Below are 72,089 nucleotides of genomic sequence, written 5' to 3' on the forward strand. Positions count from 1 at the left end.
ATGCATTTCAGGTGCAGCCACCACTCACCTGTCAGTGGAGTCTTGAGTGTTGTGATGTTAAACCAGTTTTAGCAGAATTTTCACCTTAGATAGGCTAGGAAGAAGGGCCTGGCAGTTTAATTCCAAAAATCAGCCAAAGAAAACACTATGGATCACAATGGTCCTATCCTTTTGTGCATAATGTCACCATGAGTCAGGGGCCGACTTCAGCCGCTAACATCAAAACCAACAACATATATAGGATCAACCAAAAGTGTAGTATATGCCAGGACAGTTTCCCAGCTATGATTAATAACACACAGCTTGAGATTTTAATGAAATAGCCACAGAAAGCAAGGTCAGATCCGTTGCACATCAGATCTCTATTCAGTAATTGAGATAACTAATGAAATTCGTGATAAAAAGAAAAATAAGTTTCTAAGGAGAGAGAGAGGAGCTCTGGTGGTGCAATGCTTAAGGATTCAGCTGCTAACCAAATGGTCGATGGTTGGAATCCACCAGTGGTTTTGTGGGAGAAAAGGACATGTGATCTGCTCCCACGAAGATTACATCCTAGGAAAACTTATGCAGCTGTCCTACCCTGCCCTTTAGGGTGGCTATGAGTTGGAATTGACTTGATGGCACACAACAACAACGAGTGATTGTGAGTTAAAAAAAAGAAAAAAAAAACAACTATCACAGAGCAATGTTATAGACTAATTGTACGGTTTCTCCAGACGATGGAATAAGGATGATTAGAAGGGGGGAAAAAAAAATCATGGATACAGTTTGGGACGCTATCATGCATTTTCTAACCAGTAAATAAAATAAATAAGGGACTATACAGCTGCAGATGGTAATGAGTTCTGTCACTGAAAAATTTCAAGTAGATTTTGTATAAATACAACTTAGGCATATTGAGATGGAAATCAGATACTCTCTGCAGGATTAAAGAAGTGCAGTGGTTTTCACACTGTTCTAAAGGGTGATACGATTGAGCCAGGGGATCTTTGTGGCTGTCACAAGGGAAGAGGTGGGAGGGAAGCTGGCTAGCAGGGCTCTGTGTCCTCCTACCCGCTCAAACTTCATCCCTGCTCTCTTCAGACTGTGCTTTGCCAGCTGCTTTCCATTTTATATATGAGCTGGTGCCTTCAAATCGAGCTTTCGGACCTGAAGTAGAATAGCTGATCTAATGCTAAAGGCTGAACTCATTCTCTTTGCTATTTTAGCCTCTGCAAATGTTACCCGTAGTGCTGGCCTAACCGTGTACCCTAAAGGAAATGTTTTTCTCTGCAATGCAAGATGCCTGCAGCTTGTTCCCAAAGGGTCTTTACTGTGTTGTCACGCAGATGCAGGATGTCATTTCTTGTTCCCAGAGGGTTTTAACACACACCATAACAAAAAATCTCCTTTACAATAGACTCTCAGGAAAAGATATGCTCGAAGAAGCAGTTTTAATAACATGTTCCCAGAAAAGCCCATCCTGAGACTGTCTTGTAACTATCCTGTGATCAGATAAACAGTACATCGCTTGCAATCATGTACCCTTAACGTATGTGTTACCATCAAACCCTGCTAAGCCCGCGCTTTAAAATAAGCTCACTTCTGACATCATCAATTGCCTTTCAGCCAATAGTAACATGGTAATTTTAGTTCCTGCTTTGACTGAATAAGTGTACCATTTCTTTGTTACTCCCTGGAGCATTTGTTTCACTCCTTGCTTTTTAACAGAATAAGCGTTCCTTACTCTTTGACATATATTAGATTACACTCTAGTGTTTTAGTTATAATGTAGATTTTCACTTAAGAATTGTAAATTTAAAACTAAAGAACAGGACAGCTTTTAGAACATCCTTACCTTTTTTTTTACCTTCTGGTAGTCTATCGGGTTATTACTGCGGCCAAGGTTGTAAACACCAAAAATCCTGGGCGCACTCAGGAGGAGTAGGTAAAGCCCAGGGATATCAGCTCACAGAATCTTAATGAGTAGGGCAAGAGCAAGCCAAGAGGAAGCCCTGAGGACAGGGCTTCCTCTGGCGAATCTCTCCCATCTAAACCACATTGACCTGTATAGCTAGCCTTCCTGCTTCTGCCCAGTTTTCTGAGGCGTATTAAAGTACGCAACAGACCTATCCTGGTAATTTGATTTCCAAGCCTGTGAGCTGCAGGTAGGAATCTCAGTTGACAAACAGATGGATGGTTACTTCAGTATTAACACACAAAATCCAAATTAGCCTCATGTTTGTCCCCCTTCTGCTTTAGAAATCTGTACTATGTTTTGTTAATCTGTACAGTGTACTATGCATATATGTAGAATCTCCTGTCAAACATGTAAGAAATACCAACTTACCTAAAGTACCTAGAATATTTCCAGAAAATCTGGTACTGTATTATATTCAATGGGTCCTGTGATAAGTTAGTCAAAAGTTCTGATCAAGGAATTCCTTCAAAACATTTCTTATCTCAAATATGTAAACCATGCCATAATCTACATAAAACAAGATGGTTATGAACTCAGGTCTGCAAAAGTTGTGTCTGTGACATTTTTCTCCTGGCTTTAGAGATCCTGGAAAATGGACAAACCACAAGAATAAGACCTAACCTGAATTCATTTTGGTGGATATATAGAGGCTGATGCCAAGGCAGGTGAATTGGAATCACTGTAAGAGAACAACATACGGAATAGGTTGAACACATTTAGCTGTAACCTCTGATGCATTTGTCGAATTATTAGTAAACTTATAAAAATTAATTACTTGAATGCTGCCAATTCACAGTTGGCTCTATTCACAAGTCTTAAGTTACTATAATTAATCGTGAACCAGCTGGTAGGAATTTTACCATAAATGCTTAGAACTGATTTAAGTTTTTCTTAAGTCTGAAAAGCAATTGAAATACATATATATATATGAGAATGAAATCTATTGAAATTGTGTATGTATATATTATTTAACTATCAATAGACATGCAATAGACATGCAATAGACATGCAAACCATAAATAGACATGTTAAAAAAAAAAAAAGTATTGCTCGAAGAAGGTATAAAAATCAGTGCCAGTGCTGTCACTAAGGGTGTGTGGAGGTGACAAATAAATGAATGTCTATAAAATTTTTGTTCAGTGTTTCAGTAGAAATCTACTATTTTTTTATATAAAAAAAAAATCCCTGTAGTTAGTTATAACAACAACAACAAAAAAAAAAATCATAAGCTCAGCTTACCTGTATCAATATACCTAGTAGACTGAAGCTCTGTGCTAATTTATTTCTTGAACCTTCTGACGTGGTTCAGTCAGAACTGTCATTATTACCCAATTACAATTATATTCTGAATCACGTGGTTTTGTCTACACATGCTATAAGCACCCACTGTTGTTTTCGTTGCTGCCGGTATTTTTATAGTCATTGATTTTGTCAAATTTTGTGGTGTTGTAGCTACAATATTTTGGTAATTAGTATTTGTGGACTTATAGCAATAACTTTTTTGAGAATGAAGTAGTCTTAAAGGAAAAGAAGGTGAAAAATCAAAAAAAGCTTCCTCTTGGTTACTAATGATGTTGTAGCTAATAACTTTATAATTCAATGTAGAAAGATTTTACAAAACGATTTTGTTGTTAGTATTCATGCAATCTCAGAAATACTACATCTAAGCAATTTACAACTATATTTGTCACATATTATTCTTTGATTAAAATTGATAATGAACATTACTGTATGTTCTGGTATGAGAGGAGGCCCATGGGGGTGACACCATGAGTTACCACATTGAGTGACACCAACCCTAGTGAAGCCACTGTTCAGTGTCTACTTACACTAATATTGTTCAATGATGTTATATTTAAAGAGAAATAAGACTATCTTGCGAGGTTAATAGTATCTTATGTTCCCTTTCTCCTTGTAATTTTCTTCATATTGTACGTGAAACATGTTTGTTTGTTTGAGTATATTAGAAATATATGTTTATGTCTATAAATATATACGCAATATGTACTCTGTCTTAGTTATCTAGTGCTGCTGTAACAGAAATACCACAAATGGATGGCTTTCACAAACGGAACTTTATTCTCTTACAGTCTTTTAGGGTAGAAGTTCAAATTCAGGGTGTCGGTTCCAGGGGAAAGCTTTCTCTGTCAGCCCTGGAGGGAGGTTCTTTTCATCAAACTTCCCCTGGACTAGGAGCTTCTCCTTGCAGGAACCCTGGGTCCAAAGGAAGCACTCTGCTCTCAGCACTGCTTTCTTGGTGGTATGGGGTCCCTGTTCTCTGCTTTCTTCCCTTTCCTTTTATCTCTTGTAAGATGAAAGCCAGTGCAGACCACACTCTAAAGAAACTCTCTTTACATAGGATCAGAGATGTGACCTTATTAAGGGTGTTACAATCCAACCCAACCCTTTTTAACACAAAATTACAATCGCAAAATGGAGGGCAACCACACAATATTGGGAATCATGACCTAACCAAGTTGATACATATTTTGGGGAGACACAATTCAATCCATGACAATGTCCATATGAATATAAAAACAATTTTATATTCCAAAATAATTCCAAAACCATTTCCAAAATAATGATTGAGAGGATGTGGACTTTGTTATTGTCTGAGTGACTCATTGCAAAAACTTTATTCCACAAAGCACATTGCAATTTTTTTTTTTTTTTTTTACAGTTGTTAGTCACGAAAGACTGCATAGTAAAACTTCAGATTTATACTTCAGTAAGCACCATTTCCTAGGGTATTGGATAATATCACAGTGAGGTATTTTTTTTTCTCTCATCCTACTTCTGTCAGCATTCTGATCACTCCTAGATATACCCAGTCATTGCTAGAGGAGTCAAAGTTGCAGAGAGAGAACTATCACAATCCCCAGGTATACAATCACCACTAACAGGTCTCTAGGCATCTGCACATCTCTAGAGCAATGACTGCCCTGGTATTCTTTCTGCTGGGGATTTCAGCTGATTATTGGCTGGCTCCTAGCAGATGGCAGGATGCACAGCAGACATTTTGCCAAATATATTTTTAGCTAGTGGCACTCTCGGGCCTCTCTGGAATCGTTGCAGGAGAGACTAAAATCCTCTGGAGTCTCTAAAACATATTTTGACGAAAGAACAGAGGCCATAGGGCATGTGAGTTGTCCTGATCATATGTTTTATTTCAAATGAAACTTTTGGTATATATTTCTGGGGAATTTCAAAAGTCCTAGAATTCTAAAGGTCTTTGGAGAGTCCCTTCACTGAATCATGTTTTTACAACCAGATGAAATAAAAAACACTAAATTTCTCCTTGAAACTCACTGCAGTATAACTCTCATATGAGCCTGCTATTTTATCTAGTGTCTAAACCAATTCTTCTCCGTATGAACCCTGCGTTGACTCTTACAAAAATTTCACCCCAATCCGCAATTGAAGACTTGCCTTAAGATCCTTGCTTACCTGGGGTGGGGTGGCGGGGTGGGGAAGTTATGGATTCAATTGTGTCTCAACCAAAAAATATGTTGAAATCCTAACTCCTGATACCTGTGAACATGATCTTCTGTGGAAAAAAAGAGTCTTTGATAATGTTACACTTAAGTTAACATGAGGTCATACTAGAGAAGGTAGGGTCTAATCCTCTATGAGTGCTTTTCTTATAAAAGATGAGTACAGACAAAGGACAGAGAGAAGAAAGATGCCATGTGACGCTGCAGCTGCAATCTAAGGAAAGCCTGAAGCTATCAGAATCCGGGAGAAAGACATGGAACAGATTCTCTCTCAAAGCCCCAAAAGTAATCAATATGGTTGAAACCCTGGTCTTGGACTCTCAGCCTCCAGAACTGTGTGACAATAAATTTCTTTTGTTTAAAGTTATCCACTTTGTGCATTTCGTTATAACAGTGCTAGGAAACTAAGGCAAACCCATAAGGTGATCTAAAAATTAAAGGGTTTCCCCTGTGCAGAATTTATCACCAGAGAAATCATTTGCAGCAATTCAGTGTGCAGTAACTTTGGGAATGGAAATTAGGTCAAATATCTTAATCATTAGGTCATTTTAGTCCTAGTATTCTAAATTTTCCCTGCAAGGCTATATTCTGAGGCATTTTCTTACCACTTACAATGTTTTCATATTAAAAAGAACAACTATGGCATCCTAAAAATATGAATTTACTGAGTAGTAGACCCTCAGTTGGAAACCCTGGTGGTGTAGTGGTTTGGTGTTACTGCTGCTAACCAAAAGGTCTGCAGTTTGAATCTACCAGGTGCTACTTTGTCTTATAGGGTCACTATGAATCAGAACTGACTCAATGGCAATGGGTGTGGTTTTCTTTTCTTTTTTAAAAAATACTCCTAATTGAATTTATATTGGGAAAAAAAAGTGAGAAAGAAAGGTAAACTTCAAAAGATGAAGGAAGACTCCAAAGACTATGATTAATTTGTTGGTGACAAGAGTGAGGTGGATTCTAAAGTTAAGAAAATAAAAAAAAAGAATAATAAAAAAGCGGATTTTTTTCCTAAGTTATGCTATATTGCAGCATAGTTGTACATATCACTCAATTGTATATACAGGGAATCCTAATCTTTTAATAAATTATATGTGAAGCATCAGGTAAAAAAATGAATGTAAGATGTACCCATAAAGGAAGCCAGGAAATAGCTCTATAGTTTTAAATACCATTCTATATCAACTTTGGAAACCCTGGTGGCATAGTGGTTAAGTGCTACGGCTGCTAACCAAAGGGTTGGCAGTTTGAATCCGCCAGCCGCTCTTTGGAAACTCTATGGGGCAGTTCTACACGTCCTATAGGGTCACTATGAGTTGGAATCAACTCGAGGGCACTGGGTGGTGTGGTATCAACTTTAAAACCGCAATATTATCCTCTTTAATCTATCTCTTTTTTACTCATTTCCTTAGTTTCTTAGGGCTGCAGTAACAAAGTACCATACTCCAGTGGCTTAAAACAATCAGCATTTATTCTCTCAAAAAAAAAAATTTTTTTTTTTGTAGTTCTGGTGGCTAGAAACTCAAATTCACCCTGTTGGCAGGATCATGCTGACTCTGAAGGCTCTATGGGAAGCCCTTTCTCAGTCTCTTCCTGATTCTGGTAACCTCAGGAATCCTTGGCTTTTGGCAGTGCTGTTCTAAATCTCTGTGCCTGCCTTCATGTGGGCCAACTTCCCTCTTTATCTGTCCTCTTCTTATGAGGACACCAGTCATATTGGGTTAGAGCCCAGACTACTCCAGTATGACCTCATATAAACTTAAATAATTACATCTGCAAAGATACTATGCTCAAATAAATTCTCATTCAAAGGTACTGCAGGTTAGGACTTGAACATATCTTTTGGGGAGATGAAAATCAATCCATTTTAAATGGTGTTAAATGGCTATGTTAGTAATATATGGTCACACAGATACCAAATTAACCAATAGATGTCCTAAGAAGGAATTTGGTATCAATTAGGAAGCAAAGATGACTTATGATAAAAATATATTTAAAACAAGGAGGTTTGGTAGTGACAACGATTCTGCCCACCCCCCCCCCGTTGCTTTGACATATTTTTTAAGTGTAACTAGGCAATATATTATTTCCTCCAGAAAAGTGTTCTCTGAAATGTGTGAACCCTAGAGCCATGATTTTTTTTTTAATTTAATATCTAGGGAAGGAGTAGGATTCCAGGAATCTATGGTTGTATGTAACATTATACTTCACATGAAACTGTTAGTTTCTGTAGTGTCTAAATATTCAAAATAAAATAAACCTACTATTCTCCATTCTGTGAAAAAAAAAGTATGTGTGTGTATATATATATATGTGTGTGTGTGTGTATGAAATGAGATCACACAATTCATGCTCAATCCAGGTTTCTACTCTACACCACCAAACTGACTCCACTTGAGGATATAAATCCTACCAGTAGATTTAAGAAGGATGGGTCAGAGGGTATAGAAAAAGAAAAAAATATTAAAGACATGGTTTAGGAACTTCTCAGGGTACCATTCTATAATACTTCTCTTAAGAGTCATTCAAATGATAATTGTAGAGATGGAATTATAGCTCAGTTCCTTTCACTTCAAATTAAATATTCTACTCATTTTGACTCCATATTGACCACCTTGCCAGCATAATGCATTGATAGCAAAACAACCCCTGACAGAAAATAAAAATGAATATCAACTCTGAAAAAAATCGAGAAACAGATTTGTTAGGATGAACACTTAACCAAAAATGACATAACCTCTGTTCCCTCAACTTGCCCTGTTAATGATATGGTGTGTCATTCCGAATTATTTGTAAAACCCATAGTTATATGCAGCTAGTTTAATGACAGGCATCAGTCTAAAGCCTCATGGAAGCTGTAATTGCACCCTAACTTTCTGCTTTTAAAACTGAAAGCAACGGTTGTACTGAGTCCAAAAATATACTCATTTTGTCATGGGTCCTCTGTTATCTGTCACAAAGAACTTGTGACCTGGGAATTACTCTGACCTCTGTATAAAATATAAAGAATTGATTATTCAATAAATACACATTTATGGATGTAATCTAAACTTCTATACATGTTTGTCTATATTATGGCTTAATTGCCTCATTATATACTCAATCAACACTGTACAAGGAAATCGAACGACAAGGAAATAAGTTTATGTTACAGAATTACACAAAAGAAGTACTAGCAAGATGTGTTCTGGTACAAGGACCACCACCGTGTCCAATTTTCTATACTTTCCAAAGTCTCCCGTCTTGTACAATGTTAAATGGTTCTCTGAATAATAGTTATAAAACACTGGAATCTCTCCAACTTCTTTGACTTTCAAAGGTTGATTATATCTGGATACAATGTAAAAGTATTTTCTACTAAGAAATTGAATTGTTGATTTTTTTTAATTAACTCGGAAAGTGCAATATTAAACAATATACTTATTGCATATCCCAGACTATACAGATTTAATCAGCCATATATCCACTTTGCTCCAGCCAGCCCAATAAATAGAAATCTATTGTTTGAAATGTATATTCCATGAAAATCATACGATGAAATTTATTGCCAGGATAATAGCTTCATGGACCAGAATACTTGACTTCAAGAATTAATTTGAAGAGAACCATTAATAATACAATACCCAGCAATAAGTGTTACCTGAAATCTAGCCACAACATGTTGGCTTCCACAATACTGGCATTCTGTATGCTCACATGATTTTGACCTTGGCATGCAATAATGCTGTTTCTGCTCTCCAAGGTGCTCTGAAGGGTGGAACAAATAGAGAGATCAAAAAACTGTGAATGGTCAAAGAGAAAAGAATATCAGCAAAAACACTCAGGAGACGGCATTAAAAAAATGCACATAATATAAATTTGTTCAACATAATAATAAAAACAAATTCTTGTGAGGGCGGTAGTCACTTTGCTTCTTTCTTATTTCCACCCAGACAGAGTGGCAGATGTCTTCATTCCTAAAAGAGAGTGTTACTCTCATCTGTTAAAATGGTTTCCGTAGGAAAAAAAAAAAAAAGCCATGCCTCATTACTTTCCACACCATTTGTTTCTCCATGTCGTACATTTGAGAAAATGAAAACACGTTAAAATGCACACATATCAACAACACCAGTTAGAGAATTTCTAGCTGGATTATGCCTAAGGTAGTACAATTTATTAAATCAACAGGGACAAGGAAATTTCTCTCGTAAATGCAGTGAAAAATGTTTAGTATAACTCCTGCATCTATTTTTATGTTATTCCATAATGCATGTAGATGTTTCTCAGAATCAGATGCTTTTTTAATCAATATAAATCATATAAAGAGAAAACAATGAAGGACATAATTAACAAAATCATCTCTCTAAATTGGTCATTACAAAATTTCAAACCATCAAACTGCTTTCTGGAGCTTGAAGTTATCATAACACCAAATCTTCTTTGTAAATTAATAATGGTGGTTCTTTTCCTTTCTTTTCCTACACATGTTTGAATTATATCAAATATTACATTTGTATTATAAATTTTAGGGTTCAAGGAAATTAATAAATTACATGTTTACTTTTACCCAAGCTCAGAACTTTTCTTCCAATGAAAAGGGTATGAATTTAGGTAGTTGGTGCTTAAGTACCAAAAAGGTAAAATTGAATAATGTGGTTTGAATTTTGGTCAAATCTGGACTCCCTAACATGTCCCTCTTTATTTAATGTTGCCCCACAAAATTTTCTTTCCCTTTTCTGGGATATAACATGCACCTATGAGTATTCTTTACAGACAGGCTGATTCAAAAGAGAGCCTAGTAAGGTTGAATAAAGAAGGTTTATTTCATCACTATTATAAGTAGTTGCTGAGGACCAAAAAGTTCTGCTAGTAAACTTCCGTGTATTTCACTCCCATAAACTTTAAACTTAAGAAATAAACACTTGATTAACAAAGTGTGACTGACCTTAGGACAGGATATCTGAAGTTTGTCACAATTGTCTGACACCTTCATAGATGGACTTTCAAATGACATGCACCAATAATATGTATTTTGGACATCCTTTTAGGAACACTGTCTATCTCTGAGAACATCTAATGAACTGATTGAAGAGAAATAAAGGATAATTTTTGTCTCCTACTTCATAGTGGCCTGGCCTCTGACCTCTTTCTAAGTTTGGAGTTCTTACTACAGAAGCCGAAATAATAAATAAACAAATAAATAAATAACTGACCTCTCTCTTGGATGAAATCTTTGAGATACTCGAACATGAGAAACACTAACTTGGAAACCACATAAAATGAAAGAGAGATGCTTTCTTTGTGGATGAATAGAATACAGTATAGTTTACTGCATTAAGAATTCCAAGAGCAGCACCACAATGACACTGTGAGGATTCAAATCCTGTGAGCATAGTGATATATCACCCTCAACCAGGGCATTGTTGCTGTCAACACAGGCTCTAGTCACAAACGAACTGGTGTGGTAAAAAACATAAAAACCAGCTTTCAGAAGGTGAATATGAACACAAGCGGCTGCAAGGAAACCTATGAAATGGAAATTATGAACTCACAGTAAATCTATAGGGAGGTAATACTTTGTGGGATTGGAAAAAGGCTATAGTGGTAGATAGGAGTAATAGGATAACAAATGATACATGTGCCCATTAGATCAGGACTTAGCAAATTATGGCCCATGGGCCAAAGCTGACCTTCCTCCTGTTTTTGTAAATAAAGTTTTATTGGAACAAAGCTGCATCCATTTGTTTATGTGCTTTCTACTGATGTTTTTATACTACAACTGCAGAGTTACATAGCGGCAAAAGACACTGTAGGGCCAGCAAAGCATGAAATGTTTACTATCTGGCACTTCACAGAGAAGTTTGCCATTCCCTGCTCTAGATGATAACACCTGCAAGGACTTGGGTGACACTATGTATTGACCTAACTCTGTGTGTGCTATAAATTTACACAAGATAAGTACAAGAAAGTGTTGTTGTTTTTTTTTAATTTTCAAAGAGTTTATAAGCATATTTGAAAAGCTGAAGAATTACAGAGGAATATATCAAATTTATGTACGTATCTACCAATGGCTTTAATTCAAAAGCCTCTCTGGAATAAACACAGTCTGGAAATGTGTATTAAGTACCTCTTCAGCCCCATGCCCTATCCCCTAAATACCAGTGTTATAGGAGTGGACAAGTCAAGTGTTATCCCTGTTATAATGTAGTTTTCATCAGGAGGAAAACAAACACATAAATGATACATAGAGTAGAAATATAGCAGAGAAATGTGGTAAAAATCTGGAGGAGGGAAATATATTGGGGTCATTGGGCCCAACCCTTAACTTGAGGCCAAGCCCAACAGAACCCTAGCCAACCTTTAAATGTAAAAATGAAACATAAATGCTCATTTGTGGGGATTTGTGACTCTTGATTATTGTGATAGTACTTGACCAATTGTTACCTGCCATCAAGTTGGGCCCCAATTAATGGTGATCCCATGTGACAGAGTAGAACTGCTCCATCAGCTTTTCTTGGCTGTGATCTTTACAGAAGCAATTAGCCACGCCTTTCTTCAACAGAGCCAATGGGTACAGCTGAACAGCCAATCTTTAGGTTAGCAGCTGATCCCAAAGTGCTTTTGACACCCAGGCTCCTACTGACCAACAAGCTATAATATTTAGGTCAAAATCTAAAATCCTCCCATGTCCTATGAAGCCTTATGTAATGTAAACATCAAGCCTATTTTTGTTTACTATTCTCCACCTATACTCTCGTACTCCTTGTCCATTGGAGGTGCCAGGCACTTTCTTGGTGTAGAGCCCTAATTATGCCTGAGTAACCTTTCCTCTATGTGTCTTTCTGACTTCCCTTCATGTCAATCATGTATGAGAATACATGTTGCTGCATCAGAGAGACTTTCCCTAACAACAGTTATCTAAAATAGGGCACTATTTCTACTTCTTAACATATGAATTTTTCTTCATAGATTGTTTACTACCTGATATTATCTTCTTCATTTTCTTCTTTAACTGTTTCTTCATTTGTCTCCTCCTCTAGAATTTTACTTCCATTAGGACAAGGGCTTCATTTGTCTTAATTCTCACTCTATCTCTAGTTCGTAAAAAAAAAAAAAAAAAAAAAAGAACACCTGTTGCCTTCTAGTTGATTCTGCCTCATAGCGACCCTATAGGACAGAGTAGAACTACTCCATAGGGTTTCCAAGGAGCACCTGGTGGATTTGAACTGCCGACCTTTTGGTTAGCAGCTGTAACACTTAACCACCATGTAACACTTTTCCAGTTCATAGAATAGTGTCTATAATTATTGTCACTGCTCAATAGAATTTGTTGAATAAATAAGTGAATAAATTGAATACAAGAGGATCTCTGGTGGTCTACATAAGCAGTTACTGCTTTAAGATTACATATATTTATTACATACATATATTTGTAAATTTTGTCTCATTTGCTCTGAAATTTTATAAAGCTTGGTAAATAATGAGCTTGCTCTCATTGTCCTAGATTTTAAGGGCACAATTTAAGACCATGCTTAATGTTGAAGCAGGAAAAAGAAAAAAAAAATCCACGTAAGCACTCCCCAGTTATACTCAGAAATGCTTGGGAGGAATGTGGACTCTATGCAGACTTGCAGGGTAAGAGTTGATTTGCAATTAAAGAGTGACCTGAAAGGCTAGTAAGTACAAATATATAAAAATAACCTGTCAAAGCAAGTGGCCCAAAATGTAAGTTTTTTTGGGGGGGGAACTATAGTACATGGTCCAAAAGAGAATGCTTTTCTCCAGCCCTTTCTTTCTTCCCTCTCATATCCCCGTAAAGAGATAACATGGTGCGAAGCTGCCAGAGATTTTAAGAGTAGAGGTATAGTTAAATACCTAAAACACCTAAGTGAACACGTAAGAAAGCAGGGGGCAAACATAATTTCAAAAGAAATACAGAGATTATAAGAATAGCCTGGAAATGAGTAGGAATTATTTATTTAATGAAAATCCTAAATCCTACAGGAATTTTGTTTTCTTTTTTAAGTAATAAAACGTAAGCAAACAAACAAAAAATACGACTTTAGAAGATCTCTAAATGTATGTTGTTTATTGATGGAGTTATAGCACAACATTTAAAAGCATTTAGGATGGACTATTGTTTTTTATTATTAAATAAGGAGCCCTGGTGACTCAGTGGAATCTACCAGCTGCTCCTTGGAAACCCCATGGGGCAGTTCTCTGTCCTCTGGGGTCACTGTGGGCCAGAATCAACTAAATGGTCATGGGCTTGGGTATCATTTTTGAATGTACCATATTTTCCAGTATTGCACCTGTCTTCTATCTTTAGGTTGAATAGAATTTTACTCAGAGATCATTAAAAATATTAATATGCAGTAAATTTTGGATAAACATTTACAAGTTTTAGTGAAAATAGAAAATAATGATTAGTTAACTGTGGGAAATACCAAAAAAAAAAAAAAAGAAAAGGTCTTTCTGGATCTGCTCAAAATTATACCCACAAAGTGGCACAGCATTGTAGCCTAATTACTGGGGTGTGTTGTGTGACTGGGAAAGTTAGTGATTGTCTGTCTCAATGACTGATCCACAGGGCCTAGATTTTGGGTGCTATAGAGATTCCAAATAGATCAAACTGACTGGCCCAGTGAAACTTATTGACCTCATTGCCGCTCCTTCATCCATTTACTACAGGCATATAAACATTTTCATGCCCATATGACCTAAACACTGGATTGTAACAAGGTCGATTCACTGTTTTCACCCACCACAATGACTGATTTGGACTGTCATGCAGTCAATCTGATTGATTGTATGTAAGTTGGCCAACAAAACTCAAAGTTGTCTTGCCATGGCTGCTTTCATCCTGTCATGCAAACACAGCTGTTTTATGTCTCTCCAGATCAGCATGCAAAGTGAGGTTTTGGAATCCAGCCTGCTCGTTCTACCAATGCAGATGTCCAAACCAGATATTTCTCCATTGATCAAAACCACCACCTCCTCTCTGAGTCACCACCTGGCACTGCCATGGTTTCAAGCACTGAAATGCCTGCAGCTGTTAGGACTTCTCTTACATTTGGTTCAAACCCAGTACTCCAAAACATGCTATATGTGCCTACACCACTTTTTGGTTGCCAACTCTTTATGATAACAGAATATACAATCTTATTTGCAGGTCAACATGAATTTAACACTTCCCATTATTCTGACTTTTTTGTTATTTTCAATAATCACAACATTCAAATTATTGTTCAAGGCTCAAGAACATTCATAAGAAACCAAATATATATATATATATCCTTAGATAAGAGAGAGATTAATCTCCAAAGTCACCATGGGCCATGACTGATACTATTTTAGGAAGCAGTTTTAAAGGAAAATTGCTCTCAACTTTTAAGAAAGATGTCTTTGAGTTCATACATGACCAGGCCATTTTTTTGTTGCTGGGAATTCATAAATCATATAACCGAAATTGTATTTTTTATCAAACTTGCTAGTTCATTTCAGTTAAAAAGTGAAACAGATTTAAGCAAGTTTTGTACACAAAGGAAGAACTTTTCAATTTTATTTTAATGATGCAACCTCAAGAAATAGTCATTATTTTCATAAGACAAAGAGGCATAATGTGGTCTCTGGGAGAAATCTACACATTATTATTTTAGTTTAGTGAACGACACAAGACGTGAAAATACTAGTGTTTCATGTGTTTTCTACTAGTCAATTACAATTTCCCTGAATCTTTGGTTAGATACAGGATTCCTCTATGAGTTAAACTGTGCATGTTTTATATACTGAAGGTATAGTAGTAAGTCAGATTTTAGTGTGCATTTAAAATGCCTACTTCTGTTAATTGTTGTTGTTTTTAATTGCCTTTGAGTTGATTCTTGACTCCTGGCCGCCCCACGTGTGCAGAGTAAAGCTGTTCCATAAGGTTTTCCAGGTGTGACCTTTCAGATGCAGATTGTCAGAGCTGTCTTCCTAGGCACCTCTAGATGAGTTTGAACTGTCAAACTTTCAGCTAGAAGCTGAGCGTTTAACAGTTCACACCATATAATTGCAGTTATAATTTTTTAAATATTGCTATTAGTTTTTTTAAAAAACTAATTTTTAAAGAATGACAGAAAATATTGTTTCAGCAAATCTATTTCCAGTTATATTCATCATCAGTCTACTTACATTTGCTGTTCCTCTGAGAAAGAAGGTTATCACAGCTTCTTTGGGGAAAAGACTGGTAATTAATGAATGATTCACTTTTTTCTGAGTCACACATTTACACGCACAAAAGAGTTATAAAATTATAAAATTAGCAATATGAGTTACAAAACAGGTTTGCCTTGTTAATAATTGAAATTACACATAACATTGTTCCATCCAGCACTTTGTATAGAAACATTTGAATAGAAAAAGAACAGCCACAGCCAAATCTTCAAATTAAAGTCCATATTGTAGCTAAATTTTCTGATTTCCCTACTTTAAAGTTAATGCATTGAATTTCTGATTTAAATTTGCCAATGACTTAAAAGGGTCTTGATTAAAGCCTGTTTTAAGGCTTCACCCTCCAAAGGGGTAAAAGTCAAATAAAATAAAATGGACATCATTGAGTAATGGCTGTTTACCCTGTGCTCTGACATAGAATAAGAATAAATGGCCTAGTTTCTACTGTTACATGTTGGAGTTATACATTAAGAAAACTGTTCCAAATAATGATGGCAATCACCCTCCAGTTTTTGAAATACAATATCTATTAAAAACATGAGTGCTATTTGAATAGAATGGAAAGTTGGAAGGAAATATGAGGCTTGTTATCCACTACATCATTTATTTTGACCTGAATGACTATGCTTTATTGTTTATTTTGACATCTATGCATCGTATCTCCACAAATATATTGCAGTCTTTGAAGCTGGTTATATATTTATTTTTCTACAAGTCTGCATGATGTCTTGAACATACTATGATCAAAATAAATAGTTGTTGACAAATAGTTAAACTATTTATTGAAAGAACATAATATATTTCAGGGTGTATTTGTTTTCCTCTAGCCACACATTTTTTTTTTTTTTATATGCAAGTGAGTGAAAAATGGAACACAAAAAGAGATGTTCATACATACAATTATCTTGAAAAATAACAAGGATGGTACTAAAATTAGTAAAGGCATTGTGATATGATAATATTTTTTATGTTTTACTGCATTAATTTGTACTTAACTTTTATTTAGCAAGCCATTATATGTGTAATTAGACATTAAAACTAATTTTCATTATTTACACTATATTTGTGGTTTTATGATTATAGATAAAGTATTGAGCTGCAATATTGTTATCTAAGGAAAATCATTAAGGTAGACTATTTTTTTATACATTACAGCTTTGTTACATTAAAAACTGAAATTTCTTTTTCTGAATGATACTTAAACTTTGTAAGCAATAATTTAGTTGTGTAGTAAAAAGGAAGAGGAGCCTTGATGGAGATTTTCTTAAAGGAAGGTAAATTACACTCATTAAAATTCTATATTTGAATCAGTGATTTTGTTTTGATGTAACCGTATCTTTTTCACTCCTTTTTTCCTCAAATGAGGTTGCAGATAATTTTAGCTCTACTGGTAATTTGTCTGTTTCTTTTATAGCTATGACTTTTAAAATTACACATTTCTAATAAGGGGGTGGGACAAGGAGGTTCTAATCTAAACAAGAACTGCATTTGTAGCTTTGGTACACAATTCTCTAAATATAGCTAATTGTTTATGAGCATAGTTATGTTTTTCTCTAATCAGGGGCAAATTTTCTGCATTGCTGCAAAGTACAAAAGGATATATTGATGCCAAAATAATTATGATTGATTGTATATATTTATCTTCTACATTGCAAAAAAACAAAAAAACCCTGAATGAATTTAGCAGTATCAAGAAAAAAGAAAAATTAAGTAGTAAACAGTTTGTAAATTATTTCCTTTCACCTACTCCTACATACAGAAATGATTTTAACTTTAAATAAAAGAACTTTAAAAAATTCAAATGCAGTAGAAGGACCTAATACTATATTTACAAATTAGAAAAATTGTGTTCTGAATTTGCACATTGATTCTTTAAACTCCATTTATTAAATTTTCCTCCAATTTTTCAAACAGGAGCTTGTATTGGTAAAGTACAAACAAAACATTTATCTGCTCCTACTTCCAGGCAAGATGGAGTAAAAAAATTACAGACTATTTTTTTAGGGGAGTTTTAAATTTAGAGAAATGGTGTGCAGAAAGTACAAAGTCTCATGTACCATCTCAATCCTGAACACTATTTCTCCTATTCTTGATATCTTCTATTCCTGTGGTATATTTGTTATAATTGATAAACCAATATTAATACACTATTGTTAACTAAAGCCCATAGTTTACATTAGAATTTTCTGATTTTTGTTGTATACTTCTATGGTTTTGACAAATGAATAATTTCATATGCCCACCAACACAGTGTCATGTGGTGGATACTACAGTATCATTCTTTCATGTGTCTGTCAGTTTGTCATACTGTGGGGGCTTGTGTGTTGCTGTGATGCTGGAAGCTATGCCACTGACATTCAGATATTAGCAGGGTCACCCATGGCAAACAGATTTCAGCTGAGCTTCCAGACTAAGACAGACTAGGAAGAAGGACCCAGTGGACTACTTCTGAAATGATTTAGCCAGTGAAAACCTTATAAATAGCAGTGGAACATTGTTTTATATAGTGAAGATGAGCCCCTCAGGTGGGAAGGCACTCAAAAGAAAACTGGGGAAGGGCTGCCTCCTCAAAGTAGAGTCTACCTTAATGACATGGATGGAGTCAAGCTTTTGGGACCTTCATTTGCTGATATGGCATAATTCAAAATGAGAAGAAATAGCTACAAACATCCATTAATAATTGGGATGTGGAATGTACAAATTATAAATCTAGGAAAATTGCAAGTCATCAAAAATGAAATGGAACACATAGGATAACACATATCCTAGTCATTAGTGAGCTTAAATTGACTGATATTAGCCATTTTAAGTTGGACAATCCTAGGGTGTACTATGACGGGAATAACGACTTGAAGAGGAATGTAGTTACATTCATATCCAAAAAGAACATTTCAAGACCTAGCCTGAAGTACACCACTGTCAGTGATAGAATAATATCCATATGCCTACAAGGAAGACCAGTTAATACAACTGGTATTCAAATTTACTCACCAACCACTAAGGCCAAAGATGAAGAAACTGAAGATTTTTACCAACTTCTGCAGTTTTTTTTTTTTTTTCTGCAGTATGAAATTGGTTGAACATGCAATCAGGATGCGTTGGTAATTACTGGCGATTGGAATGTGAAAGTTGAAAACAAAGAAGAATGATCAGTAGGTGGAAAACATGGCCTTGGTGATAGGAATGATACCAGAGAATGCATGACAGAATTTTGCAACACCAACAACTTGTTCTTTGCAAATACCTTTTTTTACCGACTTAAATGGCTACTATACACATGGGCCTTGCCAGATGGAATACACAGAAATCAAATCAACTACATCTGTGGACAGAGACTATTGAAAAGCTCAATTCCATCAGTCAGAACAAGGCCAGGGGCCGACTTTAGAACAGTTCATTAATTGCTCATATGCAAGTTCAAGTCGAAACTGAAGAAAATTAGAACAAGTTGATGAGATCCAAAGCACGACCTTGAGTACATCTCAGCTGAATTTAGAGACCATTTCAAGATTTGACTCATTGAACACTAACTACTGAAGATCAGAGTAGTTGTGGAATGACATCAAAGACATCAAACATGAAGAAAGCAAGAGTTCATTAAAAAGGCAGGAAAGAAAAGACCAAAATGAATGTCAGAAGAGGGTCTGAAACTTGCTCTTGAACGTCGAGTAGCTAAAGCCAAAGGAGAAATGATGAAGTAAAAGAGTTCAACAGAACATTTTAAAGGATGGCTCAAGAAGTCAAAGTAAAGTATTATAATGACATGTTCAAAGACTAGGAGATGGAAAACCAAAAGGGAGGAACACATTCAGCATTTCTCGAGCAGAAAGAACTAAAGAAAAATTTCAAACCTTGAGATGAAATTTGAAGGATTCTATCCAGAAAATATTAAACGACTCAGGAAGCATCAAAAGAAGTTGGAAGGAATACGCAGACTCACTATACCAAAAACAATTGGTTGACACTCAACCACTTCAGGAAATACCGTATGAGCAGGAACCAACAGTATTGAAGGAAGAAGTCCAAGCTGCACTGAAGACTTTGGCAAAAAAAACAAGGCTCCAGGACTTGACTGAATACCAACTGAGATATTTCAACAAATGGATGCAACATTGGAAGTACTCACTTTTGTATATTAAGAAATTTGGAAGACAGCTACCTGGCCAACTAACTGGAAGAGATCTTTATGCCTATTCCCAAGAAAGACGATCCCACTGAATGTGGAAATTATGGAGCAATATCATTAATGTCACACGCAAGTAAAATTTTGCTGAAGATCATTCAAAAGCAGCTACAGCATTATACCAATAGGGCACTGCCAGAAACTCAAGCCAGACTTGGAAGAAGATGTGGAAGCAGGAACATCATTGCTGATGCCAGGTGGATCCTGGATGAAAGCAGAGAATAGCAGAAAGACGTCTACCTATGTTTTATTGACTATGCAAAGTCATTCCACTCTATGGATAACATTGCAAAGGATAGGAATCCCAGAACACTTAATTTTGCTCAAGAGGAACCTGTAACTGGATCAAGAGGTACCTTGTGCAAGCCATATACTCTCTCAACATCAATTCAGTCACATTAAAAAAAAAAAATCAGGATTAAATGATTTAACACTTTTCAAGCACCAAGTACAGTACCTAGTCCACAGTATGTTTTCAGTGAAGGTTACCATTTCTTACAATAGCTCCTCAACACAAGGATAAGTCTCAGAGGATTGCTTCATTCAATAAATATTTAATGGGTATGAATTTTATGCCAGGAACATATCTAGAAACTGGAGATAGTGAACAAATCAGAGAGCTCCAAATAATAACCAAGTATATTTTGCAATGTGTGAGTGAGAAAGTGTGTGTGTATGTTTGTGTGTGTGTGTGTGTAAGTGTGTGTACCCAGGTGATGGTAATAACATTATAAGAAAAATAAGCTGGGTAGGACCATTGAATTAGATGTTATTTATTTATTTATTTTGTCAAGGAAGACTTCTTTGATATGGTGACATTTGAACAGACTCCCAAAAGAAACGAGAGAGTTAACAAAATCAGCTACTGGGAAGAGTATTCCAGGAGATGGAAATAAAGAGTAAAAAGGACCTAAATTAGGAAGGTATTTCACCATATTTTGGTAACAGCTTCAAACAACCTTTCGTCATTGGTTCTATTTATCTTGTGAAAACTATATCTTCTAGAAGAGAATGGTACACTGATGGAATATTGTGTCCTTAACCCTCACATAGTATGAGAAGTCATGATAATAGGAATAATTTAAGAAAAGCTGCAATGTTTCTCAAAAATTTCCCCCTAGATTTTAAACTTCAGGAGAGCAATGATGTCCCCGGTGCCTAGAACAATCTGGCAAGGGAAGTGCTGATTTTTTTTTTTTTCTTTTACCTGAGTGGATGGATGGAATAATGGATGCATGTATGGGTGGATGGATGAAGAGTATTCTTCAGAATCTTTGACCTAAAAAGCATGTAGATAAAGTCTTTACTACTGTGGGAAACATCAAAGAAGTAACTAAAAGTAAAGGGCTAGACGAAAGTATATTTTTCATAGCACTCTTAACCACCTTGAGAAAATACCGAAGTGCACACTTATTTATGCCAAAATCTAATAAAGAGAACACGTGGGTGGTGTCTGACCTCCTCTAACTTCGCAATGGCAAAGGAGAATCAAGATAACAGCCCAAGGCTGATTTCCACAAGGCTGAAGTCAGACATGTCTTCTCTCTCCTCTGTCTTTACCAATTCTGACACCAACCTTCCCTCCCATAGCACTCTCTACTTCTCTGCTGGGTTCAATAATTCACTGCAATGGCCACACAGAACTAACCCACAGACCATACTCATGATAACAGGGTTTATTAGGGAAGTATCAGGTTACAGTTCAGACTCTGGAGCACTCAAGTTCTTCCATCAAGACAGCCTCTTTCCAACCGTGCTACAGGCACACCTCTCCCTGCCCCTTGGCCTTTGCCCAAAGGCACTCAGTTTTCTCTGTCCATGGGCTGGGAAGCCCACTGCACTGTCTCCTGCTGCTGAGTCTCTGCTGCCGCCACTTCTCTGAATCTTCAGTGATATAGTTTGCTCTCTGTCTCCAGATACAGGAACTTTTCAACACAGGGATTCTGGATATAAAGGACATGCTGGCTCCTGGCTGTTCTTCCTTGGTTGTCATGAACTGTATCTTTTTCACCTCTGGAGTGGCTTATTTCAAGCCCAGTGGGATGACAAAATTGACCAGTCCTCCTGGTGGGCCACAATTACCTATCATACAGTCCCACTTGGGTGGCAGTTACAAGACCATGGCTAGAAAGACCACACAAAAACAATCTATGGGACTGTAATGTCGTAGTGGAATAGTAATTGCCTTCGTTTCTTAGGATTGCTTTAACAGAAATACCATAAGTAGGTGGCTTTAAAGAACAGGAGTCTGTTTTCTTGCAGTTTAGGAGGCTAGAAGTCCAAATTCAGGGCATGGGCTCTAGGAGAAGGCTGTCTAGTCCACTCTGGGGTAAAATTCTTACTTAAGTTTCTTTAGTGTTTTCCATGTACCTTGGTTCCTTGACCATCTCAATGTGAAATCTTTCTTTCCCTGATTTATGCTTGCTTCCTTCTGTTCCTAATCTGATCTTTTTATGTCTCAAAAGTGATTAGGTTTTAGACACAGACTAGACTGATATAACCTCATAACAAGAAAAACCCATTATCAAATGGGATTACATTCATAGGTATAGGTGGTAGGATATAATACACATATTTTAGGGAGACAGAATTCCATCCATAACAGTAATCAAGGAACATCCCAAAACGCTTGGGCTGAGAGAAGTGGTAGAGTACTGGAAGTTAACAAAATATCTGTATTGTGAAGAATGCCACCACTTTCGTTGCCATGTGTATTTTTGCCATTACTGCTGACACATGGTGTTTCAGTGCCAGGCTGTTGATATTTATCTAATCAGAGTTCAAAGTTATTTCTGGTTCCTTCCAAGCTTAACCAGAACATTTACTCTACCCTTAACGCTCCCAAAACCCAGTGCCAGCAAGTTGATTCCGACTCATAGCGACCCTTAGAGCTTACAAATATTCAGGGGTGCTGGATTCATGTCAAACATTGTATCCATGAAAGAAGGCAAAAGAATTTAAGATTACTTCCCTGATCACTGCTGTATACTGATTCCAGCTCATATCCAAACACACAATCCAGTTAGATGATTGCTTCTGAACTTCACTATTTATTCCCTCAGAATTAAATGCTTTTTTTTTTTCTTTTTTTGGCTGTCTTATGCAATATATGGATCAGAAAATACAGAGCTTTTTTTCTGTCTTAAAGAAAGCCTTACATAGAAATAAATAAATAAATAAAAACTCTTAGTTGTGCGGTGTCTAAACAGAAATGGTTTCTCTATTGTGTGGATTTGTCCAGAATTAATTGAAGTCAGGGCTATTTCAAGTGCTTGGAAATGCCACATTCTTGCAACTGCAAACAAGGAGTGAAGGAAGTGAATAATGCTTTACATTCTGAACTCCCTTCTCAATATTGGCTTCGTTAAAATAAACAGTACACCTGGCCTGCTCGATTCTCACACAAATGATAAATAGCTAAGCTTCTGCCAAAGCCCTCAGATATAGATTTTCTAGATTCTGCGCCTTTGGCTAAAGGGAAATAATAGTTAAGCAAATCCAATTGGCAACAGCAGTCAAGTAGTCTACTATCTGAGGACAGTCCTAAGTAGCAGCTGTACCAGTATTGGCATACGAAGCTTCGGGAAGATCCCCCTTTATCTTTAAAGTGTTAATAAGCAAAAAGATTTAAACGCATTCATATAAATAATTATAGTCTTCTCTAAAGCTGCAAAATAAGTTATTAAATGGCAAGGGGACTTGCAGTTAGAGATATAGGATTAGAATATGCGACTTTGTTGATTAAATCCAACATTTTTTTTCTCCCTAAATGTGACTAAAAGCAATGCCAAGTTGATGGATGCACACTTTGCCCTAAATCTAAGCACAGATTCAGGAAGAGCGCTAAAATAATAAAATGTGAAGTGACTGTTGCTTGAATACCAAGAGAAAAGGTAAATAATCACACAGGATACGTATGTTAGTCTACTTTGAGTACACATTTCAGTAATGGGACACATTAGCTTTGCAGTAACAGAAAATGACCATCTGTTTGTAATTGGGGCAGCCCAATTTATAGTGGTGACAAAAGCATTGCTCACATTTTCTTGCCATGTAAGATAAAAACAACAGTATTCTCCTCCAACAAAAATATATTTCTAAGATCAGCAGGTATCATGACTCATGGAAACACCATCCCATTACTATCAGTAGCAAAGAAGCCTTCTATTCCAGCCCAAATCTCTCCTATGGGGATATATGAAATACTACTTTTTTTTTTTTTTAATTTGTCAATTTATCTAAATAAAATAATAAAATAAAATATAACCAACTGCTTTGCCTTTATTATTACGTTTGTATTTGCTTTCACTTTATTACTCTAAAATTTATAAATGTAATTTACGCACTTTAGAAGACACATTGTTTTTAGTTGCCGCAGCCCTGGCTCATAGCAGCCCATACAGAACCAAATGAAACATCGCCCAGCCAGGATAAATAAAAACTTAAAGCAAAATAATTATTTTACAGATTTTCTAAACCTTTCATTATTTTTTAATTACTTCCAGGTCATAACAACGGTCAAAGGATTGTTGTGTTCCAAATCAAACACACTCTTTATTAATAATAATAGTTATAATCATTATTATTGATACTTCATTAATAATAAAGGTACTATCAATATTATTTCTACGCTGTGTCCCAACAGTTCATAATTTATAAACATAATCTTTTCTTTTCAAAAGTTTCAAACACTTAACTCACATAGCACAAAATATAAAACATTAAATCATTAAAATGCTTATTTGAAATATTTCATCCAGGCACCCTTTACATGTTCTTTTTGACTGGGATTTCTTTATATATTTATTGATTGATTGATTGAGCTTATATATTTCTTTATATATTTACTTATTTATCAATTAAATTTACTTTGAACATCTTTATTGTGACGTACTTCACATACCATACAATTCACACATTTGAGGTTCCAGTTCAATGGTTTTGAGTATATCCACAGATGTGCAACTATCACCGAAGTTTTGATTTTAGAATATTTTCGTCATGTCAAGGAGAAACCCCATGTTCTTGTTGTTGTTGTTAGGTGCCGTCAAGTCATTTCTGACTCATAGCAACTCTATGCTTAACAGAACAAAACACTGCCCGGTCCTGCGGCACCCTTAAAATCCTTGTTATGCTTGAGCTCATTGTTGCAGCCACTGTGTCAATCCACCTTCTTAAGGGTCTTCCTCTTTTCTGCTGACTCTATACTTTGCCCAGCATGATGTCCCTCTCCAGGTACTGATCCCTCCTGACAACATTTCCAAAGTATGTACGCAGTCTTGCCGTCCTTGCTTCTAAGGAGCATTCTGGTCACACTTCTTCCAAGACATATTTATTCATTCTTTTGGCAGTCCATGGTATATTCAATATTCTTCGCCAACACCACAGTTCAAAGACCTCAACTCTTCTTCGGTTTTCCTTATATATTACCCAGCTTTCACATGCATATGATGTGATTGAAAATACCATGGCTTGGGGCAGGCGCACCCTAGTCTTCAGGGTGATATCTTTGCTCTTCAACACTTTGAAGAGGTCCTTTGCAGCAGATTTACCCAATGCTATGTGTCTTTTGATTCTTGACTGCTGCTTCCATGGCTGTTGGTTGTGGATCCAAGAAAAATGAAATCCTTGACAATTTCAATCTTTTCTCTGTTTATCATGATGTTGCTCATTGGTCCAGTTGTGAGGGTTTTTGTTTTCTTTATTTTGAGGTGGAATCCATACTGAAGGCTGTAGTCTTTGATCTTCATTAATAAGTGCTTCAAGTCCTCTCCACTTTCGGCAAGCAAGGTTGTGTCATCTGCATAACGCAGGTTGTTAATGAGTCTTCCTCCAATCTTGATGCCCTGTTCTTCTTCATATAGTCCAGCTTCTCATATTATTTGCTCAGCATACAGATTAAATAGGTATGGTGAAAGAATACAGCCAGGACGCACACCTTTCCTGATTTTAAACCAATCAGTATCCCCTTGTTTTTTCTGAACAAACACCTCTTGATCTATGTAAAGATTCCTCATGAGCACAATTAAGTGTTCTGGAATTCCCATTCTTTGCACTGTTATCCATAGTTAGTTATGATCCACACAGTCAAATTCCTTTGCATAGTCAATAAAACACAGGTAAACATCCTTCTGATATTCTCTGCTTTCAGCCAGGATCCATCTGACTTCAGCAATGATATCCCTGATTCCACATCCTCTTCTGAAACTGGCCTGAATTTCTGGCAGTTCCCTGTTGATATACTCCTACAGCCATTTTTGAATGATTTTCAGCAAAATTTTGCTTTCATGTGATATTAATGATATTGTTCTAGAATTTCCACATTCAGATAGATCACCGTTCCTGGGAATAGGCATAAATATGGATCTCTTCCAGTCAGGTGGCCAGGAAGCTGTCTTCCATATTTCTTGGCATAGAGGAGTGAGCACCTCCAGTGCTGCATCTGTTTGTTGAAACATCTCAATTGATATTCCATCAATTCCTGGAGCCTTGTTTCTCACCCCATGCCTTCAGAGCATCTTGGATTTCTTCCTTCAGTACCATTGGTTCCTGATCATATGCCACCTCTTGAAATGGTTGAATATTGACTAATTCTTTTTAGTATAATGACTCTGTATATTCCTCCTATCTTCTTTTGATGCTTCCTGCGTCCTTTAATATTTTCCCTATGGAATCCTTCACTATTGCAACTTGAGGCTTGAATTTTTTCATCAGTTCTTTCAGCTTGAGAAATGCCAAGCATGTTCTCTCCTTTTGGTTTTCCATCTCCAGCTCTTTGCACATGTCATTATAATACTTTACTTTGTCTTCTCGAGAGGCCCTTTGAAAACTTCTGTTCAGTTCTTTTACTTCATCAATTCTTCCTTTTGCTTTAGCTGCTCGATGCTCAAGAGCAAGTTTCAGAGTCTCCTCTGACATCCATCTTGGTCTTTTGTTTCTTTCCTGTCTTTTCAGTGACCTCTGGCTTTCTTCATGGATGATGTCCTTGATGTCATTCCACAACTCTCCTGGTCTTCGGTCACTAGTGTTCAATGTGTTAAATCTACTCTTCAGATGGTCTCTAAATTCAGGTGGGATTTATTCAAGGTCATATATTGGCTCTCGTGGACTTGCTCTGATTTTCTTCACTTTCAGCTTGAACTTGCATATGAGCAATTGATGGTCTGTTCCACAGGCAGCCCCTGGCCTTGTTCTGACTGATGATATTGAACTTTTCCATCATCTCTTTCCACAGATGTAGTCAATTTGATTTCTATGTGTTCCATCTGGTGAGGTCCATGTGTATAGTCACCATTTATGTTGGTGAAAGAAGGTGTTTGCAATGAAGAAGCTGTTGGTCTTGCAAAATTCTATCATTCAATCTCCAGCATTGTTTCTATCACCAAGCCCACATTTTCCAAATACTGATCCTTTGCTTCCATCTTTCACATTCCAATCTCCAGTAATTATCAATGCATCTTGATTGCATGTTCGATCAATTTCAGGCTGTAGCAGCTGATAAAAGTCTTCTATTTCTTCATCTTTGGCCCTAGTGGTTGGTGCATACATTTGAATAATAGTCGTGTTAACTGGTCTTCCTTGTAGGCTATGGATATTATCCTATCACTGACAGCGTTGTACTTCAGGATAGATCTTTAAACGTTCTTTTTGACGATGAATGCAACACCATTCCTCTTCGAGTTGTCATTCCCAGCATAGTAGACTATATGATTGTCTGATTCAAAATGGCCAATACCAGTCCATTTCAGTTCACTAATGCTTAGGATATGGATGTTTATGCATTCCATTTCATTTTTGATGATTTCTAATTTTCCTAGATTCGTACTTTGTACATTCCAGGTTCCGATTATTAATGTTTGTAGCTGTTTCTTCTCATTTTGAGTCGTGCCACACCAGCAAATGAAGGTCCCGAAAGCTTACTCCATCCACGTCATTAAGGTTGACTCTACTTTGAGGAGGCAGCTCTTCCCCAGTCATCTTTTGAGTGCCTTCCAACCTGGGGGTCTCATCTTCCCGCAGTATATCAGACAATGTACCGGTGCTATTCATAAGGTTTTCACTGGCTAATGCTTTTCAGAAGTAGACTGCTGGGTCCTTCTTCCTAGTCTGTCTTAGCCTGGAAGCTCAGTTGAAATCTTTCCTCCATGGGTGACCCTGCGGGTATCTGAATAGTGGTGGCATAGATTCCAGCATCACAGCAACACAGAAGCCCCCACGCTACGACAAACTGACAGACACCCCATAGGCTTTAGTTATGATCTCCTTACATCTCCCTACTCCCCAGCCCTTAGCAGCCACTAATTTGCTTGGTGTCCCCGTAGATTTCACTATTCTGGACATTGATATGAATCAAATCATATAACATATGGTGTTTTGTTACTGATTCTTTCATTTAGTACAATATTTTCAAGATTCATTTATGGTGTATCATGTTTCATTACATCATTCCTTTTTACTGCTGTATAATACTGCATTGTAGGGACATAGCACATTTTGTTTATCCATTTATCTAGTGATGAACATTGGATGTTTCCACCTTTTGGCTGTTATGAAAATTGCTGCAATAATCAATTCTGCACTTGTTTTCATCTGGACTTATATATTCATTTCTGTTAGGTATATGCCTAGGAGGGGAAATGCTAGGACATACGGGAATTTGATGTTTAATTTGAGGAAATTCCGGGCCATTTTCTGAAGCTGCTACACTATTTTACATTCCCAGCCTGATGGCGCACCAGTTAAGATTACCTGTTAACTGAGAGGTTGGCATTTCAAACCCATCCAGTGGCTCCCTGTTAGAAAGACTTGGCTATCTCATCCCCTAAAGATTATGGCCTAGAAAGCCTTATGTGACAGTTCTGCTCTGTCACCTGAGGTCTCTATGAGTCAAAATCAACTTGATGGTAGCTAGCAACAGTAACAACTCTCAGTATATGAAGGTTCTGGTTTTCCCACATCCTCCCTAACAGTCGTTATTGTCAAAACTTTTTTTTAATTCTAGCCATCATAGTGGATGCGAAGTGTTATGTCATCGTGGTTTTGATTTGTACTTTCCTAAAGGAAAAAAAAAAAATTTTTTTTTTTTTTTAAAAGACTAATCTTGTCAGTATTGTTTTATGAGAAGATGCTTATTGGCCATGTATGTACCTTCCTTGGAGAAATGTCTATTTAGATACTTGGTCCATTTTTTTTAGTTAGGTTATTTGTCTTTTTTTTTTTTTTTTAATTGAATTGTAAGAATTCCTTGTATATTCTGGATACAAGTTTCTTATCAGCTAAATGATTTGCAAATAGGTTTGCCCATTCTTTTATTTGCCGTCATTCCTTGGTAGTGTCCTATAAAGGAAAATAGTTTTTAATGTTGATTAATTCAATTTATCTACTTTTAATTTTATTGGTTATGATTTTGGTTTCATATCTAAGAGTTCTTCATAAAATCCAAGGCTATGCTTTCTTTTGATGATTTTATGGTTTTATCATTTACATTTAGGTCTTTGATCTATTTTGACTTACTTTTTGTATATGGTGTAAGGTAAGGTAAGCCACATTCACTCTTTTGCATGTTGTGCTAGGAAGGTTTGTTGAAATGAGTTTTTTTTTTTTTTTCCGCCATTGAATGGTCTTGACACCCTAGTTGAAAATCTGTTAATCACGACTGTATGGATTTATTTCTGGATTCTCAATTATGTTCCATTCATCTATGTGTGTAACCTTGTGCCAGAACCACCCTGTCCTGCTTACCGCTGCATTGTAGTTAGAGTTTTGAAATTGGGAACTATGAATTCTCCTACTTTGTTCTTTTTCATGATTGTTTTGGATATTATGGGCCTCTTGCTATTCCATATGGATTTTAGAATCAGTTTGTCATTTCCTGTGAAGAAATCATCTTGGATTCTGATAGAGATTGTACTGAGTCTGTTGATCAATTTAGAAAGTATTGCCACCTTAACAATGTTGTCTTCTGATCCATGAACATAGCATGTTTTTCCATTTATTTAGATCTTCTTTAACTTTTTTTCAAAAATGTTTGAAGGTTTTGGAGTATGAGTTTTGCACTTTTAAACCTTTGTATTTCAACAATATTATTTCAGGAAACATAGAACTATGAAAAGCAATTATCTTTGTAGAAAATCACTTCATCATTATATTACAAACACAAGATATGTATAGAGAGAGAAAGAGATATATATATTTCTTTATATTTATATGTGTGTTTGTATTTGGTTCATCATTTTATAACCTGCTCTTATATTAACAATTTTATTTTGTCCTTTATTTTCAATCTCATGCCATTTACCTTCATTTGTCATCTTGTTCCTTTCCATCTTAAGAATCTTTTTTCTTACAAAGCCAACTAACCGAAGTTATCTTGTTTTTGATTATATCCTTTAATTTCTTTTGTTTTGTTCATTGTCTTCTGTTCATTTACCTTTCACTTCATAGTTGTTCCAGTTATCACATTATTGTCTCTCAGCTTCAAATTTGTCCTTAAGTGCCTATTTTGTGAAAATGGACCTTGTTTCTTTAAGTATCTATCTTTTGCCCATTGGCATGTTGCTAATCTTTGCCAGAAGAATGCACTGGAGAGACTTTGTAAAAGGAAGGAATTTTTCCACCACGTTCCAGTATACTCCTCTTTACCACCTTCTGCAGTGTACTCGGATTCTCTAGAGTATGACTTTGAAGCACAAGTGGCTTCTCCAACATCTGGTCCCTGCAGTGCTGGCAACTTCTCTGATGCTAGGCTTCTGCAATAAAGGCAGGTTCTTCAATGTGAAGCTTCTTTCTGCAGTACAGGCAGTTTCTGAGTGGAATATTCCAGCAACACATTGGTTTCTCCAGTTCCCAGCTCTTACACTGAGTGTGCCATATGCAGTGCTTTGCTTCCGCAGTGCACACAGCTTCTCTAGTGCCAGACTTCTGCAGTACATGACAGCTAGCAACACCCAGATGCTAAGACACTCTCCTGAATACCCCTTTGATGGTTTCATTGCTGAGTGCCTCCTTTGAGACACTTCCCCATGAAAGGCCTTCCCCAAAGTCTAAAACACTATATTTCCAGCAGATTGCACCAGTACAACACCCATTTGACTTCTCTGCCATTCTGTAAGTGCGCTTTTCCTTGGATGCTCTGTATGAGCTCTTGAATTAATGGCAACTCCTTATATCTACTATTCTTGTATCATTTAGAGTGCTCTTTACTTCTTACCAGCTCACATTTTTTACTCCAATCCCTGCTATAGTTAATAATTGTTTATATTCTACTTCCCCCTTTAAAGTTGCCATGTACTCTCTCAATTTTGAACCCTGTAGTTGAGAAAATTGCTCTCATTACTTTGCTCACACTGTTATCTCATTCATTCATTCACTCATTCATTCATTTATTTATTCATCTAACATTTAACATTACTTGAAGTTCACTGTGCATAAGGCACTATGCTTGATGTGTTAATCACGGTGAGTCAAAAAAGAAAAAAAAAGAATGCTGATAAACTCACGGTGATTAGAGAGTGTAATGAAAAATACGCATACAAAAACATCGATAGGGAACTGCCAGAAATTCAAGCTGGATTCAGAAGAGGACGTGGAACAAGGGATACTATTGCTGCTGTCAGATGGCTCTTGTCAGAAAGCAGAGGATTCCAATTGAATCTTCGCAGTCTTCAGACTTCTTGTTTGTTGGGTTTAGCTATTTTCTGTCCATACCTAAATGATTGTTATACTTCCTAACTCTAATTGTACATTAGTGGTGCATTTTTCATGATTATCACATAATCTGTATTATGCAAAGTCTTCCTCTTTGTGACTCTGTTCCTTTATAGTCAATTATCTAAACAGTCCTCCATGGTAGAGGGTTGAGGGACAGAGAAAAAGAGGACAAACCTCAACAAGATGGATTGACACAGTGGCTGCAACAATGGGCTTAAGCATAACAACAATTGTGAGGATGAAAAAAAGCAAGGCAGTGTTTTATTCTGTTCTAAGTATAGTTGCTATGAGTTGGAACTGACAAGATGGCACCTAACAACAAAGGCAACATCTAAAAAGTCTTCACAATAAATCCCTTAAGTTATGTCATATATGCACACATGTACGATTCTTTTAGTCTCCCGACTGGCTTCCCATTTTACTCAGAATTGAATCCAAATTTCTTACTATTACTTTTAGGGTCTTTAAATATTTTTCCATTTTGCTACTTTTCTGACTCTACTCTAACTACTTTTCTGATGCCATCTAATATCTACTTACCTAAGTTCGTTCTGTTCCAGTCACACTGATGTCCTTGCCATCCCTCAAACCTGCCAAATTTCATTCTCCTCCTAGACCTGGGTTTCTACCCAGGTATTCAATGAGTTCATTTTTTATTCCATTCAGTTTTCCTCTCAATTATTATTTAGCACAAAGGCCTTTTCCAGTTACTCTGCTTAACATTTGTTGTTGCTGTTTTGTGCCATCCAGTGGAATACTCATAGCAGACAAAGTAGAACTACCCCATAGGGATTCCTTGGCTGTAATCTGTAAGGGAGTAGATCTCCAGGAATTTTCTCCCACAAAACAGCTGTGTGGGTTTGAACTGCTGACAAATCAGTTAGCAGCAGAGTGCTTAGCCTTTGCTCCACCGGGACTCTCCATTTATATTCTCCATTTCCTTACGCTGCTTTATTTTTTCTTCACGATACATATCATTATCTGACGCATTTTCTATTACTTTTTTTTAGTTCCCCCAACTAGAACATAAGATCCATTAAAGATCATTCTCTTTCTGTTCACTGTGATATTTCAAGCATTTAGAATGATGTCAGGTAAATAGTCAATGCTAAATAAATATATTTAAAATAAATTAATGAATCAATGCTGTCTGTTGTTTTATGATATATGCATGTGATAAGATTGCCTTTTCTTTACTACTCATTTTAAGGTATCATTGCATTAAGCAATTTAATTATTTTACTATCCACTAGCATAGTATAGATTATATATGTGTGATAATTATGACCCTATTTAATTGTCTAAGATAAGTTTCTAACTTGATTAAAGAATGCATCATCCAAGTTGAGGTTTCTCAAATTTAAAAAAAGAAAAGGGTTTTCCTGACTTCTATGCTTGCTTGTTTGGGTTCTTCTTGAGTGGTATATAAACCAATTTTATTCAACATGAAACCACAAAGTTCAGGAATGAATAAAACAGAACTAAAGAAGAATACAATCTAGTTCAGAAAACTCCTAAAAAAAACAACTTTTAGTACATTTGTGCTACTTAATATCTTACCTATTTGAAAATTTCTTAAAAAACAACCCTTGTAATTAGAAAGGGTAGGAAGGGGAGGTGGATGCGAAATTAAAAACAAAACAAAACTTCTACCCTGTATGAAATGGTCATTACATGAAACTCCAGACTCCCTGTAAAAAAAAAAAAAAAAAAATTGTGCCTTTCACAGAAAAAGTAAAGACATATGAAAACACACCAAAGGCAAATAATAAAGTTAAAATGTATATACTTAGAGTCTGGATTTAGAATACTATCTATCTTTTCCAGATATTACACAAAAAAGAATAATATATGTGAAACCATTTGGATGACTAAAATATATGCCACATAGCGTGTTTGCTTCATATTAATTTATATTGTTGATATTTTGTTTACACATTAAATTCTCTAAAACTGATCAAAAGTACACTTCCGGAGGTGGAGACTAAGGGGTGCTTTGCTGTCTCTCTATAGAGACCTGGTGGCACAGTGTTTAAGAGGTCAGGCTGCTAACCAGAAGGCTGGCAATTTGAGTGCACCAGCTGCTTCTTGGAAGCCCTATGGGGCGGTAATACTCTCTCCTCTGGGGTTGCTATGAGTCGAAATCGACTCAATGGCAACAGGTTGGGTTTGATTTTTTGCTGTCTCTCTACCTCTGTATACTAAATAAGCTCACTATTTATTTGTTTTTAAATTACCATATATTAGTATCATATTAATATTGATATAATAATTACATTAATTAAAAATGAACAAAGCTATATTAATATTTAATTTGTTAAATATTAATTCTATTAATTTTATCCATGTAATAAAATGCATTAACATAATAAAATATAATGACATGTAATGTTATATTAATAATGCTATTAAAATGCTATTACTTATAATTAATTAATTAATTATAAATTTTATTTATTTAGTAGTAGTAGTAGTAAAGGGGGAGCCCTGGTGGTGCAGTGGGTAAGCACTTGACTGCTAAAAGAAACGTGGGTGGTGCAAACTAACCAGCCATTTCCCAGGAGAAGATGTGGCCATTTGCTTCTGTAAAGATCAAAGCCTTGGAAATCCTGTGTACAACAGAACTAAACACTGCCTGTTCCTGCCTCATCCTCACCATCGTTGTTATGCTTGAGCCCGTTGTTGCACACACGCTGTCAATCAATCTTGCTGAAGGTCTTCCTCTTTTTAGCTGTCCTTCTACTCTACCAAACATGATGTCCTTCTCCAGGGGCTAATCACCCCTGATAACATGTCTGAAGTATGTGAGACAAACTGTCATCCTCATTCCTTCTAAGGAACATTATGGTTGTATTTCTTCCAAGACCAATGTGTTCGTTCTTTTGGCAGTTCATGGCGTATTCCATATTATTTGCCAACACCACATTTCAAAGGCGTCAATTCTTCTTTGGTCTTCCTTATTCATCGTCCAGATTTCCCATGCATATGTGGTCATTGACAACACCACAGCTTGAGTCATGTGCACCTTGGTCTTCAAGGTGACGCTTTTGCTTTTCATCACTTTAAAGAGGTCTTTTGAAGCAGATTTGTCCAATGCAATGCATCTTTTGATTTCTTGACTCCTGCTTCCATGAATGTCGATTGCGTATCCAAGTAAAATGAAATTCTAGACAACTTCAACCTTTTCTCCATTCATCATGATGTTTCATATTGGTCCAGTTGTGAGGATTTTTTTTTTTTTTTTTTGCCTTTATGTTGAGGTGTAATCCATACTGAAGGCTGTAGTCTTTGATTTTCATCAGTAAGTGCTTCAAGTTCTCTTCACTTTCAACAAGCAGGGTTGTATCATCTGCATATTTCAGGTCATTAATGAGTATTCCTCCAAACCTGATGTCCCGTTTTTCTTCATATAGACCAGCTTCTCAGATTATTTGTAAAGCATACAGATTGAATAAGTATGGTAAAAGGTTACAACCCTGAAACACACCTTTCCTGACTTTAAACCAGGCAGTATCCCCTTGTTCTGTTCCAATGACTGCCTTTTGATCTATGTAAAGGTTCCTCATTAACACAATTAAGTGTTCTGGAATTCCCTTTCTTTGGAATATTTCCTATAATTTGATATGATCCACACAGTCTAATGCCTTTGCATAGTCAATAAAACACAGGTAAACATTTTTCTGGTATTCTCTGCTTTTAGCCAGGATCCATTTGACATCAGCAATGATATCCCTGGTTCCACATCTTCTTCTGAATCTGGCTCGAATTTCTTGCAGTTTTCTGTCAATAGACTGTTGCAACCACTTTTGAATGATCTTCAGCAAAATTTTACTTGCCTATGATATTGTTCAATAATTTCTGCATTTGGTTGGATCATCTTTCTTGGGAACAGGCATAAATATGGATCTCTTCCAGTTGGTTGGCCAGGTAGCTGTCTTCCAAATTTCTCGGCATAGATGAGTGAGCACTTCCGGTGCTGCATCCATTTGTTGAAACAGCTCATTTTGTATTCTGTCAGTTCCTGGAGACTTGCTTTTTGCCAATGCCCTCAGTCCAACTTGGACTTCTTCCTTCAGTAACATCAGTTCCTGATCATTTGCTAAGTCCTGAAATGGTTGAATCCAGACCAATTCTTTTTGGTATGGTGACTCTGTATATACCTCCCACCTTCTTTTGATGCTTCCTGTGTCTTTTATATTTTCCCCACAGGATGCTTTAGTATTGGAACTTGAGGCTTGAATTTTTTCTTCAGTTCTTTCAGCTTGATTTTCTATCTCCAGGTTTTAGCGTTTGTCGTTATAATACTTTACTTTGTCTTCTCCAGACACCCTTTGATACCTTCAATTTAGCTCTTTTAGTTCTTCATTTCTTCCTTTCTTTTCACCTACTCTACTTTCAAGAGCAAGTTTCAGTCTTTTCTGACATCCATTTTGTTCTTTTCTTTTCTCCCTGTCTTTTTAATGACCTATTGCTTTCTTCAGGTATGATGTCTTTCCACAACTTACCTGGTCTTCAATCATTGGTGTTCAATGGGTCAAATCTGTTCTTGAGATGGCCTGTAAATTCCAGTGGGATATGCTCAAGGTCTTACTTTGACACTTGTGGACTTGTCCTAATTTTCTTCAGTTTCAATTTGAACTTACATATGAGCAATTGATGGTCTGTTCTGAAGTCTGCACCTGGCCTTTTTCTGATTGATGATATTGAGCTTTTCCATCAACTCTTTCCACAGATGTAGTCCATTTTATCCCTGGTTATTCTTTCTGGCGAGGTCCAATGTATAGTTGCTGTTTATGTTGGTGAAAAAAGATATTTGCAGTGAAGAAGTCGTTGGTCTTGCAAAATTTTATCATGGGATCTCCAGCATTGTTTCTATCATCAAAGCCACTTTTCCAACTTCTAATCCTTCTTCTTTGTCTCCAGCTTCTGAATTATAATCACCAATAATTATCAATGCATTCTGATTTCAGACTGCAGAATTTGGTAAAAATTTCCAATTTCTTCGTCTTTGGCCTTAGTGGTTGGTGCGTAAGTTTGAATAATAGACGTATTAACTGCTCTTCCTTGTAGGTGTGTATGGGTATTATCTTATCACTGACAGCATTGTGCTTCAGGATAGATCTTGAAATGTTCTTTTTGATGATGAATGTAATGCCATTCCTCTTCAATTTGTCACTCCCCACACAATAGACATTTGATCCTCTGATTCAAAATGGCCAATATCAGTCCATTTCAACTCACTAATGCCTAGTATATTTATGTTTATGCATTCCATTTCATTTTTGACATTTTCCAATTTTCCTAGATTTGTACTTCCCACATTCCACATTCCAGTTATTAATGAATGGTTACAACTGTTTCTTCTCATTTTGAGTAAAGCCACATAGCAAATGAAGGTCCCACAAGCTTGACTCCAACGACTTCATTAAGGTAGACTCTACTTTGAGGAGGCAGCTCTTCCCCAGTCTATTGAGATTGTCTTCCAACCTGAGGGGTCCATCTTCTGGCACTATCTCAGACAGTGTTTCGCTGCTATTCATGAGGTTTTCACTGGCTAATTCTTTACAGAAGTAGACTGCTGGATCCTTCTTTCTAGTCTGTCTTAGTCTGGAAGCTCAGCTGAAACCTGTCTGCCATGGGTGATCCTGCTGTTGTTTGAGTACCAGTGGCATAGCTTCCAGTATCACAGCAACATACAAGCCCCCACAGTATGACAAACTGACAGAAGCATGGGGGATTTAAGCAATACTTCATAAAATATTCCCACAAATAGAAAAGGAAAATAAAATACTTTCCAGAGAGAGGGTAGAAAAGACAGTGAGGGAAAATACCTGACTCTGTGGGAAAAAAAAAAAAAAAAATTTTTTTTTTTTTTTTTTTTTGTGGAAAGGTAGACAAAAATAATACATTCTATCTTCTGAAAAGGAAGGCTAATTCAGTGATCCTGGGGGATTTAGATTTTCTGTGGAAAATAATTTGGAAAAGTTAGCAGGGGCAGATTTTAAGGGGCTCTATAATGTCATATGTAATTAAAATGCCAAAGATTAATCATGTGAGTATTAACCCTACTTTTTATATTAATTGAGCTAATTCAGAGTGTTCCATTATTATACATTAATCCATCAAAAGTAAATATCATTATTGACAGAAAAAAAGAATATTGTTTATAATGATTAAATCTTGTTCTAAGTACAAGCAGCCTTCCAGTATAATACAAACTGGTTATTACTGATTTGCTAATTGGTGGTAAAATCTATCATTCCTAAATAACCAGATAAATGTAGGTACAAATAAAATCTACATATAGTAAAAACTCAAAAAAATGAAATATGAAATAGACATGTGAGCTACTTCTTGATGAAAAAATAGCTTTTAAAAATAGGATAAAGGGATAAAATAGCTCTTGTGTTACCCTACAGTTTATAAAGTAGTTCTTGAATACCACTTAATCCTCTTTCAATCAGTGCCTTGAATTTAGTGGAACAATTTGAGAAGTTTATGCTGGGACTTAACCTACGTCTAATCATCAGCTCACCTTATTCAATACCTTATAAATTACTTCAGTGCACATCTGAGACTCCAAGTCTCATTGCAGAATTGTCAAATGCTAGTTATTATTTTGTCCCTATCACACAAAGACAAGCATATATCCTTCATAGAGGGAAACGTTCAGGGATATAGATATCAACCAGTTGCAAAGTAATTGAAGGTGGCTAACTTTTTTTTTTTTAACAAGGCATTTTGTTGTTGTCATTATTATATGTAAAATGTAAAATAAAATTTTATGCTTTATAAATAATGCAAATAAAATATGGAAATTTTCATCACAGAAACATAATAAGTTTTTAAAAGATTATCAAACAAATTAACATTGAGCATTAACATTAAGAAAACAACTGTAATAAGCAATAGGGAAAAAGCAAGTACATAGATAACAAAGTGCCTTCAAGGGGTTTATAATTAGTAAGACGTATTTCAAGAGCTAATTACAATGAATAAAAATGGCAGATAAATATGACATTCACTTTAAGGGAAGAATCATGATAACTTCATGACTTACTGACCATCTTCAGAGATGAAGGGAATGTCAAAAATAACTGATATACATTTAGTCTGAGTGTAGGGAAAGTAAACAAATTGAGTATAATATGGGGAATGGCCTTAATTGGAATAACTGTTGAAAGCACAGCCACGTGAATAGAATTGGTGGTAAGATAACCTGGAGAGTAAAAAGTTCATGGAAAATAATCTTTCAAGAAAGCCAAAAGAGACCATTTTTGAATCAAGAGTCTCTACTCTCTACATATACATTACATATTACATGAGCAAAAGAAAAACCCAAAAAACAGTGAACTCTATATTTACTGCTTTGAATAGTTTATGTAATTCAGGAATTTACCTCTTTATTCTACCCACTGCTATCAAGTCAATCTCAATTCATAGTGACCCTCTAGGACAGAGTAGAACTGCCCCATAAGGTTTCCAAGGCTGTAAATCTTTAAGGAAGCAGTCTGCCATATCTTTCTCCCTTGGAGCAGTTGGTGGTTTGAAACACCCAACCTTTTGGTTAACAGCAAAGTGCTTAGCCACTGTACCACCAGGGCTCTTTTACAAGGTCTATTCTAAAAGCCTGAAGTTAACTTGTAATGTTTATGTGACATGTGATAGCCTGCATTATTTTGCCATGATACTTCAATTATAAACTTCAAATGGCAGAAAAAATTACTTGTAGAGCTGAATTTAACAAGGGCCGGTGGAGACATCTCTTCTCTGAAGCACCTCACAAATAAAGCCTGGTTTTAACAGAGGAGCTATAAAAGAAATGTGGGTGAGTTCTTATGTCATTTGTAAATCAGAAGTCAGGAATAAATATGGACAAGTAGCTATTTAATTAATTTTAAGGAAATTGTAAAAACAAACTAAAGTTAGTATTAAAAAAAAAGTTATGATCAAATTGATTCTGACCCATAACGACCCTATAGGACAGAGAACTTCCCCATAGGGTTTCCAAGGAGTACCTGGTGTATTCAAACTGCCAACCTTTTGGTTAGCAGCAGTAGCTCTTAAGCACTACTGCACCAGGGTTTACTGCTTATTAAAATTAAGTGTAAACCAAAATAATATATTAATTAGGACTGGCTAAGCTATTTATTGACTCTCTAGGTGTTTTTTTTTTTTTTAGGTGGTGAAAATGATTAGCTTGATAGGTTGATAACTGAAAGGTTGGAGGTTGGAGTCTACTTAGAAGAACCTTGAAGAAAGGCAAGGAATCTACTTCTGAAAAATCAGCCATTAAAAACTCAATGGAACACAACTTTGCTCTGACACACATAGGGTCATCATCAGTCAGAATAAGTAAATGCGTCTTTTATGCTCACATTGGTTCTCATTGGCCAGAAATAATTGAATAGCCCTCCCTGTTACAAAGTACATGCAAATGTCTATTGTCCTTATAGCTGAATGGAGAGGAACATCTGATATCATTGAATATAATTAATATTTGCCAGTAAGATCACACTGAAATGTACTCAAGAATATTCTCAATCTTCATGCTATTAGCATTCAGTTCATTAATTTTCTTTCCATGAACACTGTTTACATAAAAGTTATTTTTCCCAATATATGAAACATAATTTGGGATATTTTCTTCAGAGTGTCTGATCAACATGAACTTCTTGCAATGATAATTTCTGCCGGGGGGGGGGGAAGTGAGGTAAAGGGAGTCTTCTAGAACTTTCTAAAAATTACTTTTGTTATTGTTGTTGTTAGGTGCCATCGAGTTGGTTCTGACCCATGGCGACCGCATATAGAACAGAAAGAAACACTGCCCAGTCCTGAGCCATCCTCAGAATTGTTACACTTGAGCCCATTGTTGCAGACACTGTCCCATTTCATCTCTTTGAGGGGCTTCTTCTTTTTTGCTGGCCCTCTACTTTACCAAGCATGATGTCCTTTTCCAGGGACTGATCCCTCTTGATAACATGTCCAAAGTAATTGAGACATAATCTCCCAATCCTTGCTTCTAAGGACCATTCTGGCTGTACTTCTTCCAAGACATATTTGTTCATTTTTTTTGGAAGTCCAAAGTATATCCAATATTCTAGGCCAATAACATAATTTACAGGCATCAGTTCTTCAGTTTTCCTTATTCATTGTCTAGCTTTCCAGTGCATGTGAAGCGATTGAAAATCCCATGGTTTGAGTCAGGCATGCCTTAGTCTTCTAGGTAACATCTTTGCTTTTTAACGCTTTGAAGAGGTCTTTTACAGCAGATTTGCCCAATGGAACAGGTCTTTTGATTTCCTGACTGCGGCTTCCATGAGTGTTGATTGTAGATCCAAATAAAATGAAATCTTTCACAACTTCAATCTTTTTTCCATTTATCATGATGATGCTTATTGATCCAGGTGTGAGGATTTTTTTTTTTTTTTTTTTATGTTGAGGCGTAATCCATACTGAAGCCTGAGGTCTTTGACCTTCATTACTAAATGTTTCAAGTCCTCTTCACTTTCAGCAAGCAAGGTTGTGTCATCTGCATAAAACAGGTTGTTAATGAGTCTTCCTTCAATCCTGATGCCCCATTCTTCTTCATATAGTCCAGCTTCTTGGATTATTTTCTCAGCATACAGATTGAATAAGTATGGTGAAAGGATACAACCCTGAAGCACACCTTTCCTGACTTTAATCCACACAGTATCCCCTTGTTCTTTCAAAGTAATGCCTCTTGATCCACATACAGCTTCCTCATAGCACGATTAAGTGTTCTGGAATTCCCATTCTTTGCAATGTTATACATAATTTGTTATGATCCACAGAGTGTAATGCCTTTGCATAGTCAATAAAACACAGCTAAACCTCTTTCTGGTATTTTCTGCTTTCAGCCAGGATCATCTGATATCAACAATGATATCCCTGGTTCCAAGTCCTCTTCTGAATCTAGCTTAGTCTTGCACCATCCAGAAAATCATTTCTACATTTGAACCTATTGTTGTAGCCACTGTGTCAAGTCATCTCGTTAAGAGAACATTAGAAACGTAGAATAAGTCATTAAGTAACAGAATACCACCAGATCGAGTCAGAGAACAGAAGTCATTGAGAAGTTGGTTCAGTTGATGTATTAGTTATCTATTGCTGATATAAAAATTACCACACATGTAGTGTGTGAAAACTACAGAAATTTCTTATCTCACAGTTCTTTAGGTTGGAAGCTGGTAGGCTCTTCTGGTTTCTTTGCCTGAATTTCTGGCAGTTCCCTGTGGATGTACTGCTGCAGGCACTTTTGAATGATCCTCAGCAAAATTTTACAATCAGGTTCCTACTTGCTTTTCATTATTAACCAATTATCCCCCCTATCAATTATTCTCCAATCACATTGGCTTTCTCTAACTGTGACTGTGCCAAGCACCTTCCATCTCAAGACACAGTATTATTTTTTTTGTTCTTAGTAATATTTTCTCTCATAAATTTGTTTACTCAATTACGTTTGAATCTTCATATATCAAATTAAAGTTTCAATATCACTTTATTGATAAGTTTTTGTAATCTCTCTAGCCTGTCTTGACACAAAATCGCTTGGTTTCAAAACATGTTACAAAAGTGAAATTTTTTTTTTTTTTCATTACAGCTTGTAAGTGTTCTTCTCTTTCATATCTGCCTTACCCCTGCATTAAAACTCCATGAAAGCAGGGATATGTTTACTCTCGTATCCCTGTCACCTATTACTGTGGGCATTCCACAAATACATGTTTATTTCAACATGAACAAATTAAAATTATTTAATTTACATATTAGTTACTGTAATATGCCATGTAAGTTGGGTTATTTAATCTCGAACCAACATAATATACTAATTTTCTCCCACAATTCACAGATGACTATAACCTCTTCTCACCATTGTATCAAGAAAGGTAAAAAATGTCTCTGAATTCTGAGTATGTAAAACAATCTCAATCACATATCTGTTTTAATATATACGCATGTAAATGTACAAGAATCTGGGGAAAAGAAAGGATGGAGGAGGAGGGGAGAAGAAAAGAAAGTAGAGGGAGAGAAGAGGGGAAGGGGAAAAAGAAGGGAAAGGAAAGGGGGGAAGGAGAGAAAGAGGAGAAGTAGGAGAAGAGGAGAGAAGGAAGAGGAGGAGGAGAAAAAGAAGGAGGAGGAGAAGGAGAAAAAGAAGGAGGAGGAGAGGGAGGAGAAAAAGAAGAAAAGAGGAAAAGCAGTGGCCCCTACATGCCTCAGTGTCCATCATATCTATGTTCACTGAAAAGAACACTCAACTCAGAATGGACTCCATTTCTTCCACATTCAGGGCAGGAAGTGAGTTTACAATAAAATGTTCCCACTTTCGATCTGTGAGTTTTCTGCTTGTTTCCTTTGATTGTGGCCATATTCCAGAATCCTTTTGGATAGCCAGTGCTGGCTAGACTCCCAGGATTGGATCCCAGCCCAGGTCTATCTGTTTGTCTGTGGAATACTCCTCTGAGAGTTTTTATTAAGAAATTGGAGTACTCTAGAGAGTACAACGGCACTTAGGATTTTAGGTATTATCAGTAGTGTATGCAATTAGAATACTGTGTTTCCCAAAGTATTTCCTAGAATAAGAAAGTGAATGCCAGAAATTTAAGTATATAGGATTTCCACTTAGGGTAGCGATATAGAAGAACAAAGTGATATATATAAACATTATATTAAAATATATATATATATATTTATTTAAGAAAATAAGAATAGTTCCAGCATAATAAATAATAAACAGTGGTAGATGACAGGACATGGCTTGGAAGCAGAGCAAGAAGAGGCATACAGAACTTTGTTGTTGTTTGTTGTTAAGTGCCATTAAGTCTGTTGTGACTCATAGCAACCCTAGTGACCCTAAGTACAACAGACAAAACACTGCTTAGTCTTGCACCATCCAGAAAATCATTGCTACATTTGAACCTATCGTTGTAGCCACTGTGTCAAGTCATCTCGTTAAGAGAACATTAGAAACGTAGAATAAGTCATTAAGTAACAGAATACCACCAGATCGTGTCAGAGAACAGAAGTCATTGAGAAGTTGGTTCAGTTGATGTATTAGTTATCTATTGCTGATATAAAAATTACCACACATGTAGTGTGTGAAAACTACAGAAATTTCTTATCTCACAGTTCTTTAGGTTGGAAGCTGGTAGGCTCTTCTGGTTTCTTTGCCTGAAGTCTCAAAACACCAGAATCACAGTGTCAGCTGAGCTTGTCTGGAGACTCTAGGGGGTGAACCACTACGGGATCATTCAGGCTGTTGGTTGAATTCAGGTTCATTCTATTGGAAAACCTATTTACTTCTTGGTTCTAGGCCCCAGGGGTCATTGTCAGCTGCTAGAGGCTGCCTGTATTCCCTGGCGCATGGCCTCCTTTGTCTTTAAAGCTAGAAATGGCAGATGGAGTCCTCACAATTAAGACGGCACCTGCCTGTTCTTATCCTACATCTCTCTAAATCTCTCTGAATCTAGCTGAAATGTTTCCACTTTTAAAGGCCCATGTAATTAGATTTGTGTTAACCTGGTTAAATCAGGATAATCTCCCCATCTCAAGATTTGTAAACTTAATTATTATCTACCAATTCCCTTTTGCCATGTAAACTAACATATTCACAAATTTCAGGGACTAGGTTGTGGATATTTTTGGTAGATTATTTTTAGCCCACATTAAGCTTTATTGCTGTTGTTAGGCGCCATTGAGTTTTATTTCTGATTCATAATGACCCTATGCACAACAGAACGAAACACTGCCCGGTCCTGTACCATCCTCACAATTGTTGCTATGCTTGAGCTCATTGTTGCAGCCACAGTGTCAGTCCATCTCATTGAAGGTCTTCCTCTTTTTCTTTGACCCTCTACTTTACCAAGCATGATATTCTTCTCCAGGGACTGATCCCTCCTGATAACATGTCCAAAGTATGTGAGAAGCAGCCTTGCCATCCTTGCTTCTAAGGAGCGTTCTGGTTGAACTTCTTCCAAGACACACATTAAGCTAGTAGACAGATTTTGTGCAACCATACATCTATTCTTTAGAAATCAAGAATGAAAAGTGGATTAGAAATGCTGTCAGAATGAACTACATTACAATTGTGCTGTAAACTGAACCATCTCCTTTTCACCAGTGCAACTGTAAAACCAAGATAGATGCCCAGAGATTTAGTCCAGTACTGTGATGTTTCAATGCATTATTGAGAAATGCATAGAAAATAAAATGTTTCTGAAAGAAAATGAATCACCAGGAGCAAGTCAATCTAATACTTCCTACATTTTGTTGGGTTAAAAATATTATACATTACATAATCTGATCAAAAATATGACCCACTCTCAACAGATATTGGTGATAGTTGTACAATATTATTAATGTAATTGATGCCACTAAATTGTATACAAGAAAACATTAAAGTGGTAAATGTTGTGTTATGTATATTTTTACAACAATTAAAAGAAAAATAAAGATGGCCTTCTCTGAAGATATGTAATATGTCTCTTCTGGAATATCTTCTTCAATGGTTTTAAGGTTTATTAAGAACTGAACTAGAATGAAATTGTGCTACCTGTTTAGAGTTGCTTTGGAAGACCTGAGTTCCACTGGAGATGTACACTTTTTTTCTTCTGATTTCTATTGTATCTCAACAAAATGGCAATGGTGATATCTTCACTTAATATATTTCATAACCTGTGAATTTCATGCAGATTTCTTTCCCATCTCCATCTCAAAAGGCACACCAGAGTTCTTCAAGGGAAATGCTGAGCTAATGGATCTGTTCTTAATGACAGATAATGTGATAAAACCATGCATTTTGGCAAGAACCAGGATTGTTCTTTGTGGTACATCTAGGTCCCTCGTTACAAAAGGGACTGAGTAAATGAACACTCCTTTGGCAGTATGTGCAATGTCCAGCTACCTGCAAAATCCTTTTTGGCACACTGAGATACTGCTGTATTCTCCACTTGTCTATTTTAGGAAGTCCATAAACACAGTTTGGCTTATTTATTAGAGTTCAAAAACCTGGCAAAGTACATCATGGTAGCTCTTTTTCATCTGCTGTGTTGACACAAAGATCAGTGACCCTTTCTGAATGATCGAGACTTTGACAGCTTAATTTCTGTGTCATGAGTTGCTAAGGTAACACTATTTTTGTGAATTCTACAGCTAATAAATCCTTAAGAAATGCCTTCCATTTTTAGTAATGAAAATAATTTACCGTTCAAGTTTAAAGATTTATTTCTTGGTTCACTTTCCATTCACTGAGGAAATTCACTCTACCTGTCAGCTATTGTCTTTTTTCATGGAATACCTGACTCAACCTGGGCAAAAAGAGACTTAAAACACAATGGGTTATGAAATGGAAAGGAAATAATCTCTCTCAAACAAGAAAATGCAGGGAAATCTTTCTCGTAGCTGTGTTATTCTTTGAGATGAGCAGACAAAAGTAAAGTTTTCAAGGCCACTTTTAGCTTTGGAGGATATATACATTCTTAAAGTCTGGTATGATTCTCAGTTTATATTGGCATATACATCTAATAAAGTAATACATTAATTATCTATTACTGTGTAACAATTTTTTTTTTTAAAGTCTGGTATGATTTTCAGTTTATATTGGCATATACATCTAATAAAGTAATGCATTAATTATCTATTACTGTGTAACAAATTATTGCAAACTTAGCAAATTAAAATAATACAGTTTCTATAGGTCAGATGTCCAAGCATCTTTAAATTGGGTTCACTGCTCAGGGTCTCAAGAGCAGAAATCAAGGTGTCAGTTGAACTACTTTTCTTTCTAGGCTCAAGTCCTCTTTCAAGCTCATGTGGTTGTTGACAAAATTCAGTTGCTTGTGTTTGTTTAGACCAAGGCCCTCTTTTTCCCAACCAGGAAAAAAAAAATAATAATAATACCAAATACACTTTGGTGATTGGTTGAAACTATTTTAAAGAATGAAATCCTATAATATTTTCATTTGCAAAAGTCCTTATTGTGATTCTATTGTCTTAAGCTCATAAAAAAGAAAAAAAAAGTTCTAGGACATTTCTCTGCTGATCGGCTAATAATAGAGGCAGACGTTTGGCCTGTCAGACTTGTATATTAATATTAAACTAGCAGTAATAATAGCATCTTTATGTATAACATCTTTTTGATACATTTGAAAGAATTATCTGCTACAACGATGAACTTTTAAAATATGACCATTCCTATGAAATATTTTCATTTTAATCCCTAGGAAAATATTCTAACTTTTAGGTATTAAATTTCTGATTTTTATTATATGTTACTAATTCGCATGACATTACGTGAACTGTAAGTTTAAAGTAAACATGTATCTTGAGAAACGTATGATAAGAACAGGTCATTTCCTTTTTTTTTTTTTTTTAGAATTTAGATGCTCTGTTAAATTAAAAAAAAAAAAAAAGGTTAGCCATGTAAATCCAGGGAAATTTATATGATGAAGGTAAACCTAGGAAGAGAAATTAATCATTTTTTACAGGCAGTGAGCAGTTTTATGCCAAGAATTCAGAATGGAGTCATGTAAGTGGATCCCAAATCTGCAAGTTAATTACCCATCAAACACTAACTACCAAAACGGACTAAGAACGGAGTCATAAGAAATATTAAAAGAAGCAAGGAAATACTCTGCAAATCTTTCTTATACAGGGAAATTAAATAAGCACACTTTGGTAAAAATATCTAAAATATCACAGAAATGAAACTCAATTGTAAGTAAATTTTACATAAAACATATTTTCTAAAACTTTCTACTTGTGCATACGTAGTAAAGACTCAATAAAGAAAACTAATTTGCAGTTTAACATGTTGATAAAATCCAACACCTATATACTGAAAACAGATTTCTTCAGTTCCAAAGATTTTTCTTTTCTTGTGTTCTAACTTTCTCAGCTGATATCATCACCATCTGCTTTGTCATACTCAACTACCTATTGCACATTCAGAAACGTGGCTTGAATCTATTTCTGCCTTTGGCCTTCATTTCAATCTTCTATTGAGTCTTTCAAAAACATGTGAATCAGATGAACCTATGGAAAAAGTTAATAAACACATGGTCATGTCTACCCCCTATGATCCTGATTCAGAAAGACTGTACTAGAGCCCAGGCATTTATATCGTCAAAAAACCTCACGTGTAATTCTAATTAGGCCTTCTGGTGGAAAACTTACAGGTTTTCTGGCTTTGACTATTGATATGTATTCCTGAGTGACTTCAATTTTAATAATTTATTTCCATATTACCATATGTCAGGTACAATGCTTCAGATTACCCATCCTTAGAAATTAGGATTATGTTACCTCTCCATTTAAATTTTTTATATTATCCCGTTTCTTAAGTGATAGTTAGAACTCCTAAACATGATACTCAAGACTTATAGAAATGCATTGTTAATAGACTCATCTTCAAGTAATTGTAGCCTTTGTTCAAGCAGCATTGAATTTTCTAATTTGAATGGCATGGTAGGCACTTTTATGCTCTTATGACTTTTTTTCATACTCTCATACAAGTTTTTTTTTTTTTCACATTCCCAAACTATTATCTGCCACTTTCTTTGCCTATGAAACTTTCTACTCACCTTCTAAGAAGTACTAATGTGGTAACTTTAAAACGACATCTTACCTTATTGCACAGAGTTAGTTGATCACTCCTCTGTGATCCCACCAAGGTATCCTGTACTTTGATAAAGTACTTATCATGTATTGGCAAGTCTGTCTTTTGTACCAAACGGGCACTCTTCAAAAACATAGGCAACAAGAGTAGCGGAAGGGGACCATGGTTTCAGGGACATCTGAGTCAATTGGCAAAACAAAATATATTAATAAAATATTCTGTATCCCACTTTGGTGAGTGGTGTCTGATGTCTTAAATGCTAGCAAGCGACCATCTAAGACACATCAACTGGCCTCAACCCACCTGGAGCAAAAGAGAATGAAAAAAACCAAAGACACAAGGTAAATATGACCCCAAGAGACAGAAAGGGCCACATAAACAAGAGACTCCATCAGCCTGAGACTGGAAGAACTAGATGGTGCCCAGCTTCCACAGATGACTACTCTGATAGGGAACAGAGAATCCCTTGCAGAGCAGAAGAACAGTGGGATGCAGACCTCAAATTCTCATAAAAAGACCAGACTTAATGGTCTGAATGAGACTGGGGGACCATGGGGGTCATGGTCCCTGGACCCTCTGTTAGCCCAAGACTGTAACCATCTTCAAAGCCAACTCTTCAGACAGGGATTGGACTGGACTATAAGACAGAAAATTATACTGGTGAGGAGTGAGCTTCTTGGCTCATGTAGAAACATGAGATTATGTGGGCAGCTCCTGTCTGGAGGCAAGATGAGAAGGCAGACAGGTATTGGAGCTGGCTGAATAGATAACGGGGAATACAGGGTAGAAAGGAGAAATTTGCTGTCTCATTAGAGGGAGAGCAGCTAGGAGTACTTAGAGAGATGTATATAAGTTTTTGTATGAGATACTGATTTGATTTGTAAACATTCACCTAAAGCACAATAAATACAAAATTAAAAAAAAAGAGTTAGTGAAACTCGGAGGAATGCAATTTTGGTATTTTAAGTATTGTACAAATAATACCTGTTCCTTATTATCTACAGATGTGCTAATAGAACATTTCAAAATGCAAAGCTTGATTTATGGAGAAAAATTATGGAAAAACTTATACTTTTCAGTGAAAGGTATTTCTTACCAAAGAAAACAGGAATATATATCACTATATTTTCTGAGTTAGTATTGGCACTGAAGCATAAAAATTTGAATACTTTCTGTTGAATAATCCATAATATATTTTGTGATTTCTTGCCAGAAGGAGTAGTCTTATTTTTTTTTTTTAATTACAATTATTTTAGTTCTCTATTTGGAATGGTTATTATTACCAATACAAATGCGTGTTAAAAAAGTTTTGATTTAAGAGCTAATTATTATTATTAATTTTTTAATTAACCTCAAGGTTGCCCAAATGCAGAGTTAGCATGCATGTTTGTGTTCTATCACAGGATATGATGTGATAACCTCTCTATGGTTCCTAATTTTTCCCAGCAGCTCCCCGTTCCCCCACTGTGCTAAAATTTGAAGTATAACATTAATACTTTGAGTTAAAGTGTTTTGTTCAAGATGTTCTGGTTAAAATTTTACCAGTCAGAGCAGTGGTACCACTAGAGTTGGTGTCACCTGGTGTGGTAACTCATGGCGTCACCCCCTCCTGGACCTCCTCCCATACCAAACCATACAGAGTCCTTAGTAGTATTTATTATCCATTTTAATCATAGAATATATGCAATAAATATAGCTGTAAAGTGCTTAAATGTAATGTTTCTTAGATTATATGAATACTAACAACAAAATCGTTTGTAAAACTCCCTGAGGGTTGGAATTGCTCTGCTGAAGGCTGTGGGGACCATGGTCTCAGGGAACATCTAGCTCAACTGGAATAACAGTTTATAAAGAAAATGTTCTACATTCCACTTTGCTGAGTAGTGCCTGGGGTCTTAAAAGCCTGTGAGCGGCCACCTAGGATACTCCACCAGTCTCACCCCTTCGGGAACAAGGGAGAATGAAGAAAACTAAAGATAGAAGGGAAAGATTAGTCTAAAGGACTAATGGACCACACCTACCACGACCTCCACCAGACTGAGTCCAGTACAACAAGATGGTGCCCAGCTACCACCACTGACTGCTCTGCAGGGATCGCAATAGATGGTCCTGGACAGAGCTGGAGAACAATGTAGAACAAAATTCTAACTCAAAAAGAGACCAAACTTACTGGCCTGACAGAGACTGGAGAAACCCTGAGAGAATGGCCCCCAGGCACCCTTTCAGGTTAGTAATGAAGTCACTCCTGAGGCTCACCCTTTAGCCAAAGATAGGACAGGCCCATAAAACAAAACAAGACTAGAGGGGTACACCAGCCCAGGGGCAAGGACTAGAAGGCAGGAACGAAAAGGAAAGCTGGTAATAGGGAACCCAAGGTTGAGAAGGGAGAGTGTTGACATGTCATGGAGTTGTTAACCAATGTCATAAAACAAAATGGGTACTAACTGTTTAATGAGAAACTAGTTTGTTCTGTAAACTTTCATCTAAAGTACAATTAAAAAAAGAATAATTAATTTTTTTCTCTATTTAATAAAACCCTATGAAACAGTTCACTTGTAAGACGTGGGTTCAGCAGAAATGAGTTTTTGTTTTGTTTTGTTTTACAATCAGTTACCATAATTAGACAACTGATTGTAATTTATACACTCCAGTCATAGAAAATTCAAATTCAATATTTATTGATCCAAATACTGGTTATTTCTTTTTGTGTGTGTGTGTTTTAAGTGAACATTTACAATTCAAGTCAGTTTCTCATACAAAAACTTATACACACATTGTTATGTGACCCTAGTTGCTCTCCCTGCAATGTGGACAACACATTTCTCATGTCCATTCAATCAGCTCCTGTCCTCCTCTGCCTTCTCAACTCACCTCCAGACAGGAGCTGCCCACATACTGTCATGTGTCTACTAGAGCTAAAAAGCACACTCCTTACCAAAAAATGCTGGTTATTTCTTAAAAAAAAAAAAAAAAAAAAAGGTTTTTATTGAATAGTAAATTCTGGGAAATTTCTCTGGTCCTTGGAAATATTTGCTTTATTCAGAAATGGAAAAGAAAATAATAGACTGTTGCTGCTGTTAGATGCCATCCAGTCAATTTCAACTCATAGTAACCCTTTATACAACAGAACAAACATTGCCTGGTCCTGCACCATCCTCACAATCATTGCTATGTTTGAGCCCATTGTTGCAGCCACTGTGTCAATCCATCTAACTGAGGGTCTTCCTCTTTTTCACCAATCTTCTACATTACCAAGCATGATGTTCTTTTCCAGGGACTGGTTCCTTCTGATAATATGTCCAAAATATCTGAGATGAAGTCTCACAATCTTAGATTCTAAGGAGCATTCTGGCTACAGTCCTTCCAAGACAGATTTATTTATTCTTCTGACAGTTGGTAGTATATTCAATATTCTTCATTTACACCATAACTCAAAGGCATCAATTCTTCTTTAGTCTTCCTTATTCATTGTCCAGCTTTCACACGCATATGAGACAACTGAAAATATCATGACTTGGGTCAGGCGCACCTTTGTCCTCAAAGTGACGTCTTTGCTTTTCAACATTTTACTGAGATCTTTTGCAGCCAATTTGCCAAATGCAATACACCCTTTGATTTCTTGATTACTGCTTCCACGTGTGTTGACGGTAGATCCAATTAAAATGAAACCCTTGACAACTTCACCATTTTTTCTGTTTATTATGATGTTGCTTATTGGTCCACTTGTAAGGATAATAAACTACATTTTTTATAAAAACTTTTAAATCATTTTTATTAGATTTTTCATTCTTCAGAGTGTTTACAATATTTTCATAGGCCTTTATGAAAATATTCCCGGTACTTTATGAATGTTGAAAAATAAAAATGATTACAAAACATATAGATGGTTATTGTATTTAAGTTATTTAAATGTAAATCACTTATAAATGAATCATATGCCTTTATATTTATTCAAATAAATTTAAAATAAAATTTAAAACCCAATGTGTACCTTATTTCACTATATCTTAATAGAATTTGCAAGATCATCTTGATTTCTTTTCAAATACTTTAGTTTTTCAGAAGATACTCACTGTATTAAAATAAAATTTATATAGAGATATGACTGATCCGAGCCAGAAGAAAAATATGTCAGACTTATAGTAAAAGCACAAGTCTGGCCTCTATCATAATGGAATGAATGCAAAATGGATTTTTTTTTTTTTTGCATATTTATCATTTGGCAAGAGGAGCAACCTTCTTGCAAAATTTGGTAGATTCTGTTTCCCTTAGGATCCAACTGTGACCAAAAGCAGTTGATCTGTATTTGAAGAGAGAAACAATAGAAATCGTCACACCCACTCACAGCAAATACATATTCAAGAAATACTGTTTTGAACATAAAAATATACTACTTAAAACATGTATCTCATTTGTTATCAAATATCTTTGTCTTACAGAAACAAAGTCTGCTGTCCTAAACTCACATCCGCTTTTCCCTAAGATGGATACCAGATAGAAATATATTTGAAATCATTTTCATTTCCAGCAATATATTTTCTTCTACAGGTTGACAACAGGGAGGAGAAATAAGCTTTCCAAAGAGCAATGTGACATCCACAAAAGAGTAAAGTTGATACAATTATTAAAGACAGAATCACATTTGAGCATAGATCTTCTGAATCCAACTTTACCTCTGTCTTTTTCTTGAAGCCTTCTCTTTCTTGCAGAAGCTTTCGTTAACTGACAGCTTCCTGGACCACAAGTAACTGGACTGAACAAGACTTTCCAGATCTAGGGTTGTAAGACTGGCTGGTAGTCTTGCATTTTATGGAATTGTGAAAGAATATTTAAGTAGGTTCAACTTTGTTCAAGTGGGAACTGTGCCTACAGGACAATCGTAGCTGAGGCAAACAGGTCTAAAACTTCCAATGAAAAGAGAAAAGCATAGATGGAAGAGTAGAAATGGATATTTTATAATCAGTTAAAAATGTGAAAAGAGGATCCGGGGCCAAGATGGCGGACTAGGTGGACGCTACCGCGGATCCCTCTTGCAACAAAGACTCAGAAAAACAAGGGAATCGATCACATACATAACAATCTACGAACTCTGAACAACAAGCACAGACTTAGAGACGGAAAACGAACAAATACAGGCAGACAGCGACTGTTTTCAGAACTAGGAGCCAGCGCACCAGGCAGGTGACCTTCGGAGCTCGATCTGGGGCAGAGCCCAGGGGGGCAGACGGCACAGAAAGGGGGCCCACCCCTTCCCCCCCGAACCCATCCTGAGAGGAAGTCTAGTAGGTTGGCGCGGGCGGTGTAGGGGCCCAGCCGGAGGGAGAAGCACCCGGGAGGCAGTGACTGATCTGGGAGGGGGGAGAACAGCGTCCCAGCTGGGGTGCCATCCCGCCGGGAGTTAGGCGAGAAGCTGACGGGGCGCGAGCGGGGGGGGGTGTCAACTATATTTCCCTAAAGTGACCCCAGGGCAGGGCCCACACGTTCGTGCGGGAGGACGCACACCCAGTCCGCACATGCGGCGTGGCACACCAGAGGGAGAAATCCCCGGAAGTGTCTGGTCTCAAAGCAGGGAAAGCAGCATCCCAGACGGGGAGCCATTCCGCTGGGATCTGGGCGCGCGCACGCGCGCGGGCGGGGCATGAGCGCAGGGTCCATTTTTATTACCCTGAATTGACCCAGGGGGCAGGACCACCTGGTCGTGCGAGTGACGCCCTCCCAGTTTGCGCGAGAGGTGTGGCACACCGGAAGGAGAAGTCCCCGGGAGGAAGTGATTGGTCCTGAAGCGCAGAAAGTAGCGTCCCAGACGGGGTGCCGTCCTGCCTGGACTTGGGCGCGCGCACGAGCGGGGCGTGAGCGCGAAGTCCATTTTTATTGCCCTGAATTGACCCAGGGGGCGGGCCCACCTGGCTGTGCAGGTGACGCCAACCCAGTTCGCGCAAGAGGTGTGGCGCTCTGGAAGGAGAAGTCCCTGGGAGGAAGTGACTGGTTCCGGAACGGGGAAAGCAGCGTCTCAACCCGGAAGTCATCCCGCTGGGATTTGGGCGCGCGCACGGGCGGGGGGGCGTGACCGCAGGACCCAATTATAATCGCCTGAATAGACCCTGGGGGCGGGCCCACCCATTCGTGCGGGAAACGCCCACCCAGTGCCCACGAGCGGTGCCACACACCGGAGGAAGTCCCCAGGAGGAAGTGACTGGTTTCCGAGCAAGGAAAGCAGTGTCCTAGCCAGGGACCCGTCCAGCCCGGATTTTGGCGAACGGGGACGGAGCGTGAACGTGGTGTTCAGCTCTATATTCTGTGGTGCTACACTCCTAGCTCTCAGATCCCTCCCCCACCCTCCGCAGGCGACCCCATTAACATCCGAATACCCGGAGCCAGAGAGAGAATTCAGATAGGGATCTGACTGCATTTTTTTTTAGCTGACTACTTGGAGAATCTAGTTTCCCAGTTATGGCTCGGAGACAGCAGTCCATATCAAACCACATAAAGAAACAGACCATGACAGCTTCTCCAACCCCCCAAACAAAAGAATCAAAATCTTTCCCAAATGAAGATACAATCCTGGAATTATCAGATACAGAATATAAAAAACTAATTTACAGAATGCTTAAAGATATCACAAATGAAATTAGGATAAATGCAGAAAAAGCCAAGGAACACACTGATAAAACTGTTGAAGAACTCAAAAAGATTATTCAAGAATATAGTGGAAAAATTAACAAGTTGCAAGAATCCATAGAGAGACAACATGTAGAAATCCAAAAGATTAACAATAAAATTACAGAATTTGACAACGCAATAGAAAGTCAGAGGAGCAGACTCGAGCAATTAGAATGTAGACTGGGACTTCTGGAGGACCAGGGAAACAACACCAACATAGCTGAAAAAAAATCAGATAAAAGAATTAAAAAAAATGAAGAAACCCTAAGAATCATGTGGGACTCTATCAAGAAGGATAACTTGCGAGTGATTGGAGTCCCAGAACAGGGAGGGGGGACAGAAAACAGAGAAAATAGTTGAAGAACTCCTGACACAAAACTTCCCTGACATCATGAAAGACGAAAGGATATCTATCCAAGATGCTCATCGAACCCCCTTTAAGATTGATCCAAAAAGAAAAACACCAAGACATATCATCATCAAACTTGCCAAAACCAAAGACAAACAGAAAATTTTAAAAGCAGCCAGGGAGAAAAGAAAGGTTTCCTTCAAGGGATAATCAATAAGAATAAGTTCAGACTACTCAGCAGAAACCATGCAGGCAAGAAGGGAATGGGACGACATATACAGAGCACTGAACGAGAAAAACTGCCAACCAAGGATCATATATCCAGCAAAACTCTCTCTGAAATATGAAGGCGAAATTAAGATATTTACAGATAAGCACAAGTTTAGAGAATTTGCAAAAACTAAACCAAGACTGCAAGAAATGCTAAAGGAGATTGTTTGGCCGGATGACCAATAATATCAGGTACCAGCACAATACAAGGTCACAAAACAGAACGTCCTGATATCAACGCAACTCAAACAGGGAAAGCACAAAAACAAACAAATTAAGACTAATTCTAAAAAATAAATAAATAAACAAAATAATACACACAATAGGAAATCATGGAAATCAATAGATAAACGATCAAAATAATCAAAAAGAGGGACTAAATATAGGAGGCATTGAACTGCCATATGGAGAGTGATACAAGGTGAAATAGAAGGATACAAGTTAGGTTTTTACTTAGAAAAATAGGGGTAAATAAAAAGGTAACCACAAAAAGGAATATCAATCCCATAACTCAAGAAAAAAGCCAAGAAAAACGTAACGACTCAATAAACACAAAGTTAAACATTATGAAAATGAGGATCTCACAAGCTACTAAGAAAAACGTCTCAGCACAAAAAAGCATGTGGAAAAATGAAATGGCCAACAACACACATGAAAAGGCATCAAAATGACAGCACTAAAAACTTACTTATCTATAATTACGCTGAATGTAAATGGACTAAATGCACCAATAAAGAGACAGAGAGTCACAGACTGGATAAAAAAACACGATCCATCTATATGCTGCCTACAAGAGACACACCTTAGACTTAGAGACACAAACAAACTAAAACTCAAAGGATAGAAAAAAATATATCAAGCAAACAATAAGCAAAAAAGAAGAGGAGTAGCAATATTAATTTCTGACAAAATAGACTTTAGACTTAAATCCGCCACAAAGGATAAAGAAGGACACTATATAATGATAAAAGGGACAATTGATCAGGAAGACACAACCATATTAAATATTTACGCACCTAATGACAGGGCTGCAAGATACATAAATCAAATTTTAACAGAATTGAAAAGTGAGATAGACACCTCCACATATATAGTAGGAGACTTCAACACACCACTTTCGGAGAAGGACAGGACATCCAGTAAGAAGCTCAATAGAGACACAGAAGACCTAATTACAACAATCAACCAACTTGACCTCATTGACTTATACAGAACTCTCCACCCAACTGCTGCAAAATATACTTTTTTTTCTTGCGCACATGGAACATTCTCTAGAATAGACCACATAATAGGGCATAAAACAAATCTTTGCAGAATCCAAAACATCGAAATATTACAAAGCATCTTCTCAGACCACAAGGCAATGAAGCTAGAAATCAATAACAGAAAAACTAGGGAAAAGAAATCAAATACTTGGAAAATGAACAATACCCTCCTGAAAAAAGACTGGGTTATAGAAGACATCAAGGAGGGAATAAGGAAATTCTTAGAAAGCAACGAGAATGAAAATACTTCCTATCAAAACCTCTGGGACACAGCAAAAGCAGTGCTCAGAGGCCAATTTATATCGATAAATGCACACATACAAAAAGAAGAAAGAGCCAAAATCAGAGAACTGTCCCAACAACTTGAACAAATAGAAAGTGAGCAACAAAAGAATCCATCAGGCACCAGAAGAAAACAAATAATAAAAATTAGAGCTGAACTAAATGAATTAGAGAACAGAAAAACAATTGAAAGAATTAACAAAGCCAAAAGCTGGTTCTTTGAAAAAATTAACAAAATTGATAAACCATTGGCTAGACTGACTAAAGAAAAACAGGAAAGGAAACTAATAACCCGAATAAGAAACGAGAAGGACCACATCACAACAGAACCAAATGAAATCAAAGGAATCATATCAGATTACTACATAAAATTGTACTCTAACAAATTTGAAAACCTAGAAGAAATGGATAAATTCTTAGAACAATACTACTTACCTAAACTAACACATTCAGAAGTAGAACAACTAAATAGACCCATAACAAAAAAAGAGATTGAAATGGTAATCAAAAAACTCCCAACAAAAAAGAGTCCTGGCCCAGATGGCTTCACTACAGAGTTCTACCAAACCTTCAGAGAAGACTTAACACCATTACTATTGAAGGTATTTCAAAGTATAGAAAAAGACGGAATACTACCCAACTCATTCTATGAAGCTACCATCTCCCTGATACCAAAACCAGGTAAAGACATTACAAAAAAAGAAAATTTTAGACCTATATCCCTCATGAACATAGATGCAAAAATCCTTAACAAAATTCTAGCCAATAGAATCCAACAACACATCAAAAAAATAATACACCCTGATCAAGTGGGATTTATACCAGGTATGCAAGGCTGGTTTAATATCAGAAAAACCATTAATGTAATCCATCACATAAATAAAACAAAAGATAAAAACCACATGATCTTATCAATAGATGCAGAAAAGGCATTTGACAAAGTTCAACACCCATTTATGATAAAAACTCTAACCAAAATAGGAATTGAAGGAAAATTCCTCAACATAATAAAGGGCATATATGCAAAGCCAACGGCCAATGTCACTCTAAATGGAGAGAACCTGAAAGCATTTCCCTTGAGAACGGGAACCAGACAAGGATGCCCTTTATCACCGCTCTTATTCAACATCGTACTTGAAGTCCTAGCCAGGGCAATTAGGCTAGACAAAGAAATAAAGGGTATCCAGATTGGTAAGGAGGAAGTAAAGCTATCACTATTTGCAGATGACATGATCGTATACATGGAAAACCCTAAGAAATCCTCCAGAAAACTACTGAAACTAATAGAAGAGTTTGGAAGAGTCTCAGGATATAAAATAAACATACAAAAATCACTTGGATTCCTCTACATCAACAAAAAGAACACCGAAGAGGAAATAACCAATCAATACCATTCACAGTAGTCCCCAAGAAGATAAAATACTTAGGAATAAATCTTACCAAGGATGTAAAAGACCTATACAAAGAAAACTATAAAACTCTGCTACAAGAAATTCAAAAGGACACACTTAAATGGAAAAACATACCCTGCTCATGGATAGGAAGACTTAACATAGTAAAAATGTCTATTCTACCAAAAGCCATTTATACATACAACGGACTTCCAATCCAAATACCAATGTCATACTTTAAGGGAATAGAGAAACAAATCACTAATTTCATATGGAAAGGAAAGAACCCCCGGATAAGCAAAACATTACTGAAAAAGAAGAAGAAAGTGGAGGCCTCACCCTACCTGATTTCAGAACCTATTATATAGCTACAGTAGTCAAATAGCCTGGTACTGGTACAACAACAGGCACATAGACCAATGGAACAGAATTGAGAATCCAGATATAAATCCATCCATTTATGAGCAGCTGATATTTGACAAAGGACCAGTGTCAGTCAATTGGGGAAATAATAGTCTTTTTAACAAATGGTGCTGGCATACCTGGATATCCATTTGCAAAAGAATGAAACAGGACCCATACCTCACACCATGCACAAAAACTAACTCCAAGTGGATCAAAGACCTAAACATAAAGACTAAAACGATAAAAATCATGGAAGAAAAAATAGGATCTACCCTAGGAGCCCTAACACAGGGCATAAACAGAATACAAAACATTACCAAAAATGATGAAGAGAAACCAGATAACTGGGAGCTCCTAAAAATCAAACACCTATGCTCATCTAAAGACTTCACCAAAAGAGTAAAAAGACCACCTACAGACTGGGAAAGAATATTCAGCTACGACATCTCAGATCAGCGCCTGATCTCTAAAATCTACATGACTCTGTCAAAACTCAACCACAAAAAGACAAACAACCCAATCAAGAAGTGGGCAAAGGATATGAACACACATTTCACTAAGGAAGATATTCAGGCAGCCAACAGATACATGAGAAAATGCTCTCGATCATTAGCCATTAGAGAAATGCAAATTAAAACTACGATGAGATTCCATCTGACACCAACTAGACTGGCATTAATTCAAAAAACACAAAATAATAAATGTTGGAGAGGCTGCGGAGAGACTGGAACTCTCATACACTGCTGGTGGGATTGTAAAATGGTACAACCACTTTGGAAATCCATCTGGTGTTATCTTAAACAGTTAGAAATAGAACTACCATACAACCCAGAAATCCCACTCCTCGGAATATACCCTAAAGATACAAGAGCCTTCACACAAACAGATATATGCACACCCATGTTTATTGCAGCTCTGTTTACAATAGCAAAAAGCTGGAAGCAACCAAGATGTCCATCAACGGACGAATGGGTAAATAAATTGTGGTATATTCACACAATGGAATACTACGCATCGATAAAGAACAGTGACGAATCTCTGAAACATTTCATAACATGGAGGAATCTGGAAGGCATTATGCTGAGCGAAATGAGTCAGTTGCAAAAGGACAAATATTGTATAAGACCACTATTATAAGATCTTGAGAAATAGAAAAAACGGAGAAGAACACATACTTATATGGTTACAAAGAGGGGAGGGAGGGAGGGAGGGAGAGGGCTTTTTATTGATCAATCTGTAGATGGGAACTGCTTTGGGTGAAGGGAAAGACAACACTCAAAACAAGGAAGGTCAGCCTAATTGGACTGGATTAAAAGTAAAGAGGTTTCCGAGATAAAATGAAAGCTTCAAAGATCAGCGAAGCAGGGGCTGGGGTCTGGGGAACTTGGTTTGAGGGGACTTCTAAGTCAATGGGCAAAACAATTCTATTATGAAAACACTCTGCATCCCACTTTGAATTGTGGCACCTGGGGTCCTAAATGCCAACAAGCAGCCATCTAAAATACATTAATTGGTCTCAACCCACCGGGAGCAAAGGCAAAGGAAGAACACCAAGGTCACACGACAACTAAGAACCCAAGAGACAGAAAGGGCCACTTGAACCAGAGACCTACATTATCCTGAGACCAGAAGAACTAGTTGGTGCCCGGCCACAATCGATGTCTGCCCTGTCAGGGAACACAACAGACAACTCCTGAGGGAGCAGGAGACCAATGGGATGCAGACCCCAAATTCTCATTAAAAGACCACACCTAATGGTATGATTGCGACTAGAGGAATCCCAGAGACAGTGCTCCCCAGAACTTCTGATGGCACAGGACAGGAACCATCCCCGAAGACAAATCATCAGGCATGAAAAGGACTGGTCAGTGGGGGGGAGAGAGATACTGATGAAGAGTGAGCTAATTAAATCAGGTGGACACGGGAGAGTGTGTTGGCAACTCTTGACTGGAGGAGGGATGGGAAGATAGAGAGAGAGGGACGATGGTAAAATTGGCACAAAACGAGAGACTGTAAGGGCTGACTCAATAGGGGGAGAGCAAGTGGGAGAAGGGAGTAAGATGTATGTAAACCCACATGTGACAGACTGATTGGAATGGTAAGTGTTCACTTGAAGCTTAATAAAAACTTAAAAAAAAAAAATGTGAAAAGAGTTGAGGAAGAAAGAGAAGCACCAGGTAAGATTTCACAAGTATCAATCACACTTAACCAGTGGAAAAAAAAATTGAATTTAGCATATCTTTTAACTTAGCATATAGTATTCCACTTTTTGTCATCACAGACATTCTGACATACCAAAATCTTCCTTACTGTTTTTTAGACATATTGGCCCAGGTTATCTAAAAGTCCCTGTTATGGATTGAATTGTGTCCCCCAAAAATATGTATCCAAAGTCCTAACCTCTTTGCCTGCATTTATAATCACATTTGGGAATGAGCTGCCTTTGTTATGTTAATTTGTTATGTTAGATATGTGATTTTAAAACAACTAAGACTTTAGTATTTTTAACAATATGTTTAGAATGCTTCAATAAAAATTTTCTAATTTTGAGGAAAATAAAAATAAATTCTTCAGCCTTTTGCTTTTAATAATAATAGGATAGTGATAAACCCATGTAATTTTTTTTTTTTTCTTATCAAAAAACTAACAACAAACACACAAACCCAAATATATAAATTGATTTCAAAATTTGGGGAGTTTAAGATTTAAACCAAAACAATATAAATTATGATAAAAATAAGCAAAACCAAACCCATTGTTGTCAAGTAGATTCCTACTTACAGTGACCCTATAGGACAGAATAGAACTGCCCCGGAGGGTTTCCAAAGATCAGCTGGTAGATTTGAACTGCCAGCCTTTTGGTTAGAAGCCAAGCTCTTAACTGCTGGACCACCAGAGCTTCACTCATATCTTTGTAAACATAGCTTTTATTAAGCCTCTCCAGATTACCCAACTTATTACCAGTAATAAGGAAACTGCTAAATATGCAATGGTGTATATGATATTTTAATTATAATATATATCAACATTATAAAAATAAAAAATTTGAGGAGGATGTTTTCAGTTAGGATCCTGGCAGAAAGTAAATGGCTAATGCAAATTGGGTAATCTGGAAAGGGCTTGATAAAGCTATGTTTACAAAGATGCAGATAAAAAGTAGGGAAACCTCAAGATAGTATAGTACTCCTTTGTGGCTATTGTTAGGGGACAGCCAAAATTACTATCCTTGGAATCCTAGGGTTGTATCATGTGGGAAAAAAAATAGATTTTAAAACATTTATGTACAATAGAAGCATATACCTAATGACTTAAGAAATTAAATTATAGTAAATGTCCAGCAATAGGAAAATATCTTAAATAAATCATTTGCCAAACCAAAAATCCATTGCCTTCCAGTCGATTCTGACTGATAGCAACCCTATAGGACAGAGTAGAACTGCCCCATAGAATTTCCAAGGAGCTCCTGGTAGATTTGAACTGCGGCCTTTTGGTTAGCAGCTGTAGCTCCTAACCACTATGTCATAAGGGTTTCCAAATCATTTACGCAATACCGATTTTAATTCTCAAGTATTTTGTCTAAAAGGGCTTGGTAAAAGGAATTACTTTTGATATTTTAAGAATAAAAGAGAACATAAAAGAAATTAACACAAATACATCTTTCTCTTCAGACATTTAAACCCTAAAAATATTTTGAGAGTAAATAGGTCCTTTTATTTCAAATATTTGAATTATCAATCAAAAAGTACTACGTATTGCTGTCTATACTTATATCTATATCTGCATCCTTTAGCACTCTGCTATCTCTTTTTGTTTTAAAAATATGATTATCTTTTACTCAGTACATTGTGATTAATACCATGAAGGAAAAAAAAAGAGAGAGAAATAGTGTTTTTATATTGTTTCTCTCAGAAAACATTCTTGTGGATTCTATCGGTAGGTCATTTGGGGTTGTAAAATTGCTCACATAATAGAATTTATTTGAACTAGAATGTGGTATGAATAATTAATTTAAATAGTGAAACAATAAAAGATAGCCTTTAAATACTATATAAGAAATTAATTTTTATACCGTCTTTACATGAATTTTCTTTTCTTTGAACTAAGTCTGCTTAATAGTATTATTCAGAGAGTCTGAAAACTTGAGTTTCCCCCCAACCTCACATCACCATCAAATTGTACCCTTTCATGAGAACCATAGAGCTTATTTTCTTACTCAGATTTGCACCACCACTCCATAAACAAAATTTGGATTTTATTTTATTTTGTTTCCTAACCCTGTGCGGCATGTCATGTCATTATCTTCATTTGTTTAGACTCCCACAATTAAATTCAGCTAAGTGGTATAGTTTCATTTTTCATTTCTCATTATAATCTCTCTTAAATGAAGATATTTGAGATGAGAATAATTAGGCTTTTTAAGTCTTTAATTATAAAGCAAGACATGTAAATATTATGATTAATTTAATTTCCAGAACTAAGAACAAATATTTAATGGGGATTGTCACATCAATTAATACTGATTTTAAGATTTTAGGACACAGAACCTATGTTTTAAGATAACTCTTCTGTTGGACTTTTTTTAATAAGTGGTATTCCAACTGCTACGGCTGCTAACCAAAAGGTCGGCCGTTTGAATCCACCAAGCACTCCTTGGAAACTCTATGGGGCAATTCTACTCTGTTCTATAGGGTTGCTATGAGTCAGAATTGATCCAACAGCAAAGAGTTGTTTTTTTTTTTTTAATGCCAAATGCAGTTATGTAAGATTTACTCCAGAGTTATAAAACCATTAATATACATATTCACTAATCTCATAAAGATTTGTTTTAAAACAAACTTTGTTAGCATTGTCATTTTTTCCTAATATTTTTAATATTGAAAACATGCTATTTTCATTATTAAATTATTTAAATTTTCCTAATATAGTAGTTTTGCACTCTTTTAAATAATGTAACAAATACATTTTATATTAAAGACATTTTTAGTAATTAACATATTGTGCCCAAACAAAATTAAAAAAAAAAAAAAAATCTCACCGTTTAGTCAATTCTGACTCATAAAGGGTCCTATGGGACAGAGTAGAATTGCCCCATAGGGTTTCCAAGGAGGGGCTGGTGGATTCGAACTGCTGACGTTTGGTTAGTAGCCGTAGCTCTTAACCACTGCACCACCAGGTTTCCAAAATATTGTGACAGGAAGTGTAAATCTTAAATAAGTGGCACACGAAGAATAATTTGAGGATCTTCAAGCATTGCTCTTATTCTTTCTTGCCATCTTCTCCTTTACAAGGCACATCTAATTTCTGAATCTTATTAAGTGTAAATTTACATAAATGATGCATTTGCTTGCTTTCAATTAATACAGTTACAAGGACCATGGTATCATAATCCTAAGACAAAAAAACATGCAGGTATGGGTTCCACTGACTGTTCGGACAGTGCTTGTTTCCATTTACAGGCCTTTGCTAGATCAGATTTTGGTACTCAACGTCCTAGACAATTTGGCGACCAAGATTCTTGGTAGGCAGACTATTGTGTAAGCGCAAGCTGTGGAGAACAGAACTATTTGCGAAACTAAAAGTAATAACAAAATACTTGACATGCATAGCCTGGGAAGTGAAGAGAGGTAATAACTGCCTGGATACAATTTTCCTATTGTTACAAAAATGCCATGAAGTTAATTTTAAAAAGCAAATGCAGTTGTATAACTAGAGAGCCTGGATGTGATGAAAAGAGAAAATAATGTTTATTAGAATAATTATGTGTATCGTGTATTTGACATTATTTCATCAGGCCTTCAGTAGCCTAAGGCATACTCCCACATAATGTGTGACAGACAGAATGAGCACTTTCAAATAATGAAAACATTATATTTTAGCAAAACTCTACTAACTTCAGTTATTAGAAGGGATAAGGGACAAGGAGTACTTAGTTAAGAATCGCAAGGGTAGCAACTTAAAAAAAAGAAACAAAAAAATCTTAACAAACCAATTCTTATTCAAAGCATCCTTTACCGAAGACATTGTAAAATGCGTTATGCTACCCAACATACAACTGCTAATATTACATTGTGAGAGTTATCCTTTTTTTAAATTCAGTGATTTTCTCAAAGAATAAAACCTAAATTTGGAATGTTATATGGCACATTTTAGAAATCCAAAGGAAAGAGAAGATACCATAGTCAGGTGTTCTCTTACAAGAAAAAGAAACAAGTAATAATACTAATATGAAAGAATTGTAGGGCAATGTAAATTACCACTACCAGCTCAAAGGCAGATGCTATTTCCATATAGATGAATAATACTAGCCTGATTTCCTTACCCTCTTCCATTCCTTTGGGTAGCTGTTTTATAATATCAATGCCATATGAAAACCTGGCAACTTAGTCTTCAGCATTCCTAACTTTGTAATGGCTTGATAACAAAATTGCTCAACTTCTCTTTGTGTCCCTGGCAAGGACTACAAAGCTCCTCAGGAAGGAAAAAGCTAACAAATATTTGCTGAATAGGTTATGAAAAATCTAACTAGAGGAGGGCAGGGCCAACATGGCTGACTAGGTAGAAGCTACCTCGGATCCCTCTTGCAACAAAGACTAGGAAAGACAAGTGAATCGATCACATACATGACAATCTATGAACCCTGACCATCAAACACAGATCTAAAGAAGTGACCTGAGTGACAGAGACTGAGAATGAACAACCACGGGGAAGCAGCAACTGTTTTCGGAGCCTGGAGCCAGCGTCCCAGTCAGGAAACCTTGGTGCCGGGCTTTGGACTGGGCACAGGGGAGCTAAGCACAGCATCCTGAGATGGCACAAATACGGGGAGCAGGCCTAGCCCCCTGAACTGACCTCAGGGGAAGCCCACCAGTGCACACAGGCAGCGCAGTGACACAGCTGACAGGAGAAGTCATCGGGAGGCAATGACTGATTTTGGAACTGGGAGTGCGGTGTCCCTGCCGGGGAACCATGGCGCTGGTCTTTGGACAGGGAGCGGAGGAACTAACCATGGTTTCTGAGACAGCGCAAGCACAGGATGCGGGCCTGAACGTTGGGGGCAATCTCTGCCCAGCCAGCACACACAGTGGACGTGCCCCTCGGGAATCTCAGACAAAACAGTCATCCCAAGCAAGATAAGTAACTTTGTCTATATTCTGGGGTGCTACTCTCTCCTATTTATCTGAACCCTCCCCTCCCCTTCCCAGGCGGCTTCATTAACATTGGAATTTCCTGAGCCAGAGAGTAAACTGCTCTGCAGTTTTTCTTTCTTTCTTTCTTTTCTTTTTTTTTTTTTTTTTTGGTCTTTTCCTAACCCATTCTCCTGGCCTGAGACAAGCAGCTACAAAAAACCCAGGGACCAAAAATCCTTCCCTAATTGGACTAAAAACACAGAACCAGCTCCAGCCAAGCATATGTGATCCACAGTCTTGGGCTTTCATCCCTACAGGGAACAAGGTGGCTGTTATAATGCAAAGGCATTTCTGTTAGGGATCTGACTGTAATGTTTCAGCAGATTACTGGAAAGACAAGTTTCCCAGGTCTGATACCTCTGTATATTCAACAGAGCCCTCACTGACCCACAACAGGGAACTGAGGGCTGAAGCTCCCCCCAGACCACCTAGCCTCCGGCCTTAGGGGTCTAAGGAGGGTGACACCAACAAATCTGTAGAGGTACTTGCAGTGGGGGCCTATGGTACAGCTGCAAAGCTCACCCACAAAAGTGCTTTAGGAATAGAGACACACCTACCTCACTGGCACTTGGGGGAAGCCTGCCAGCATCCTGCCCCCTCAGAGTGTGAACCCCTGCTGCTACTAGCATATGGAGCACACAACTATCACCACTACTTCTAAAGGTGGATAGGTGACAGTCTGCACCACACACTTGATGACCCAAAATCAGATTCTACTCAAGAATAGTGAAAGGACTCTTAGGCTTATGTATCTGGTAACAGCCCAAACCAGCTGGTCATAGGACATAAGTGAGTCAAGGACTACAACAATCAAGACAGCGCAATGTAGTAGCCCATTTACGCATACTGAAAGAAAACAAAACAAGATAAGACTCAGTGAGCAAATATAGAATAAATCACTACAATATCTTAGCGATGGCTCAGAGACAGCAGTCGATATCAAACCACATAAAGAAGCAGACCATGACTGCTTCTACAACTCCCCAAATTAAAGAATCAAAATCTTTCCCAAATGAAGATACAATCCTGGAATTGCCAGATGCAGAATATAAAAAACTAATTTACAGAATGCTTCAAGACATCAGGGATGACCTCAGAAATGAAATAAGGCAATCTACAGAAAAAGCCAAGGAACACACGGATAAAGCAGTTGAAGAAATCAAAAAGATTATTCAACAACATAGTGGGAAAATTAATAAGTTGCAAGAATCCACAGAGAGACAGCATTCAGAAATCCAAAAGATTAACAATAAAATTACAGAATTAGACAACGCAATAGGAAGTCAGAGGAGCAGACTCGAGCAATTAGAATGCCGAGTGGGAAATCTGGAGGACCAGGGAATTAACACCAATATAGCTGAAAAAAAATCAGATAAAAGAATTTAAAAAAATGAAGAAACCCTAAGAATCATGTGGGACTCTAACAAGAAGAATAACTTGTGTGTGATTGGAATCCCAGAACAGGGAGGGATGACAGAAAACACAGAGAGAATAGTTGAAGATCTGTTGGCAGAAAACTTCCCTGACATCATGAAAGACGAAAGGATATCTATTCAAGATGCTCATCGAACACCATTTAAGATTGATCCAAAAAGAAAATCACCAAGACATATTATCATCAAACTTGCCAAAACCAAAGATAAAGAGAAAATTTTAAAAGCAGCCAGGGATAAAAGAAAGGCCTCCTACAAAGGAGAATCAATAAGAATATGTTCAGACTACTCAGCAGAAACCATGCAGTCAAGAAGGCAACGGGATAACATATAGAGATCACTGAAGGAGAAAATTTGCCAGCCAAGGATCATATGTCCAGCAAAACTCTCTCTAAAATATGAAGGCGAAATTAAAACATTTACAGATAAACACAAGCTTAGAGAATTTGCAAAAACCAAACCAAAGCTACAAGAAATACTAAAGGAAATTGTTTGGTCAGAAAACCAATAACATCAGATACCAGCACAACACAAGGTCACAGAACAGAACATCCTGATACCAACTCAAATAGGGAAATCATAAAACAAATTAAGATTAATTTTAAAAAGAAAAAAAGCTCAAAACAGGAAATCATTGAAGTCAATATGTAAAAGATCACAATAATCAAAAAGAGGGACTAAATACAGGTGGCATAGAACTGCCATATGGAGAGAGATACAAGGCTATATAGGACAATACAAGTTAGGTTTTTACTTAGAAAAATAGGGGTAAATATTAAGGTAACCATAAAGAGGTATAACAACTCCATAACTCAAAATAAAAACCAAGAAAAATGTAACGACTCAGCAAACATAAAGTCAAATACTATGAAAATGAGGAACACACAATTTCAAAGAAAAACGTCTCAGCACAAAAAAGTAAATGGAAAAATGAAATTGTCAACAACACACATAAAAAGGCATCAAAATGACAGCACTAAACACATACTTATCTATAATTACTCTGAATGTAAGTGGACTAAACATACCAATAAAGAGACAGAGAGTCTCAGACTGGATAAGGAAACACGATCCATCTATATGCTGCCTACAAGAGACACACCTTAGACTCAGAGACACAAACAAACTAAAACTCAAAGGATGGAAAAAAATATATCAAGCAAACAATAAGCAAAAAAGAAGAGGAGTAGCAATATTAATTTCTGACAAAATAGACTTTAAAGTTAAATCCATCACAAAGGATAAAGAAGGACACTACATAATGATTAAAGGGACAATTGACCAAGAAGATATAACCATATTAAATATTTATGCACCCAATGACAGGCCTGCAAGATACATTAAACAAACTTTAACAGAACTGAAAAGTGAGACAGACACCTCCACAATTATAGCAGGAGACTTCAACACACCACTTTCAGAGAAGGGCAGGACATCCAGTAAGAAGCTCAACAGAGACACGGAAGACCTAACTGCTACAATCAACCAGCTCGACCTCATTGACTTATACAGAACACTCCACCCAACTACTGCAAAGTATACTTTTTTTTCGAGCGCACAAGGAACATTCTCCAGAATAGACCACATATTAGGTCATAAAACAAACCTTTGCAGAATCCAAAACATTGAAATATTACAAAGCATCTTCTCAGACCACAAGGCCATAATAGTGGTAATCAATAACAGAAAAATTAGGGAAAAGAAATCAAATACTTGGAAACTGAACAATACCCTGCTCAAAAAAGACTGGGTTATAGAAGACATTAATGAGGGAATAGAAAAATTCATAGTATGCAATGAGAATGAAAATACTTCCTATCAAAACCTCTGGGACACAGCAAAAGCAGTGCTCAGAGTTCAATTTATATCAATAAATGCACACATACAAAAAGAAGAAAGAGCCAAAATCAGAGAACTGTCCCTACAACTTGAACAAATAGAAAGTGAGCAACAAAAGAATCCATCAGGCACCAGAAGAAAACAAATAATAAAAATAAGAGCTGAACTAAATGAATTAAAACAATTGAAAGACTTAACAAAGCCAAAAGCTGGTTCTTTGAAAAAATTAACAAAATTGATAAACCATTGGCCAGACTGACTAAAGAAATAAAGGAGAGGAAACAAATAACCCAAATGAGAAACGAGATGGGCCACATCACAACAGACCCAACTGAAATTAAAAGAATCATATCAGATTATTATGAAAAATTGTACTCTAACAAATTTGCAAACCTAGAAGAAATGAATTCCTAGAAAAACACTACCTATATAAACTAACACAATCAGAAGTAGAACAACTAAATAGACCCATAACAAAAAAAGAGATTGAAACGGTAATCAAAAAACTCCCAACAAAAAAAAGCCCTGGCCCGGATGGCTTTACTGCAGAGTTCTACCAAACTCTCAGAGAAGAGTTAACACCACTACTACTAAAGGTATTTCAAAGCATAGAAAATGACGGAATACTACCTAACTCATTCTATGAAGCCACCATCTCCCTGATACCAAAACCAGGTAAAGACATCGCAAAAAAAGAAAATTACAGACCTATATCCCTCATGAACATAGATGCAAAAATCCTCAACAAAATTCTAGCCAATAGAATTCAACAACATATCAAAAAAATAATCCACCACGACCAAGTGGGATTTATACCAGGTATGCAAGGCTGGTTTAATATTAGAAAAACCATTAATGCAATCCACCATATAAATAAAACAAAAGACAAAAACCACATGATCTTATCAATTGATGCAGAAAAGGCATTTCAAAAAGTCCAACACCCATTCATGATAAAAACTCTCAGCAAAATGGGAATTGAAGGCAAATTCCTCAACATAATAAAGGGCATCTACACAAAGCCAACACCCAACATCACTCTAAATGGAGAGAGCCTGAAAGCATTTCCCTTGAGAACGGGAACCAGACAAGGATGCCCTTTATCACCACTCTTATTCAACATTGTGCTAGAGGTCCTAGCCAAAACAATTAGGCTAGACAAAGAAATAAAGGGCATCCGGATTGGCAAGGAGGAAGAAAAATTATCTCTATTTACAGATGACAGGATCTTATACACGGAAAACCCTAAGGAATCCTCCAGAAAACTACTGAAACTAACAGAAGACTTTGGCAGAGTCTCGGTTATAAGATAAACATACAAAAATCACTTGGATTCCTCCACATCAACAGAAAGAACATCGAAGAGCAAATCACCAAATTAATACCATTCACAGTAGCCCCCAAGAAGATAAAATACTTAGGAAAAAATCTTACCAAAGATGTAAAAGACCTATACAAAGAAGACTATAAAGTACTAGTGCAAGAAACTAAAAAGGACCTACTTAAGTGGAAAAACATACCTTGCTCATGGATAGGAAGACTTAACATAGTAAAAATGTCTATTCTACCAAAAACCATCTATACATACAATGCACTTCGATCCAAATTCCAATGTCATTTTTTAAGGTGATAGAGAAACAAATCACCAGCTTCATACGGAAGGGAAAGAAGCCTCGGATAAGTAAAGCATTACTGAAAAAGAAGAAGAAAGTGGAAGGCCTCACTCTACCTGATTTTAGAGCCTATTATACAGCCACAGTAGTCAAAACAGCCTGGTACTGGTACAACAACAGGCACATAGACCAATGGAACAGAATTGAGAACCCAGATATAAATCCATCCACATATGAGCAGCTGATATTTGACAAAGGCCCAGTGTCAGTTAATTCGGGAAAAGGTAGTCTTTTTAACAAATGGTGCTGGCATAACTGGACATCCATTTGCAAAAAAATGAAACAGGACCCATACCTCACACCATGCACAAAAACTAACTCCAAGTGGATCGAAGACCTAAACATAAAGACTAAAACGATAAAGATCATGGAAGAAAAAAATGGGAACAACGTTAGGAGCCTTAATTCAAGGCATAAACGGAATACAAAATATTACCAAAAATGATGAAGAGAAACCAGATAACTGGGAGCTCCTAAAAATCAAACACCTATGCTCATCTAAAGACTTCACCAAAAGAGTAAAAAGACCACCTAAAGACTGGGAAAGAATTTTCAGTTATGACATCTCCAACCAACACCTGATCTCTAAAATCTATATGATTCTGTTAAAAGTCAACCACAAAAAGACAAACAACCCAATCAAGAAGTAGGCAAAGGATATGAACACGTAGTTCACTAAAGAAGATATTCAGGCAGCTAACAGATACATGGGAAAATGCTCTCAATCATTAGCCATTACAGAAATGCAAATTAAAACTACGATGAGATTCCATCTCACTCCAACAAGGCTGGCATTAATCCAAAAAACACAAAATAATAAATGTTGGAGAGGCTGTGGAGAGATTGGAACTCTTATACACTGCTGGTGGGAATGTAAAATGGTACAAGCACTTTGGAAATCTATCTGGTGTTTTCTTAAAAAGTTAGAAATAGAACTACCATACAACCCAGAAATCCCACTCCTTGGAATATACCCTAGAGAAATAAGAGTCTTCACACAAACAGATATATGCACACCCATGTTTATTGCAGTTCTGTTTACAATAGCAAAAAGCTGAAAGTAACCAAGGTGTCCATCAACGGATGAATGGTTAAATAAATTATGGTATATTCACACATTGGAATACTACTCATCGATAAAAAACAGTGACGAATCTCTGAAACATTT

Source organism: Loxodonta africana, chromosome 5 (genome assembly GCF_030014295.1).
Source record: "Loxodonta africana isolate mLoxAfr1 chromosome 5, mLoxAfr1.hap2, whole genome shotgun sequence".
Taxonomy (NCBI): Eukaryota; Metazoa; Chordata; class Mammalia; order Proboscidea; family Elephantidae; genus Loxodonta; species Loxodonta africana.